The sequence below is a fragment of the Hydra vulgaris genome, chromosome 09 (assembly GCF_038396675.1).
Source record: "Hydra vulgaris chromosome 09, alternate assembly HydraT2T_AEP".
Lineage (NCBI taxonomy): Eukaryota > Metazoa > Cnidaria > Hydrozoa > Anthoathecata > Hydridae > Hydra > Hydra vulgaris.
The window spans coordinates 421,418-493,506 of record NC_088928.1 but is presented as its reverse complement, the minus strand read 5'-3'; the positions used below and the strand labels follow the sequence as shown (position 1 = coordinate 493,506).

The 72,089-nt window shown below is 28.7% G+C and overlaps 2 protein-coding genes across 2 annotated transcripts in view; one reads left to right on the top strand and one right to left on the bottom strand.

The window, feature by feature from the left end:
* The window catches only part of LOC136084469 (uncharacterized), a 2,366-nt gene extending 1,017 nt beyond the window's left edge, over positions 1-1,349 (top strand). Inside the window, exon 2 of the mRNA XM_065804427.1 lies at positions 1-1,349. This exon is cut by the window's left edge and continues 488 nt beyond it. Coding sequence (XP_065660499.1) covers positions 430-1,152 — 723 coding nt within the window. The 5' untranslated portion in view covers positions 1-429 and the 3' untranslated portion in view covers positions 1,153-1,349.
* Positions 1,350-14,203: 12,854 nt separating this feature from the next.
* Positions 14,204-58,901, bottom strand: LOC100208468 (complement factor H). Its single transcript, XM_065804426.1, has 8 exons — positions 58,817-58,901; positions 46,746-46,943; positions 38,761-38,868; positions 31,859-32,053; positions 27,423-27,608; positions 24,377-24,604; positions 15,080-15,337; positions 14,204-14,734 (listed from the first exon to the last, which is right to left on the bottom strand). The coding sequence occupies exons 1-8, from the start codon at positions 58,872-58,874 to the stop codon at positions 14,442-14,444; spliced, it is 1,524 nt and encodes a 507-aa protein (XP_065660498.1). The 5' UTR covers positions 58,875-58,901; the 3' UTR covers positions 14,204-14,441.
* Positions 58,902-72,089: the final 13,188 nt, after the last annotated feature.

Here is a 72,089-nt window from a genome sequence, read left to right as displayed (position 1 = left end):
TAAAAATTAGAGGCTTTAAAAGCAGAAATGAATGAATATTTTTCATGTAAAGAAGAAAAATTTGTTGAAGCTGGTGATATAGTAAATAAATCAATGGTTTATATTAAAAATATTATTGAGTTTATACATGATATAATCACTGAAAGGAATATTGACCCTCTTTCTACAATTGTAAGAGTTGCTGTGGATTCTGATCAAGGTTTTTTAAAGGTCACTATGAATGTTTTTAATCCGCATGATAAAACTGGCAACCAACTTGACCTTGATGATGCTGGAGTTAAGCGTTGTTTTATTGTTGCTATTGTAGAAGGAGTGTCTGAACACAATGAAATCTTAGAAAATTAGTTGATACTCTTAATCTTCAAAATAATAAGTATTCTGTTGCATTTGATTTAAAGTGTGCAAACTCAATGTTTGGCATTACGAACCATGCTGGAAAATATAGTTGTTTGTGGTGTGAAGGAGAGAGTATTTTGGACGGTGGAGAAATTAACTCTTGGTTCCCTCTATTATCATTACAGTAAATACACAGAAGCTGGAAAACCAAAATCAAAGATGGCTGATTATAAAAATGTTATTAATCCAAGATTATTATATCTTGAAGAGGATCCAGACACAATTATTAAAAATTTAGTTCCAGTACCTGAGTTGCATACATTAATCGGAATAGTTACAACTTTTAGAAAACTATTATCAAAACTATGGCCTGGCTTTAAAAACTCAAATTACATATTTTTCAGAGGTTACCATGGCATTGGATTTGATGGCAACAATGCCAACAGACTTTTAGATAAGTTATATGTTCTTTCTCGTGGTATTGCTGATCAAGGAAAGCTTGATTTACTACCAGTAATTGAATGTTTAAGAAAGTTTCAATCAATGAAGCAAGCCACCTTTGGAGAAAAAATTGGTGATATTGAATCTGTTGTTTTTGAATTTAAGATGTCTTATGCTAATTTAAGGGAATATATTAATACTTACTTTGAAAACATTTCTTTGAATTTAACGTGGAAAGTTCATACTGCAGTTAACCATATTGTGCCATTTCTAAAAAGTACCAATACTGATAATGGGCTTGGAATTTACTCTGAACAAGCAGGTGAATCTGTTCATTATGAGTTTAAAAAGACATGGAATAAATATAAGAGATGACAAAGCCACCCAGACTATGCTAAACAATTAAAGTCAAGTGTTGTGGAATTTTCAACATTTAATAAATAGTTATGTCAAAATTATTATTTACAAAGTATTTTAATAGCATCAAAAATACTTTTAATTGAGTATTGATAAAGTAGAATGCTATTTTTGTATTTCAAAGCTTAGTCAAGATATTTTTCACATTAAATGCATTTTGTTGTTGTTTTTATACCTACATTCTTTTTCTTTTTAATCTGTTATATAAATGCTGTAACACTTTTTTAATGCCTTTATATTATAAGAGTACACAAGTACAGAGTAAAAATTAGGTTTCTTTATGAAATAATGTGAAATATATGAACTTCAATAAAGTAAACGGTGTACCGCCCCTCCCCTTTTATCTAAAGTTTAGATGTGTAAAAATTTTATTCTAGCCATTCCTATGGAGGTTCCTAATACCTTTACTTAACTTATATACTATGTTACTTCTTAATAAGAAAAAAAAAATGGATGTGGGGAGACTTCAAACCTGGCGGTTATTGTGGTTCACAGTGATTTTTCTGTCTTCCTTTTTTGTCTCCAGAGCACGGCTTACTTAACAATAGCAACCAGACAATCTCTAATGGCCTTATTATAAAAGGACAAAAATAGACTTCGACAAAGCACTAATTGCAACAATTTTAATTACAGCTATCAAAAATGAATTGTCTATAAAAAATGTTTGTCTTTCTAGACAATCATTTTAAAAACGGACACTAAATGAACAATCTCGATTTTTTAATGAGGTATAGAAGATCTATTTAATATATAATTTGGACTTATAACGAGTAATTAAATTTTCACTGCAGCATCGTTTCAAAAACTGAAAACGAGCACAAAATTAAAAATACAATTTTTCTAACAGAAGTTCATTTTTTAATTTTTTGTCCAGCGTGTGTTGTTGATTAAAAAGTTAATGTCTATTTAAAAACCTCAAAATGGACTATTTTGTGCTCAATTGAAGTTCATTAATTACTCAGTTCAGTTGTTTTTCAATTCTCAGTGAATGTGCGTGAAAATTTATTTTTAAAATGCCCTCTCCAGTTTGGGATTACTTTAAAAAAGTTGAAGGTAAGTTTATCATTTAAAAAATTTTCCTTAGTCACTAAAATCTTTATCACCTTCAATAAAATTATTTTAAAAATATGTGATCAAGGAGTTGTCCTTTATAAAATGTGGATTAGTAAGTAGAAGATTCCAATAGGTGTTAAAATTTATTTAGGTTTGTGAATAAAACAATAGTGAAAAAAAAAAATGTTTTTTACTTTCATTTTATTGATGAATATGTACGCAAGTTTTAAACAATAATTAATCATGGGCAATGATCGTCATTTGGAGTTTTGATGTCATTTCAATATTTTTTTAATATTATAAATTTACTACATAACAATCTTCAAATAATACGGTAATGAAAGATTTCTGGTTTTATGAAATCAAGTAAATTTAGACAAAATCATAGACACCAAATAGACAAAAAATTATGCTTTGTAGACTTATGAAGTGAAAATTATTTTTTAACTGAGCAATCTTAGGACACCATCAAAAATTTGATAGACACAACAAGGACAAAAAATTAAACATTTGTTGTGTCCATTACAACATACAGAATTGTCTATGTCTGTGTTGTAAGTCTATCCATAGACTAGTCTGGTTACTACTTAATAACAGGCCTGAAAGACGCGCAAAAAAAAAAAAAGAACTGTAGGCGGATAATTTGTAAACAAATATGTCGATTTAAACAATTTTGTAAACAAATAAAATGAGTTAAAATTTAAAATTCGCTATACTAGCTGCTAAGTTGCTTGTTTTTAAATGTTGAGAGCTATTTATTTTAAAATCCTTTTACAATAAGATAACATTTCTTAATCGATTAATTAAGAAAAAAACACTTCATTAATAATATAAATGATTTCTTTTCAATTTTCACAAACCCTACAACTTCACAAAACATATTTTACATACATTTATATTTCTGCTTCGCTGTGATCATTTTTGTGACAATTTAAGCAATTTTAAAGCTGGTTCTATTGCCGATTGAGGTGAGTAAAGCTTGCTATAGTTGTTAAATAATATGTTAAATAGTATTTTTTCATGAAGTTTATCTATGTTTTCAAATCCATAAAATTCTGCTATCATCATTGTTATGTTTATAAAACTTCTCCTACAAACTGATAACATGATGTCATAAAAAAATACGTAGCAATAAATCACCCATTGACACATATTGTCTCCAGGTATCTTTAAGCCTCCTCTGTTGATTTCTTTAGTAAATTCCCCAAATTCTTCGTAATAGAACTGTGTATCATATTCATCTACATCATTTCTACTGATGTATCCTGCAATATAAACTAAGGCCAGTTTTACAGACTTAGACAAGGCTAACTCCCTATTTGAAAGATTATGAAACACATTAAAGGTATTGTCATCATTGAGCAAAAATCCACATTTCAAACAAGCATGTTCACAACTTGTTTGAATTCCATCAAAATCTGTGTTTAAATCAAGGAGAAGTTTTGTTTTCTTAATGTTTACTTTTTCTAAAACTTGTTGAACATTAATAAAATATGTTCCACCAAAACCCTGACGTAGCTTACTAAACATTTTTTCAATGGGATCACTCGAAAAATTTCCTAAACATACATATTTGTGTGAAGTGCTGAGGAGATGCTTAGGTAACTCGACCAGTCCTCTACTTGTGTATGCAAGAGCAAGAGCAGTATCCTTGGTAAGTTGTTTTACTCTTTGTCCTTGTTTTTAGGAACCATTTTTTAAAACATACTTGCTATATCAATTAAAAATTCTAATTGTTGATCGTTAGGGTTATCAAAGACAGCCCTTTTTAAGTCTTTAGTTTTAACATCTTCGAACTGACTTTTTACATTTAGGATTTTGAAAAAGTCGACAGCTTTTTCTATAAAATCAACAGTTTCACCTGAAACCTGCATTTCTGGATGAATTTTTAGTGCAGTTAATGTTTCAACACAAAAAATCTCAAGACATAAAGCAACATTCTGTCGTTCTATAGGTTTTGGTTGGATAGAAACTTCATTAAGCCTTGATAGTTTCACAATAGAGTTATTTTCTAACTCAACCAGCTTCTTCAAGTCAACCCACTTTGCAGTTTTTTCAAGGCCGCAGTCAGAATACTTTAGCTCTTGCATTTTTTCAGTTAACCAATTGTTTCTAAGAGATTTGATTAAATGTACATAATCATAGAGCAAAAAAATGTTTTCAGTTGTGCGCCATGGAGAAATCAAATTGAATTTTTTAAAGAATGATTGATTTACTCTATTATTATCACATAAAATTGCAACAGTAATGCCATTACATGAACGAATCAAATTTAACCTATCAACAACTTGTTCATGTTGAAAATCAGCACTTAAACAATACACTGGCAATGCTTTGTACAAAAACTTCTTTCCTCCAAATAATGAGCAAATCATAAAACTCAAAACAGTGGTTGCAAAATGTTCTGGAGTATTTACTGCTTTTCCAAATAAGTTACCACTTGATACGTTAGTTGTGGTTTTAAATAAACTTCATCGATTATAATAATTACATTTTTTTGACGAGGATCTTCTAGTTGCATTAAATATTTGTTGAGGAAATCAAAATCCTCTAGTTTACTAACCTTAGATATAAGTTTACCAAGTGTTACAATACTTGGCATTTCATAGTCATCTCTAATACGACTGTAAAGAGATCTTGAAATTAAAAAATATTCAAAAGCCCTACTTAGAATTTTTGGAGAATATTTTTTGTTACCAACAAATGTTAATGCATGCATGCTAACAACTTGTTGAAGGACAATGCTTTTTTATGATCCATTTCAACAGAATGTAAATATCTAATAGCTTCTAAAATTTGTAAGTAAGATGTAATTTTATGTACTCGATTACTGCACAGTGGTATAGTAGAGCATCTAGATCCAAAATGAAAACCTTCAAATCGCATATCCATTTTAACTTTTAAAAGAAACTTTGGAATAGCAGCGGTATCAATATAATCCTTACTTTGGATAATTAAACCATCATCCACTGTAAAAGATGTTACTGGAAATGGAATAACTTCTTTGCTTACTTTTAGGCAAAGTTCATCAAAACAACTAATTTCATACAAATCCAAGTGAGCTGAAATTTCATCAGGTTTCATGTTACGCGTAGATGGTAGTGATTTTGTCGTTGTTCTTTTTGTTGGTGGAGGTGTAGGAACTTGACTTTGAAATACACAGATGAAAATAGTTGGTGGATTTAAGGGACGAATTTTACCACAAAACTTCTATAATAGATCTAATCCATCTTTCTCTTTCTTGAGGATTACGGTTTTTGTTTGGCAATCGAAAAAGTTTAACTTTATGTTCTTTATCATAGTTACCTCTACAACCAGTTACACACCATTTAAAGGGCATGCTATAGTAATTTTTGTTTTAAAAGATTACATTTTGCTAAATATATAAAATACAAATAAAATAATATTAATTATTAAATAATTACAAGCAATTGATTTATAGTATATCATATGATATATAGATATAATGCAGTAATTTATTTACATAATATGATCATATTATGTAAATACATTACTGCATTAAATCTATATACATAACTGATTTAAAAAAAAATATATATATATATATATGTTCATCAAGGTTATAGTTAGGTTATTGTTCATCAAGGTTACATTATATTCGGAGTTATAGAGTTGAGAGAGGGTTATAACCACAGTTAAGTAGCCTCCTCATCTTTAGTGGCTTTCTGGGCCTTTGGGAGGTGAAATAACAAAAAAAAAAAAAAAAAACTATTTGTATAATATAAAAAAATATAAAATAATATAAAATATATTTGTATTTATATAATTGTATAATATAAAAAAATTATTATTGGAATTACAATATATATATCTTATATATATTGTATATATTATATATATATAATATATATATATATATATATATATATATATATATATATATATATATATATATAATATATACAATATATATAAGATATATATATAAGATATATTATATATAATATATATATATATATAATATATACAATATATATAAGATATATATATTGTAATTCCAATATCAATTTTTTTTAAATATATTAGATATATTTATAATGCCTTTCTTTATTTTGCTTTGTTTACTGATATTTCGGTTTAACCAATGAATAGACCACCAAGTTTTAAAATATGCAGTCAAGTTTTTTTTTGTGCAGGTAATCTTAGGCCAGATCCAGAGGTCAGAGCAGTAAACTTTGGCAATAACATAGTTATCAACTTTGCTTGCATAATTTAATGTTTTATTTGCCAACTATAGTTAGTGAAGTTGCAGTTGTATTCCTTGGAGAAGTTGTTGCTCCACATGCTTCCTGGTAAGTCATTTACCCACAAGTTCATTTAGAAATTACATCAAGTGTGTCAGTTAACTTAGATCCTATGGTTTATTCACTTTTTTACTCCAGGAGATAGCATTATTGGTGCGCAACCTTGAACAGGCAACACTGGTTAGAAATCATGTTAACTTATCTCAATTTTACAATTATAAATCTTCAAGACAAAACTTCGGTTCAACAATTTATAGCAAGAAATTATTTCAGCAATATGCTGCTGATGCTATGTTGAAATTGAAGAGCAGTATCTTGCTTTTCTAGAAATAACCAAAGCAAACTGATAAGTTTGGAATATGATGCCTTATATAAAGATATAAGTAACCTTGGTAACAATCATAATGTTAGACCAGGGTTTGTTATAGTTTTTTATTTACTTAGGTTTTAAAGAAACTTTGAAAATGGTAGTATTAGAATTTATTAAGCAGGCTTGGTCGGGAATCGGGAGCGATCGCTCTCTATTACTGAAATAATATTTAGTTGAGAAAAACTGGCCAAATTTATTAGACGTTTTAAGAAAATTTCAAAAATCAATATTTAGTTATATATAAACAATATTTAGTTATATAAAAAATAATATTTAGTTGCAAAAAACTGGCCAGATTTTAGAAATTAGGCAACATTTTTTATATAAAGTGCTTAATAAGGAAACAAATGTTCTTTTATTTATCAAAGAGTATAATATAGTTTTTATTTATATACTTGTGTCTTACATCCAGTGCTGGATTAAGGAGGGTTGGGGCTATAGAGGGCTAAAGCCCCGGGCCCCGCAATGTTAGGGGCCCCAAAATAGTCAAGAAGACCTTTTTTAATTGTTTTTACGCTGTGGCACATAAAAAAAGGCCTCCAAAATTAAAATAACCTCCGGCCCCGAAAAGTCCAACATGATTCTAACGCTAGTTTTAATTTTATTGAAGCTAAATTAATAATTAAACTTTTTTATTTATAATATTTTATAAATAAAAAAGTTAATTTTTTTAATAATTATTTTATGTTTCGCGTAGTTTAAAAAGTTTAACAATTATTCTAAATAAGATTTAAACAATTATTCTAAATAAGATGAACATATGAAATAATTAAATTATTGAGTTACATTAACTAGATAGAAATCAATCAAAAAGGTTAAAAATACTTTATGAAGAGGAAGTGGAACTGCTTCACAATACTGCTGATGTTTAACGAGTGGGCTTTTAAATTTTAATTAGTATTTTAAACAGAAAAAAGTAAATTTAAGTTCAAGTATAATGAGTTTGTAAGAATTGGGGGAGGGGGAAGAGGGTCCGAATTTACACTGAAAGTTTCAATATTTGTCAGTTGCTAGTATGTTTTTTAATTCTTTAGACTGAAAATTTTTTTTTAGTTACGAGAAATATTTTTTTTATTCATAATAAGTAAAAATTATTAAACGGGGCAGAGAGGGAGGGAGTGGCTTAATGAGCTAATGGTGGATGGGAAAATTTTCTCCAACCACTTTTATAAAGTACTCGAGAGTACAAATATTATGTGTATATATATATATATATATATATATATATATATATATATATATATATATATATATATATATATATATATATATATATATATATATATATATATATATATATATATATATATATATCTGTCGTGACCTCAGTCGTGCGGTCCTTATTCATCTGCGAGTTACGTTGTATGCAAGTTTGTGTTTAGTAACCAAAAACTTCTTGTGTGTTTATTTCATAATTAGTTTTATTAACTTAAATGATTAATAATAATTTCATTGAAAACGCAATTATTGTTGAAAGTCTTTTTGTTTACAAAATAAATCCTAAAGATCATATTAGAATAAAAAACAATTACGCAAAATGACAGTTACATAAAAAATCATACTTTTTAAATAAAAATAAGAATATACTAAAAAAATCTATAATATATAATAAACTTTCAAAATTTTGACAATTTAAAACATTTATTTTTGTTAACAAATAATAATGGTTTAAAAGATTTACGGCCAGATTTATTTGCAGATGTGGCTCTGAGAATGAGCCACAAAATAGTAGTTTGTTTAATTATATATTCTTATAACCATTTATGCAAGAAACCTCAACACTTTTATCTCGACTAATACAATTTTATGAACATTTGAACAGAATACTCTAGAACTTTATTTAGCTTAGTCAGCCAATGGAATTAGTTTGTTCATAGATTTAGTGGGTTTTTAAAGTTCGTGAATATTCTTTTTATTCTATCACACCGAGATTTTTTTTAGAACTGTCACGGAGAAAACTGTCCGTCGGAGTAAACTGTCCGATAGGACATTTTACTCCGGAGTAGATTGTCCTATGTTGGAGTAAGTTGTCCGCTTTGAATAGTATGAAATTTCATCAGACAAAATAGCTTAAATAAGATTGCGGACGTTTTTAAGTAAGACAAATTAAGAATGTACTTAGAAACTTTTTAGAGAAAAGGGGTTTTAATTTGTATAATTAATGTTACTTCTAGAGTAAGAGTGTTATTATTATTAATTCCTGAACTTAATTATTATTATTTAATAAAAATATTTACTGCAGAAGTAATATTTACTACAGAAATAATAATATTCTAATTTAAATAGTTTTAGATGGGACTAGAGATGAAAGCTCCTTTCAACAGTGATATACTGCATTATAATAAAAAAAACTAGTAATTAGTAATTAGTAATTAAAATATGTTGCTTTTTCCCTTCAACTTTTTTAAGTCAACCGTTTCCTTGCTCTATAACTATAATTTTTTTCCAGTAACTCCTGACTTAATAGTGGTTGCTTGCAGCCATGTTAGGAGTTAATCAGAATAAACTTATTTTGTCTATAATTTTATTGATACTGGAGCTTTATTTGTTTATTTGGATTTATTATTATTTTTTTATTTATGGTTGGAGCTTTATTTATTTATGCATGGAGTTTGAAGAAGTTTGTTCTAAGGTTTCAAAGATTTGAAGTTTTTGATTTGTTTTTATTTTATTATTAAATAATTATATTTGAAAAAATGATTTTTTTTTTATTCCTTTATTTCATTGGTTTTAATTTTGCCATTATTTTATTTTAGTTTGCCTACTGTTGAAATATGGTTTTAATTCATTAAACTTCCATGAATTTAAGTTTACTTTATTAATAATTCGCCAACAGTTAGGAAAAATTGAATTCAACTCAATAAAGGTAGGATTAGTTTTATTTTTGTACCATTATTTATTTACATTTATTTTACATTTATTTACATTTATTTACTCTACTATAATATGTCTGTTGTACTATTTCTTAAATCCCACAAAATATACCTTATCTAATCAAACAAACATATTGTTTTTTATGCAGTTGTGTGTCATTAATGGAATGGTTTATTTAATAGAATAGTGTCAAACTAAAGCAGTTTCCAACTGCTTTAGCTTATTATTATTGTTGTTTAAAATTGAATACTGATTTTTTTTTATTATAAAATTATATTATCATTCTTGTAATTGTTTCAGTTGGTTATTTTATTTTTATCATTGCTATTTGTATCAATAATATCTGGTATTTACTTAAACTTTTCGTAAATGACCTTCATTGTTAGATTTTTTTGTCAAAATATAATTTGGTTGACAAAGTCAACTAGTTTGGTAGATGCAATTTTTTAAAACTTACTTTAGTTTCTTAAATAAAATGGATTAAGTGAATGATGAAAAAGAAGAACAAGACTTTCTCGATATTTACTTAACTAAAGGGGTCAATCCCGTTAGTTGCGCTCCCAATGAAAATAAGAATATATGTTTTTCCAGAGGTAGAATGGAAGATAATTAATTAAAATATATGACAAAGAAGGGTTTATGGGTTGAGATTATTTTTAGGAAAGAGCAGAGAAAGTAAATTATTTGTTCTTGTCATTGTGAACATCTTACTTATCACCTTGGAAGAACAAGCTCTACAAGGTTTCAGTACGTTTTTACTGGCCTTAAAATTTTCATCATAATGGCAGATCTAAGCAGTCAAAGCAAAAAGAAAATATTCTTTTTTTATTTAAGATAATTGTTTAAAACTTAAAATATTATCATGAGTTTACTGTGATTCTGCTACAGTCCCTCAAATAATTGTTAAAGAGTAAACCTTGAAAATTTCAAGTTTTCCTTTTCAATTTAATGTTTTGTACAAGATCGAAAAAAAAGAATTCTGTTTAAAACACAATTAAAAAAACATATATTAGTAATATATGTGGCAAAATTAATTAGATGCTAAAGAAATTAAAATAAAGGTTGCAAAAACAATTAGGTACTAAAAAAAAATATATGTAACATACAAGATAACATACATATGTAACATACAAGATAACTCAATCCTTAAACGAAGTATAAAGTTTTAAACATGTCAGTGTTAACATATTTTTTATTTTTTTTAAAACTTTTAAACCGGTAAAAAATGACCTTGTAAATTAAAAAACTTTAGGTTTATTTGTCACGCATAATATTACTACGCTAATTACAATGCTTTGTATATAAAGTGTTAAAGTTTTCTTTATGCAGCAGAATAATGCGCGAGTTCTCAAACCATCGTTTAAACAAACGCTAAAACACATCGCTTGAGTGGTCCGAAGTAAATAATCCGCAAAAAAAATTTACTTACAACAGCTTACTCCAACGTAGGGCAGTTTGCTCCGGAGTAAATTGTCCTAGACGGACGGATAGGACAATCTAGGACGTTCTACCCCGGAATAAAGAGTCCGACCGGACAACTTACTCCGCGGACAGTTTTTTCCGTGACAGAACATTCAAGTTTTTGTATGTTTCCATTTCTGTCCGTAAAACAAAATTTTGATTCATGTCAGTAAAAAAGTAATGTATTTCCGTAAAACAAAAAATTTTTGTTTTACGGACATAAATCAACTTGAATGTTCCAAAACGGCTAAAAAATCTGTCCAGTTTTTCGCAACTAATTATTATTTTCGTGGTCAGTATTCGAGAGCGGTTTTTTTTAGTTGTCATTGCTTTATTAGTTTGCTTTACTATTGAAACATCGTTTTAATTTTGGTAAATTTATATGATATGAAATTTACTACGTTAATCATTATTTAACAGTTATGAAGCAATTGGAATTCTAAACTATTGAGGTATAAATAATTTTGTTTAGTGGTAACATTAAAAAGCCTTTTTATATGGTTAATTGTGCTATAGCTATTTTTTGCTAATATATATTTTTTGTCATTGTCATCAGGGCCGTAGGAACAAAAATTATATTGATGGGGGAGGTGGGGGGTACTTAAGGACTTTTTTTAAATCATTTTTTCAGTCAATTTCTTCAAAATTATTTATTTGAAAAATAACGCGAGGAAGGGGGGGAAGGGAGAGGGGTAAGAGGGCAAATGCTCCTGCTGCCCTTTTCCCCCTCCCCCCCATCTTAAAAAAGTTATGATTATAATAATTTATTGTAATTTTTTTTTAAAACACGTTTATTTGAAAGTCTCCTCTCTGTTTAATGTTTATTAATAAAGAGGTTAAGCTTATTAATAAAGGGGAGGATTATTAGAACACTCTGTTATTACTAAGCTCTTGGGTATTTTTTAGTACTATAATTGATAATGACCATGTTAAAGAAATGTTTTACGAACCACTAATTCATAAACACAATAATAAATATGTAAAATAATGCTCTCCTTTATTGATAAACTTACTTATTCTGAAACAAAATAATAATTATGTAAAAAAATAATAATTTTGTAAAATAATAATTTTGTAAAATAATAAGTATGTAAAATAATGCTTTTGTAGTTTAAGATGATCTTTTTTTTCTTTTTTTTTTAAGTATTGGCGAGTTGTACTAGGCTTTTCTTCTCTGGTGCTTGCTGTAATTAAAAAGAATCTAATAACTTAAGTTACGCGGTTTTTACTAAATGCCAAGACTAATGAAAGCAAGCAAAAAAAAGATTATATTATATAGATAAAGCTTGTCCCGATTTTTAAGGAGAGCGGAAAACTAATTAAAACTTTTAGTTCTTTAGCGGAAAAAAACCGTGACAATCGCAGCCCTATATATAGATGAATATGTATTTTATATTTTTCAGAAAGTATATCAACTTAATTAGTAATTAGTTATTTATTATTAACCCGTATTACGTGTTGCTTACTAGTAGCATCTATAAAGATAGTAAAGACGAAAAGAAGACAGGCTTGTTTTATCACCAAGTCTCGTGTTTTTTCTAGACATTTATATAAATACGATGTAACTAAAATAAAAAATGTGAGAAAAAAGAAAAATGTTTCAAAGAAGCTTGTATAAAATGCAAAATAATTTAATAGAGTCTTATTCTTAAGGAAGTAATTTAATCACAACAACATGAAGTCAGGGTCAGGGTAACCCTGATGAAGGTTTAGGGTCAGGGTAACCCTGATGAAGGTTTACGATCATGCAATACATATTCAAATTTCAAAGTTATTCGTTATAAGAAAACATTAAAATTCATTCAAGAAAACAAAAACCAACAACAACAACAAAACATGGAAAAAGAAAACATAAAAGTTAATTTACAATCGTAAGATACCAGGGCCGACTACACCGGAGGAGGAGGGGGGAGGGGAGGGGGTAGATGTGCTCCCCTCCCCCCCTCACTTTTTTTAATAAAGAACTTTTTTTTTTTTAAAAGGAAATTCTAGATACAAAGAACTTTTTTTTTAGAAATTTACGATTGTGCCCCCCCATAGATTCATTAATAAAATGATTTAGTAGCGAGTATTTAAATAACTAATAAATTGACTTAGTAGTCGAGCCTTTTGATCACAACTTCTAATAATATATAATTATTTTGTAGATACAAGAATGCAAAAGCTGCAGTTTATCATATGTGACGGAAAATAGTTGCATGTTAAAAAAACAAATAAGCATCTGAAATGCTTTAGTACATTCAGCAAAATTTATGTTTATGCTTATATCAAATAAGGATTCTTTGCAAAAAAATGCGATGATCGGAGACAAAAGACTCCAAAATTTTGCCAAACGTTAGAGTCATATGTTAATAAAATATTTTTTTCTCTAATTTTTAACTAAAGAAATATTCATGATGAATTTTTAATTTCATGCCATAATCTTTAGCGTTCAAATATTATGACCATGTAAGTTTTAAATCTCTCTTTATTTGAAGGGGTTACAAATTTTGCGGTCATAATTCTTGAAAATTAAGAGTTTATTCAATAAAAATTTAAAACAGTTAAAGTAGTAAAAAATATATTTTATCAACATTTTGCTCTCACGTTTGGGGCGAGGGCGTTGCAAATTTTGTTTTTTTTTGTTCCCAGGCTCCAATCATCGCAATTTTTTGCAAAGCATTATTTAATATAAGTGTAAACATATAGATATTTGGATTATGCTCTGTTTGGAAGTTAGCATTTCAAATACAAAAAAATGTTGGATCAATTACCTATCAAGTGGATAAAAAAAACGTCCTCTTAATCAGACGAATAATGGCTCAGATATAAATGAGATAAAAAATAGATATAAATGAGATAAAAGAATAAGGTAAAAGATTATATTTTTTATTAATCTGAATAAAAACAAAATAATTTTAATAATAATTTAATCCTATAGAATCAGTCAATCAAAATATCGATGCACCCTTTCCCATAGTAGTAAACTTTGATAAATTGATAATAATTTGGAACAATGTATTTATTTTAAAATAAGTCTCATATTTATAGTACAAAATTTTAATATACATAAAAAAAAAGAAAAAGATAACGCTACAAAGGATAACCCTAACAGCGTATAAAACTATACATTTATATATAAAAAGCATTTAAATGATTTAATAGAAATACAATAATAATATAAACTTCTTGAAAAGCGTAAGCAATCGGTGAGCTTTGTTTAAATTACAAAGTGTAAACCAAACTTAATCATTAATTAAAGGTTGGTTGTCGTCATCATACTCGATATTTTCATCATTTTCATGAGATTTTTGTTCATTTGTAACAGTTATAGATTCTGATTGACTACTGGGGAAATTCTTTTGTACTTCAGCGTACGCAGCTCCACAATAAGGTTTAAGAACAAAATGTTCAACAGGACTAACAGATTCTGTAATTTCTTGAATTGCACCTGCTTCTGTAACTTCTTGAATACTTTCGTATGCATTCTCACCAGAAACTTCATTTTGAGAAGAATTATTTGGAGAAGCAGTATTTTCTGTTAAAAAAAATAAATAAAAAAAAGTTCTCTTTAACAAGTTGTTTATATACAAAATAAACATTTGTTTATGAAAAAAATTATATCTTATACCGTATTAGGCGGGGTTAAATCTCGTCAAATATAATGATACGTTAAATTTTAAAATTTTTATAATAATAAACAAAAATATCAACCAAAACTATCAACCAAAAATATCAACCAAAACAAAAATATCAACCAAAAAAAAGATCACTTTAAAAAGAATTATTGCTTAAAAGAACTGAAAAATTATAAATAAATATAAATAAATAAACTATAAATCTGAAAATTTTATAATTTTTTCAAAGATATAATTATTTTTACCATTATATGGTGGTGGCTGAAGTCTTCGAGCCAGCATAGCTTCATCGTATGATGGCAGTACAACGTGAACATCATTAGAATAATAAACAAAGGAACATCTATCATCATCTCCATTAATATACCGTTGACGATTTATTCTACGAGCTATTCGTCGTCTTTGACAGGCAACAGCTACAATAAGCAACAAGAGAAGCATAAGAAGACCTCCAGCTGTGCCAGCAACAAGAATAAGCGGTTGAGTAGAAGAGTCTTGTTTCGCTACGAAAAATTTCAAATTATTAGAATTAAAACAACTCTGTTATCAATTTAGCTACAAAAATAATAACATTTCGGATATGAGTTCGCGCGCGCGCGCGTGTATATATATATATATAATACATATATATATATTACATATATATATATAATACATATATATATAATACATATATATAATACATATATATATATATATATAATACATATATATACATATATATATATATATATATATATATATATATATATATATATAAATATATATATATATATATATATATATATATATATATATATATATATATATATATATATATATATATATATATATATATATATATCAATTTAGAGAAATAACTATGTAACTGTTTAGGGACAAAGTTCTTCAAGCTTTATTCATCACAAAGTTCATTATTTGTACACGAAAATTAATAAATTAATCAAAAAAAAGTATTAAAAAAAGTTGATTTCCTTCTGGACAAAACAAGTGCAACTTGACAAAATGTTGACCAAGCTGTATTTCGCTATCAATATTCTAATGGCGAATCCTTTGTTGTCGATCAAAGCCTTGCATCTTCGAGGCATAGATTCGATCAGGTGATCAATGAAACTTTGTGGAATTGCTGCCCAGGCCTTTTGGATTTGTTCAAACAGTTGATCCTTATTACAAACACCTTCACGATTAATTCTGCGGTTGACGATCTCCCACAGGTTCTCGATAGGGTTGAGATCGGGAGATTGAGGCAGCCAATCCATCACCTATAGGTGGTTGTCTTGAAACCACTGCTTGACTACTTTTGCAGTGTGTTTCGGATCGTTGTCTTGCTGAAAAACCCATTTTATTGGCATATTTCATTCAGCATGAGGTAACATAACATCTTTCAGGATATTTTTATATATGAAACGGTCCATTATTCAATCGTTTCGATGTATTGGACCTAGTCCGTTAGCAGAAAAACACCCCCAGACCATTTCATTGCCTCCACCATGCTTCACGGTCTTATGGCAGTAACGTAAATTGAGACGTTTTACGGCCGGTCGACTTACACGGCAAATGCCATCGCTCCTAATGATGTTGAACTTTGATTCATCATTAAACAGGACAGTTCGCCATTTCTGCACATTCCAGTCAATATGAGATGTAGCAAACAGGAGTCTTTTCTTCTGGTTTTTTAGTGAAATCAGCGGTTTCTTTGCTGGGCGTCCAGAAAACAATCCGGCTTCTACAGCAAGTCGTCTGATTGTTCGGTCCGATACAGGCAGCTCTAATTGCTTTTGCATCTTTTTTTTTTTTTTTTTTTTTTTTTTAAACATCTTCGCTTCCAACAAAGGCTGCAAGCAGCCACTAATTAAAGTTGGAAGTTACTGTAAGAGAAAAGATGAAGATTGTAGAGCAAGATAACGATTGACGGACGATTTAAAAGATTGCAAATTATATGAATCAGGAAAGCAAGATGAAGGAAGCGAATTCCAAAGAGCTGACGTTCGAGGAAAAAAACTAGACGAATAAGCGTTTTTGGAGCACTTAGGAACAGTCACAGAAAAAGGATGACACTTAATTGAATGACGAGTAACACGAGAATGAATTTTAGAAGATGGCACAAGAGATGCTAGCTCTTTCGAGCAGTGCCCATTATAGTATTTGTAGAAAAGAGAAAGAGAAGCAACATTACGACGATGTGATAATGGTTGAAGGTTGGCTGCAAGAGCAGGTCCAACTATGTTTACAATGCGTTTTTGCACCTTGTCTAAAAGAGAAAGGGCATCATTAGAAGATCCGCCCCAGATATGGCAACAGTATTCCATACAAGGCCGGATTTGAGATTTATAGAGGTAGAGAATAGAATCCAGAGTAAGAAAGTGGCGAGCTCGATAAAGAGATGCAACCTTAGCAGATGCTAATTTTGCAACCGATTTGATTTATGGTTTCCAAGAAAGATTGGAAGTAAGAGTTAATCCTAGAAGATGAAGAGTAGGTGACTCATCGAGTACATCACCGTTCATAAATATAGGAAGATCTAAATTATTGCGATAACGATTGGCTGAAAAAAATTGAGTTTTATATGAATTAAAGTTCACCAGCCACTGTGAGCCCCATGCTGTAGCAGAAGTGAGATCCTTTTCAAGCTCAAATGCCCCCTCCAGGCAATCAGAGGGTGTTGGTTTCTTATCACGACAAGAATAAATGGTAGTATCATCAGCAAACAATGCCACCTTAGATGTGAGAATATCTGGAAGATCGTTAATGTAAATTAAAAAGAGTATAGGGCCAAGGATAGAACCTTGAGGAACCCCTGAACTTACAGAATAAGAAGAAGAGTGTTGTCCATCGAGGACAACTTTTATGCTACGATTGGAAAGGAAGGATTCAATGATCTTAAAGATGTTGCCGGATACACCGTAAGAAAAAAGCTTATGGAGAAGACCAGCATGCCAAACTTTATCAAACGCTTTTGAAATGTCAAGAGCGATGGCCTTAACCTCTCCACCTTCATCTAATGCACGATAAAACCTTATCGACTTATGGGACGGTAGTTAGACGAATCAGATCGCTCCCCAGAATTTTTGAAGATAGGGATAACAGATGCCAATTTCCAGCAGGCTGGAAAGCAAGACTCTGATAAGCACTTGTTGAATAGTTTTGAGAGTATAGACGACAGCTCTGGAGAACACTTCTGCAAGACAATAACAGGTATGTTGTCTGGGCCACAAGCTGTAGAAGAGTCTAGACAGGAAATCGCTTTAGATACAGATGCTGAAGTGATATGAATGTCAAGCAATGAATCAACCTGTTTGTTGGCAATATCAGGTAGAACGCAATTAGTGGAATCAAGAGATGATATTGATGAAAAGTTTTTAGCAAACAGTTCGGCTTTGTCTTTAGGTGAGGTGACAAAGTCTGAACCATACAAGAGAGGTGGAATTATAGATTTGCCGTTATTATTGATATTATTAAAGATTCTCCAGAAGTCACGAGAGCCTAATTTTTGAGATGAGATACGAGATTTCATGACCTGAGAATAGCGGGTTTTGGCGTTAGACAAAACCTTTTTACAGTTGTTTCTAGCAGTAATGAAAAGACGTCTGTTTTCTGGAGAATTGTTTTGCTGATAAATATGGAAGTAACGGTTTCGATTGGCAATCGCAGCAGCACAGTGTGAGGAAAACCATGGAGGAGAGTGAGGCTTGACCTAGAATCGTCGAGAGGGAATAAAAGATTCCATGCCAGCCTGAATCCACGAAGTTATATAAGAAGCACATTTGTCGACAGGAAGTTGAAAGATTTCTACCCAAGGGCCATCACGAAGAAAATCACGGAAAGAATCCCAGTCAGCTTTACTGTAGTTGTAAGAGGTTCGATAGTAGGGGTATTCAGGTGATGAAGAAGAATGAGATATTAGTTTTAAAGAGACCAAACTGTGATCAGAAGCACCTAAGGGTGAATGTGGAGAAACTGAGCACTGACTAGGATCAGAAACAAGACATATAGATATCTCGACTGATGATATCCAGGGATCCTTCTTGACGGATCAGACGATCATAGAATCCTTTCTAGAAGTGGTGGAACGCGGTCTTCCACCTTTGTTATCTGCTGCCAACTTCTCCGTAGAACGATATTTGGAACATAGTCTTGATACGGTCCATTTTTTCACGCAATATTTATCACAAATACTTTTTTGTAACATTCCACTTACGAAATCGCCAATAATTTTCTTTCTTAGTTCCAATCCAAGACTGTCAGGAGCCATTTTTGCACTTGAAGTCATAAAAATAATAAAAATAAATAATCACGCTTCTCAAGGCTTACCGTGTTACATTTACCTTGTGAAGATACAATAATGCTCTGTGGAACACAATATCTTGGTTGGATGTGGACTGTATTGATGTAATGAAACACTTGTTGTATTTCACTTCTTGTATTGATGTTCTTCGATAAAACACTTTGATAAAACTCACTTCGATAAACTGTCTTAATAATACTGACTGATTGACTTCCATATACTGACTGAATTACATGTTGATTTACATGTCTTTTATATAGTAAAATGAATTTGTGTGAACCTGTTCTGGAAGATTCTAGATGCTTCTTTTCGATGCTTCTGGATGCGTCTGGATGCTTCTGAATGTTTCTGGATATTTCTGGATGCTATTAGACGCTTCTTCTGGAAACTTCTGCATGCTTCTGGAAACTTCTGGATACTTCCTTTAATTATTAAAAAACTTCCGTGACGTTGACATGGACCAGACTTAAGAAAATGAAACAAACCAAAAAGGTTGCAAAATTCTGCCTGTGTGCTGTCACCTGTCAGCTGATTGCTCATGTCATGGCATGCTATGACTCCAGACTCCTGAATGTTTGCTGTGGTAGTATAGTTCGTTTCGTTTTTAAGACATGTAAAACTAGGAAAACTTATTAGCATTGTTCGATGTTGGTTGCAATTGTTTTGTCCAAAACTGTATATATATGTATATATATATATATTTATGTTTTACTCTTACTATAATTTAGTATATTTAAAACCACTGATCTCAAAATATAACTGGATAGCGTATTCCATTGTTTTTTGGAAAAAAAATTGAAGCCAAAATTGGCCTCCCAAGATAGCTGCGATCAAAGTTTTTAGCGGGGAACGATGTACAAGTCTTATTGACTTTACAGTAATATGAAAGAGATAATTAAACAGAGTTTTGAAAGAAAAACAAGACAATAAAATTTAACTTTTAAAAAGTTTAAAGAAATGTTTAAAAAATTAGACAATTAAAGAAATTATTTATTTAAATATTAAAGCTCAAAGTATTTGATATTTTTTAAGTGCAATTTACGATTAAATTAATATTTATGTATAATTTATGTACCTTTTAGTTCTTAGTTATCCAATGCAGTGTGCTAGAAGGTTGATAACATAACTGCATGGTAAGTGGCAGTGGTGTCTACCTACATTTTTGAAATTTTTTTTATTTTCAATAATACAACATGTAGTTGTGTTACTAACCTTCTATCACAAGCATTGGGTAGTTAAGAACTAAGAGATACACAAATTATATAGCAAATGCTAATTATTTTAAATCTGAGATTTCTGCACAAGCAAACAAATATTTTTTCTACATTACTATTACACAAACTAAAATTAAAACTCGTACTTAGTTTTACTGAGAATTTGTTTTTTATTTTATTATATTTATTCTAAAAAACAAAAAAAAAGAAAGTTAATATACAACAAATTATTGTAAGAATATGTTTTGTTAAATAAAAAAAAAATTTATATTCGAAATTTATGTAAATATGTAATATTCTGTTACTTTTATGAAAAATATCTTATGCTAAACAAAAAAGTATATTTTTATTTGAAACTTTTCAATATTTGAGCTTAACATATAAAACTTGATTATCATCAGTTTCTTAATTTTCATATAGCAGTTCCTTATATCTGCCGCCATCAAAAAATTTTCTTGTGGTTTATGTATTTATTTATTATGAACTTTTATCAACAACTGAAATGAATGTTTTCAGTAGGAGGTAGGACGGTTACTGATTTTAGGTATAATGTAAAACCAGAAAACACTAGCATGTTAGTTTTTGTGAGTCAAAATTACGCAAGGGTTCCTTCTAACTCAGCGATTGGGAAAAAACTTGCGAAGAAGAGCTATATGAATTACCAAATGTCACACGACCAAGAAGACTCACCAACAGGGAAAATCACATAGTCAAACTGAAACTAAAAAAAGAGGTGCACCTCAAAAGACTTCTCCAACTCTATCAGATACTCAAACTGGTCCTGAACCTAAAGAGCAACAACAGCTACAGTTAGATACTCAAAAGAGTCAAAGGACTCTAGCTCAAAAAGAAAGGTATGAAAGGTACTCAAGGTAAAGACCAAAGTCAAAATGTCTCTTTGTTTATTCCAATGACACTCCAGCAAAAAAGCAAAATTCAGTAATATAATGAAGTCGAATTGGAAGGGGAATAAGAAAAAAAAGTAGAGAGCTTGCAAATATTTTATTAGAGACAGATGATGAAATATCTGATGATTAATTTTTTATTAATAACTTGTTTGTTTAAACTGTAAATGTAAAATTTACTAATAGAAATACAAAAAGCAATTTAAAAAAATCCTTGTTTAGTTTTTCGGTAACCAGCAAAAAAAGCGGTAAATAGTGATAAATGCGGTAAATTTGCGAATTACGCATTTTTACGCAAAATTACCGCGGTAATTACGCATTTTACTCAAATTTATGCATTTTTACCAAATGTGCGAAAAACGCCGATGCTTAAATTACTGAAAAAATTTTATTATATTAATTTTGGCACTTCAATAAAATAAACAAAATCAAATAAATAATAGTTTTACATTTTATTTCAGAAACAAAACAATAATATAAAAAAAGGTTTTTAGTCATTGAAATAGCAGTGGTATCTGAAAATGGAGAAAAGTTAACAAAACATTAAAAAAGTTAAATTTTAACATTAAAAAGTTAAAAATAAGTACTACTAATAATATGATAACTTGGCGTTGTCATTTTGCTGCCGTAATGCATACCATCCTCGTTGAACAGCATTTCGTTAAATTAGCAGCAGAAATTGCGTATTTATTGTCTCCCAAAAGGTTTTCAATAGGGTTTAGGTCAGGTGACAAGGCAGGCCACTGCTTAACCTCAACCCCATTGACCTTAAACCACTATTTCGGGTTGTTGCCTTGTTGAAAGACCCAATTTAGTGGCATATCTTTATTAGCTTAGGGCAGCATACCATTAACCTCATAAATAGGGCCGACATCATTATATGAGAAGCAGCAATATACAATGACACCATGTTTCACTGACTAATTGCAACATTTTTAAAATTCTGTATTAGCTGGACGCCTTACATATTGTCTTGAAACTGTACCTCTATAAAGAATGATTTTTGATTCATTAGTCCATAATACATTGCAAAACTCTTTGATGAGCCAATTCAGATGTTGGTTCACAAATTGCAAATGTTTAGCAGTATATTTCTTGTCAACAAAAGGACCTTTGTGGAATGTGTGTATATAAACTGTTCTCTCTTAAGCACCTATGAACAATTGTGTCACTCACTTGTAATTCCAGATCATCTTTGATTTGCTTGGCCGATGAAAATGGTTTGCTTTTAACATATCTAACAATTGATTCCAACAGTTACTGTAAAATATCAGAGTACTAACAGTGCCATGTTGCGCATGCATGGTGTCTCTGTTTGTACTTATGGTGTGCATTGTCGAGGCCACGTTTGGAGCTCTTTGTTATGGCTTAAGGGTTATTAATAGTAACGAGGCAATTCCTTGGACTATTAGATAGTGTACTGAGTACTACCTGTGCTTTGAGTCAAGTTCTTCAACCAACTTAAAAAATGACTGAAATATATATTACAAATTATATTACATATTATATATATATATATATATATATATTATAATTTATATTAATAATATAATACTACAATATTAATAATATAATATCATATAAATATATAAGTTTGTAAATCTAAATGTATTTCTCTGCATATATTTTTCAAAAATGTTGTTTTTTGGGACACCTTAATATATATATATATATATATATATATATATATATATATATATATATATATATATATATATATATATATATATATATATATATATATATCTTTATAACATACTTTCACCATGTTATAGATGTACAAAAAGTTATTAAAAATCCATGCTTGGAGCCTCAATCCATTCCTTCAAAAAAATGAAGCACTCGACTTTTTAAATTCTGATGAACCTAGTAGCTCACCTACAACAATACTTCTTCAGCGCTAAACTTCTACAATGTCAAAAAACACTCTTTTCTCCAATAGCAATAACAAACACGCCTGAGACCGAAATGATATTGGCCCTTGGGTAGAAATCTTTTGCCTTCCTGCTGATAAATGTGTTACTTATGTAACTTCTTGGATTCAGACTGGCATGGAATCTTTTATTCCCTCTCTACCATTCCAAGTTGAGTCTCACTCTTCTACATGGTTTTCCTCTCATTGTGGTGCTGCAATTTCAAATAATAACAACTTCTTCCATATCTATCTTCCGCTATTCCCAGGTCATAAATCTCATATTTTATCTCAAAAACTTGGCTCCAGAGACTTCTGGAGAATCTTTAACAGTGTCTATAAAGAGGGTTAATCTGTTATTCCACCTCTCTTGCATGATTCAGATTTTGTTACCTCATCTAAAAACAAAGCTGAATTATTTGCTGAGAATTTTTCATCAATCTCATCTCTTGATTCCACTAATCACACCCTACCTGATATAGCCGAAAAACATATCAATACAGCTTGTGTGTCTGATATGATTTCCTGCTTAGAATCTTCTACAGCTTGTGGTTCGGACAATATACCTGATATAGTCTTGCAGAAGTGTTCTCTGGAGCTGTCATCTATACTTTCATAACTATTTAACAAGTGCTTATCACAGTCATGTTTTCCAGTCTGGTTGAAAGTAGCAACTATTATCCCAATTTTTATCTAACTACCATTCCATTAGTCTTTATACCATCCAATTAGTCTAAAAAATTATTCTTAATTCTTAATCGTCTAGTTTTTTTCCTCGAACATCAGCTCTTTGGAATTTGCTTCCTTTTTCTTAGTTTGCTAATTCATGTAATTTGCAAGTCTTCTGTTAATCGTGATCTTGCTCTATAAACTTCATCTTTTCTCTTTCAGTAACTTTCAACTCTAATAGTAGTTTATTGCAGCTATATTGATAGTGAAGTTTAAAAAAAAAAAAAAAATTACATTTTCTCAATTACAATAATTTTATCAAAAGTAACAACATTTTTGCATTTATTGAACTCTCATTTTCTAAATTTACAGAAGGAGAGTAATAATGAAAACAAAAATAGTTTTTTAGAATTGCTATTTTCATGCTCACAGCGGTGTATATATATATATATATATATATATATATATATATATATATATATATATATATATATATATATATATATATATTTATACACACTCATAGACAGACACACAGACATAACAATGGTAATCACCTTTTTCCAAACACTTAATTGAACTTTGTTGGTCACAAAAACTATCTAGCAATATGCATTTTGGAACAATCCCAATCCAATTTCCGTTGCTACATGTAATATGACTATCTCCTGATATCACATAGTTTTGTTTACAAGTATATCTGAAAGTAGAGCCATCAAGGAAATCACCACGCTTTATATCTGTATTGCCATTAACAATATAAGCAGGCGATGAACAGCTTTTTACTAAAAATAAAAGCAAAAAAATTCCTTAAAACTATAAGCATTTATATATTTAAATATTTTCCTTAAGTTTTTCATTCTGTCAGTTCAATTATTTTTAGATTCTTTATTTATGCATCTTGGATTTTCAGTTTTTATTTATTTTGTTGAATTTTTATTTCTTATTTATTCTGGATTTTTATTTATTCTGTATACTAAAAATTTTTTTAAATTAATTGTCTAAATTTTACTGCAATAAGTTTATTATAGTTACTATTATTAGATGTGATAAAAATATTAATTATATAATTAATTGATATGCTGGATCTTCAAGTATTAACTTTTTCTTAGCCTTTGTATTATTGTAAATCTCCTTGAAATATTACATCTTATTTTAAAATGTATATTTCATCTGATAGAACCATTCTGAGTAAAATAATTGCCTTGAAATAATTTAATTAATGACACATCAAAACATGTTCCTAAATTACAACAACCTAGAGTATTTTATACTATGTAACCTATTTAAAAAATGCTAGATCAAAAGAATTAATTACTTCTTGCAATAAGCACAAATGAGAAACTGTATGATCTAAAAGCCCTTGCAGACAGCTGAACAGTCTGACACTACAATTTAAGCTTCTGGTGGCATGCAGTTTTTGTTTTTTTCCATTATTAAAAGAATTGTAAGTTGGGTAAATTTTTGACCCAATAGTAATGGCTTTATTTCTCAGTGTTTGGTAGGCACTTTTTCAAAAATTTTCTTAACTAAAATGAAGTTAAGGCTGTTGAGCAGAATTTATCTAAAGCTCAAAAATGGTGTTCTTTAGATTCACTATTAGGGGTAATAAAAAAGTTTTAAAAAAATACATAAAAAAGAGAAAACACAAAAACCGGATGCAATAAAAACTATAGCATCTAAAGCTCTTGTATGGACATAGCTTGGGGGTTATTGAAAACAACCAAATAATCTATAATTAAATATAGAATTATTATTGACTTTTTATTTTTTACATAAAAAACTTGTTTAAAAAAAAAAAAATTCATAAATAGAAAATAGTTTTCTTGCTTTCCTGTGCATTTGTTATTTTCCTCTACCAAAGTTGATACAAGTTGAGGAAAAAAGCGGATAAGAATACAACAAAAATAAAAATTAATAATTTGCGCTAGAAACATGGAAAATTTTTTAATTTTCAAATGTTTTTGCTAAACTTTAATGTTTTAAAAACATTAAAGTTTAATTGATTAACAATTAAAAAAGATGAGGTTTTCTTAACTGATCAACAATTGATGAGGATGAGGTTTTCTTAATTGATTAATGATTGAAGAGGATAAGGTTTTCTTTACTGATTAATGATTGATGAGGATAAGGTTTTCTTAATTGATCAACTATTGTAGAGGGTAATCTTTTCTTAATTGATTGACGATTAAAGAAAATAAGGTTTTATTGGAAGCAGGAGCAGATTATCATGTACGATGGATGTTAAAAGTCATCTATCTCTTGAAAATACACTTATTCAGGAGTCAGTTTAAATTCACTCAACAAGAAACTACTTCTTGCCTCAAATTTTCAATGCGGCATTAATCTATGTGAAAACATGGATAACTTGTCTAAATTTTTTGATTGCCCAATCAATGATCTCAATCTTGTTCATTTAATAATTAGGTGCAGATAAATATATAAAAATATATTCAAATAGATTATTTGCACAATCAGTCGTCATCTGAGGTATTTAGACGCAGAACAATTACTGTTCAGCTTGTTCTCTTCACATATTTCTAAAAACACAAAGGAAAGTCTGTTATAAAAAAGTTCATATAGCCAATGGACGGAACTTCCAACTTATTATTTCACAAAATCCATCATTAGCGCAATCAAAGTAGTATACTATTCTTCAGAATGAGCTAATACATATGAGTGATATTTAAGTTAACGTTAAGTAAAATTAGAAGTAATGAAAATAATGTGAATGAAATCTAAAATTAGGAAGAATGAAAACTGGAATAGAATTGAATATCAACATAAGAAACATTGACATTGAAAAAAATCGACATTAGAAACAAAAGTAGAAGTTAAATTATTATTACTGATTGAAAATTGAATTCAAAAGTAAAATTTAACAAAAATATTTTTGATGACAATTTATTTATACTTCCGTTATTGTTATTACATGTCTGACCATCAATTTGGTCCTGTGCTCTTTGGCTTGTTTGTCATGCCTTATAACAAAAGATTAAGTGTATCATTGAAGTAAGAGTCAAACTCTTACGCCAACATCATTTAATCTTTTGTTACAAAAAAATATAAATATTTCAAGACACTAAAGAGTTGATAAAACAAATGATATGATGAATGAATGAGATGATGAATGAATGAGTTGATAAAATAAATAAGATGATGAAGACATCATTAAAGATGAGATTTTTTTTGAAATTAAACAAGAATATGTGATTGAAATTCAAGCATATATTTTCTTACAGTTTCAAAAAAAGTCTTATCAATTAGTCAATTCAATTGAATTACTAAATGACTGTTTTAAAACTATTGTTTGATTATTTATATTGTATTATATTATATTAAGAAATTGCTTTAATATTGTTGTCTTGAAACTTTGTTAATGATACTTAATAAGTTAATATTCTGTTAAAAATTTCCAAAAAAACTAGATAGGAGTGTATATAATACACTCCTATCTATCTGTATGTATATAAAACTAATATGATTTGTTATATATTAATATGATTTGTTTTCTAATGTATGCATATAAAATTAATATGATTTGTGAAAATAATCACTAAACAATTAAAACTTATTTATGAAAAGTTCGGAATAAATACCTACATTTAGGGATGCATGTAGGCCAAGGTGCAGACCAGCCTCCATCAATCAGACATGTTGATACAGCTGAACCCAGTAATAAAGTATGATCACAATAAAATTGTACTACAGAGCCTATATGGTAACTTGTTTTCATAGGTTGATAGTGCACCAAAGAGTCGCTTTTGTATATATTTTCACATTCTATTTCTATGAAATATTAATTTCTATGAAATATTACAAAAGTATATTTATTAGTAAAGCTGTTATGATATACATCAGTAACAAATATTTAATTTGTAACATATATATATATTATTATTATTTCGATGTACTATTTAGTTAAGTATTGTTTGTCTCACTTTTTTGTGTTATACTTGCTCTATTTAATACTTTGTTATGTTATACTTGCTATTTTTATACTTGCTATGTTTAATACTTTTTTTATAACTCAATTTTATTACAAATTTTAATGAAATAAAAGACAAATACAGATCTACTTTCTTTAATATGTTTACATAATAAAGAAAGAATTGAAAGGATTGGTGCTAAAAGTAATTTAAGTCAAAAAATATATATTTTAAGGAAATCGAGTTTGATCAAATACAAAGCTCTTTAAAATAACCATTTGAAATTACTGATTAAATTAAGTTTTTTCAAATGATTATTTTTTGTATAACTAATGTACTTTTAGCGGAAAGGCCTTCAATTAACATATCGTTAATAACTTTAATTTTACTATAAAAACTAATTATATGAAGGATGTGGAGAAGTAACAGCATTTTTATATAACTTAACAAATTTTTTTATGCGAGGTACTTGAAGCTTATTTATGTCAAATCAAATGTATTTTGAAATAGATTTTTACATTTCATGGAATATTTACATACAGTACAATTTTTGTTTTGTTATTCACCTCCTCAAGGCCATGAAGGCCATTACAGATGAGGAGGCTACTCAATAGTGGTTATAACCCTCTCTCAACTCTATAACTCCGAAACACGAAACTCGACGAACAAGGCCGCTGCGCGGTGAAACAAGTTGAGCGCGGTACTACCAGGGACGTGGTGGGGATCGAACTCGGAACCTCTCGCTTCTGAAGCGAGCGCTTTACCACTACACCACTACCGCATACAATTACTAAAAACACAAGCATTACAATACTAAACAGAACATTTTATTTAACTATAACAAAATAAGAAGCCTAAACAAAATATACCTATTTAATTTATTCTTTATACTTGTTTAACATAGGGTAGATTAGGGTAATATGAGCACCTTAAGCAAAAATTGGATTATTTTTAAAAATAATTATGCTGGATTCAACATATTTTGAATAAACAACTTTTAGGGATCACTACTCATGATCCACTTAGATATTTGGGCACCTGAAATTTTATCTTAAAAACACTGAGGTTTTAAAAAAGTAGCAAAAGTGCTCCTATTACCCAGACTACTTGGTAATATAAGCACTTTAAATTAGCTCAAAAAAATAACATTAAGTAGAAAATATCAACCTAACAATTAGAACTAATTTTTGGAATATAATGATTCGTTATTAACAAAACTAATCATTAAACGATCAAATTTTAAGCCACTTTTTATTGAAACAATACTACTTTGTTTTATGCAAATTAAAAAAAAATGTCCTTTATTTTTCAATTTTATTAACTCAAACCTCTGAGTGATAAAAATTCAAATTTTTTGAATTTAAATTACAGAATATTTAGAATTACTATATTTTTAATAATTTATAAATCAAATTTTTCCAAAGCAATGCTAATTTTTTTGGTTATATCAATCAGTGATTGAACTTTTGAACGGTTGTTTCTAGAGCCTTGCTGATTTTTCTCAAGACACTTGACTTTTTCCAGAGAGTTGTAGAGTCTATTGTGCATAGCTTTCTCAAACAGTTTGCTTATATTTGAGAGAAGAGAAATCGGGCAATAATTTGAGTAATCAAGTAGAGAATCTTTTCATCTATTGGTCTCACTTTACCTACTTAAGCATATCTAAGAAAACTCCACTTCTAAATGATTCATCATTATGGAGAGTGGCTTTGAGATTTTTGGAATAAGCTTAAGAATAAAAGTGGGAAGGCTGTTTGAGCCAGACTTTTCTTTATTTTCAAGATTTATTAAGAGATCTGATATTTATTAAGAGATCCAACTCAATTTCAGTCACTGGCTCATAGAAGAACTTATGTTAGGATTTTTTAATGTTATAGGATTTTTTTAATTTTTCAGATGCAATACTCTCCAACTTTTTCTACTTTTATCCCTACTCTTTTCTCCTAAAGCTAACAAGTCTCTATAGGCAGATACAAAATCATTTGCATTTTTGCATTTTACATGCTTAAATAACCTTATACTTTACACAACCTGAAAGATGCTGTTGTTATTTTTAATCTTTGCCCAAAATTTTGTTCTTTAAATCATACCCTTATCTAAAATTTTGAGAATAGTTGTGTTGATGTTTTAAATTTATATTTGTTTATAAAACGTTTTCAGCATTTAATAAAGGATGATTTTGACTTTGTTACTTTGATAACTTCTAAACTTCTAAACTACGCAATACAACTCAACTTATAAGCAATACAACTCAACTTATATGCAATACAACTTAACTTACAAGCAATACAACTCGACTTGATAGTGTTTAAAAAGTTTTACTTGTACATTTAACTTATACAAACAAACATATGGTCTAAAAGACTGACAGACATATATGGAATGTTAAACTCGTTTTTATTTTAAACAAATTCTCTCCTAGAAAGAAATTATCAACTTAAGAGTTAACAGAAAACAATGAAACTTCATAGAAAAACTTCAAAACAAACTTTATGGAAAAAACTTCAAAACGAACTTCGTGGAAAAAATCTAGATAAATAAAAACTTTATAAATCCGGAAAACATGAAGACTTAAGAGATGTTCAAAACACCCAACTTCTTGGAAAAATATCTAAATTAATAAAAAAATTATGAGCATGAAGGGACAAGCACATTAAAAGGATGTAAACTTGTTGAATAATGAGTCATACTAGATCTAGTTTTAGTAGATAGAGAAAGTGATGATAACTCTTTTGAGCATCGACCATGGTAATATTAATATTGTAGAAAAGAGGAAGAAATGCAGAACCTCAAGCTTGCCAGCTAAAGCAGGTTCAAAAACGTTTGCAATGAATTTTTGGACCTTGTCTATAAGAGACAAATTCTCATCATTAGAAGAATTAGCCCAAATGTGACAACAAGGTTTTAAACAAGGACAAATAAGAGCTTTATAGAACTAGAGAATGGAATCAGGAGTAAGATAATGGCAAACACAATAAAGAGAAGCAACCTTAGCAGATGCAAACTTTGCTATTGATTGTATATATACTTTCCATGAGAGGTCAGTAGTGAGCGATAATCCAAGAAGACACCAATTCCAAGCTTTCTTGACAGATACAAGAGATCAGATTAAAAATCGGCTGCCAGTTTTAAACACTCAAAAAGCAATGACTTTTTGCAAAGCATGGAGTATATAGTTGAGCGGTCAACCACTTTCAAAGTAAGATTACTAAAAAAGATCATTACTAGAACAATACAGGACTAAGGATGGAACCTTGTGGTACCCCAATGATTACTGGAAATAAAAGAGAAAACCATGAGGATAGTGAGGCTTGACTTGAAATCAACAAAAAAGAATAAAAGCTTTCATGCTTGAATTTAAGATATGAATAAATGAGACACAATTTAAGATATTATAAATGAGACACAATTTAAAATATTATAAATGAGACACAATTTAAGATATTATAAATGAGACACAATTTAAGATATTATAAATGAGACACAATTTAAGATATTATAAATGAGACACAATTTAAAAGGCAACGAGATGGAAGACAGACTGAAGTAATCAACAGAAATTTTCTGCTTACTCCTTGAGACTTTGCCTTGGAAGCCTTTTAAAAGACAGTAGCAGGGTGATCATTAGGATTTTAATCCTGACCTGACACTTAACAACCTAATGAATTTTTTATAGGTGTTATATAATTTAGAGAATTTTATACATAAGACTAACCTACTACCTTTTGCGTTGGAGAATGCGGTACAAAAGCAAATTTGAAGTTTGAAGGTGTTCTTTAACACAAAAATGAGTTGGTCATCTTGTTTTAATCTTTATTCAGGTAATTTTATTTTAAAAAACGCTATCATGAATATGATGATAAAATCATTTTATTTTATTTTTTTTCCTTTTCAAAAAATAAGGTGAGCCAAGAAAACTATAGAATCCTGTCACAGACCATTGTAAAAGAATATTAACTTTTTCCAACAAGCCGTTTGATAAGATCCTTAAATTTTCCATCGCTTTAAGATCATATAAATTTATACTACAAATAAATTAAGAATTCAAAATTTATTTTACAACATAAATTTATAAAAATTTGTTATAAAAACAAAAAAAAAAAGAGAAACCTTCACATTTAGGAACATATTCTGGAATCCAACCATTACGACCGCAATGTGATTGAGTGTTACCTTTGGTGATTTTGTAGCCAGCAACACATGAATACTGAATTGATGAAGATAATGAATACTTGTTGGACTGAACTTTACCTGTTATAAGCTGAAATGTTCCATGTGGATAAAGAATGGGAGCTTCGCAGACTCCTGGTTAAAGAAAGGAAAAATTTTGCAAACATTTAAAATGTTCAAGAAATATCTTAAATAAAAAATTTGTAAAGTTATTTTAAAGTGAGGCTTAAAGTTAATTAAAAAAAAATTAAAATTTACATATATCAGAAAAATACCAGTCCTAAAAATCTTATTTAAATAAATTTTAATGTTAAACGCCATTTAGAATGTTTAACGTTGTTTAGAATGTTAAACGCTCTTTTAATAGACAAGTACTTTATTTGGTGTACAACTTTTTGTTCATAAAAAAAAAAATTCTATTACGAAAACCTTATGCCACTCTGTGTGCGTAACATCTATAAAATCAAATTAAGTGCATTAAATTTCTCCAGATAAAAATGCAGGCCTTCTTAATAATTAGATAATTAGTGCTTTTAAAAAATGTGCTGAAAAAACCTAAGTATATTTAAGAGAAACAAAAACTAATTTAAAAAAAGAAAACTCAATAAAAAAAAAATCTTAACGAATGATAAAATAAATAGAAGATAAACCAGAATAAATAATAGCTTAAAATTTATGTCTTGATTTAATTTAAAAATTTTTCACTATAGAATTTAGAAAAGATCAACATTTTTAAGTTATTTAATCCAAGCTTAATTAGATTAAAACTTAATTATTTAAAAGTTTAAAACTTGAATATTTTCTAATATCAACTAAGCAAATAATATAGAAAAAAAATAAAATTGGACTGTTAATATTGTTGGACGAGTCACGTTTTGAGATGAAGGCCAAATTAAGCAGTATGCAGCACGCAAAGTTATGGTTTGCTAACACTAATCTCAGGCATCAATCCCTAATATGATGCACCTTCACTTAAGCAATCCCAGTAAATATAATTTGGGGTAAAATCGTGTGCCAACAGTCATGTTGGTTTACACTATTCACAACAAGGTGAAACTCTCAATTCCGCAAAATATTTAAAAGAATTTATGAGAAATTCTCCTGATTTAAACCATCTCAAAAATGTTGATCTGAGAAATTTCATGATGAGTGGTGTCATAAAAAAAAATACCACATAAAGGTATTCTAACCAACAAACAAAACTTAACTTTTTAAAAAATATATATATATATTCTGGATATGACAGTAAAAAACAAAATAGAAAAGTATAAGTTTTTTTTTTGTTTTGTTATTTATATTCTCAAAGCCGAGAAGGCCACTACAGATGAGGAGGCTACTTAATAGTGGTTATAACCCTCTCTCAACTCTATAACTACGAAACACGAAACTTGACGAACAAGGCCCCTGCGCGGATAAACAAGTTGAGCGCGGTACTACCAGGGACGTGGAGATCGAACTAGGAACCTCTTGCTTATGTAGCGAGCGCTTTACCACTACACCACTACTGCACAAGTATAAAGTATATCCAAATGAGGCAATCACAAATATTTAGATTAAACCACACAATAATTATATCAAATCAGACTCAAAAAATAGCACAAAATTTCATTTAAGTGTAATGGTAATTTAAGTAACAAAACTTAAAAAATATTGACACAGGTAAGTAAAAAGTAAGTGACACAGGTATGTAAGTGGTGAAGTGGACACAGGTAAGTAAGAAGTAAGTGACGAAGGTAAGTAGGGGTGAACTTTAGGTGTGGTTTTACACAGGTAAGTAAGAAGCATTAACATCAAACAAGCATTGAAAAAAAAAAAATCAGTAACCTTTATCGGCACATAAAACATTTTGCATAAGCAACATTTGAAAAAACTATAACATTAAAAGTAAAAAACAAAATGTTTTTTTAAAAAAAAGAGTAGGGAGGCCCTAGGTATGTAAATAAAATCTAGAAACAGCCAGTTTTTATGACAGCCAAAATTAGTATTGATATGTCAAAACGAAGTTTAGAATAGAATTTATTAAAATATTGTAACATTTAATGCGTTCATAATTCAGATAGACACCTTAAAATTCGAAAAAAAAATTGAGTTTTATCTAAATTGAAGTTTACCAGCCACTGTTAACCCATGCTGTAGCAGAAGTAAGATCCTTTTCAAGCTCAAATGCCCCTCCAAGTGATCAGAGTGTGTTAGCTTCTTATCAAGACAAGAATAAATGGTAGTATCATCAGCGAACAATGCCACCTTAGATGTGAGAATATCTGGAGGATTGTTAATGTAAATTAAAAAAAGTATACTGCCAAGGATAGAACCTTGAGGAACCCATGAATTACAGGATATGAGGAAGAGTGCTGTCCATTGAGGACAGCTTTTATACTACGATTGGAAAGGAAGGATTCAATAATTTTAAGATGTTACCTGATACACTGTTGGAAGAAACCTTATGGAAAAGACCAGCATGCCAAAATTTATCAAAAGCTTTAGAAATGTAAAGAGCAATAGCCTTAACCTTTCCACCTCTATCTAATGTATGATAAAACCTATCAGTTATTACTGTTACCAAATTGGCTGTAGAACGAGAGGATTGAAATCCATACTGGTGATCAGAAAATTATTAGATTCAAGATGAGAGATTAAGTGTTTGTTAATTAAAGATTCAAAAACCATGCTTATAATAGGAAGAAGACTAATGGGACAGTAGTTAAAAGAGTTAGATTGCTCTCCAGAATTTTTGAAAATGAAGATAACAGATGCAGCTTTGCAGCAAGCTTGAAAACAAGACTCAATAAGCACTTGCTAAATAGTTTTGAAAGTACAGATGACAGCTCCAGAGAACACTTCTGCAAGACTATAACAGGTGTGTTGTCCGTACCACAAGCTGTAGTCTAAGCAAAAAATCACTTTAGATACAGAAGCTCAAGTGATATAGATGTTAAGCAATTAATCAACTTGTTTGTTGACTACATCAGGTAGAACGCAACTAGTGGAATCAAGAGATGATATCAATGAAATGTTCTTAGCAATCAATTCAGCTCTGTCTTTAGGTGAGGTGACAAAATCTGAACCGTACTAGAGAGGTGGAATAACAGATTTGCCCTTAATATAGATAATGTTCATGATTCTTCATAAGTGACCAGAGCCTAATTTTTGAGATTAAATGAAATGTCGTGACCTGAGATTAGCAGGCTTTGGCGTTTGACAAAACTTTTTTACAATGGTTTCTAGCAATAGTAAACAGACGTTTTTTTTCTAGAAAAATATTTTGGCGATAGATATGGAGGTAATGATTTTGATTAGAAATTGCAGCAGCACAATTCGAGGAAAATCATGAAGAAGAGAGAGGCTTGACTTAGCATTGTCGAGAGGGAATAAAAGATTTTATGACAGTCTGAATCTAAGAAGTTACATAAGAAGCACATTTTTCAACAAGAACACAAAAGATTTCTAACCAAGAGCGATCATGAAGAAAATCACGGAAAAAGTCCCAGTAAGCTTTAAGGTAGTTTTAGAGGTACAATGATAGGGGGATTCTGATAAAAAAAGAGAATGAGATAATAGTGAATGTGAAGATAATGAGCACTGACAAAGACAAACAATTTCTACTCGAGGGCCATCGCAAGAAAACTATGGAAAGATTTAGAGAAATTGAGAACTGACTGATCAGAAACAAGTCATAAATCAAGTAGAGAAGGTCAATGATACAGATTGTCTGGATAATAAGTTAGAAAGTTGACTATTTGAGTAAGAGATTGAGAAAGGCAAAAGTTTTAAAGCCTTAAAGCCTTTAAGGACTTTGATCAGAATGATCAAAGTTCTTAACCCTAACCCTAACCCTTGATCAGAATGATCAAAGTCTTTTCTGATCAATGATCAGAATTGATGAGAAAGGACATTTGATCAGAAACAACATTGAAAAGAGTACAATCTTGAGAAAAAGAAGATGAATATAAAGCAAAGACAAAGGCAATTGAGTGAAGTGGTGCTAAACAAAAGCACATAAAATTAATGGTCTGTGTAATCAAACCTAGTTTCCTGACAAATAGGTGAATTCTTATGAATGTAAATGCACAGGCCATGTGATTATTGGAGTCTTTACAAATTAAAAGAAGTTAACCATCAACATTAAGATCACGAGATGAGACAGCTAAACTCAAATTTCTCAAGTCTAACAAAGAGCAAGTAGGTCTGATGAACTTTGCAAGAGATAAGACTCAACAGAAGAAAAGTTAATCCGAAAACCACAACTATTAGTGAATAATAGACTTAGAGAACTTGGTGATAACGATGATTTTTTGAGTTTTATAGTTTTTGGTACATTAGTCATTCTTAAATTTCAAAGAACTTGACTCAAAGAACAGATAGTACTTAATACATTTTTAATAGCCCAAGCAATTGCCTAAATACTATTAATAAACTCTAAGTCGTAACAAAGGCCAAAATGTGGCCTCGACAATGCACACCAAAAGAACAAACAGGGGCACCATTCATGCGCAACAGGGAACTGTTAGTACTCTGATATTTTACAGCTGTTGATAAATCAGCCTCTCTGAGAGCTATCACAGAGTTCGGGAAACCTGACTACAAGCCGCCTTACAACCATAAAACTGAGTTTTAGAGCTGTACCCTCATTAGGAGATTTGCCTAGTCATAAAAACAGAGACACATGCAAAACTCATGCATTGTGTCAAGAAGATCCATCATTCATCATCCTAAACTGGAAATTATAAATACATTTGTGCCAGCCTAATAGGTGAAAAAGGGGTGGGAGGTTGCTCAACAGATAGAATCTGTTAACCCCTTAAGTCTTTTCCTAGGAGGCCTTCCACAAGACAGTAGCTGGATGCATTTAATGTCTGCCCAAGATGAGTATTTTTATTGTGACACTATCTCAAGCCTTTACTAAGTTTTTCAACAAAAGCCCCAAGGCAGGGGATGTTTTCGTTTGCTTCTCATAGACTTACCCTAAATAAGCTTATCGTACAAGGGAGCAGGAAACAATTTTATCAATATTACACAATTTAATATGTGTAAATATTTAATGTAATTTAATATATGTAAATATTTAATGTAATGTAAATATTGATTAAAAATTGTTTAAGGTATTAAAATATTTAATTACTAATTAAAATAATAATAAAATTAAATTTACTAAAATTAAATTTACTAAAACATAGTAAATAAAAATTTAAAATACTTTAAACAATTTTCAATAATAATTCAAAAATTGCGTTTATTATGTATATTTTATTATAAATTCTTAAATTAGTTTTCTCACCATAACTCAAGTAAAACAGTTACATCTACCGGTAAATTCATGTATTCAAAGAAATGCCTTAATATCAACTTCTTATTTTTGGATAAAACTAAACAAGGTAAACATAAATGATTGTAATGATGCTTCAAAAAATGATAATTAAAAATTGTCGAGCCACCGCTTTTAACTAGAGAGAGAGAGGGGGGGGGGGTTAAATCTCAAGAACTTCACACCCTTCTTCCCCTCCCTACAATCTCCTCACTGCCTCCTGCCGAAAAAAAAAGCGGTATCCTTAAATAAACTCTGGGTTCGTCACTGTATATATATATACACATCAGTGGTGTACACTGGATTTTTAGATAATTGAGTTTTGACACTTACAGGCATTGTGCAAACTTGAAACTTTTGTATGTTTATGCTTATATTGAAAAAGAATGTTTTGCAAAAAATTGGGGTGATAAGAGCTTGGGATAAAAAAAAAACCTTAATTTTTGGGCCCTTAATGTAGGAGCAATGAGTTTATAAAATATTTTCTTTAATATTTCTATCTAAATTTATATTCATCAACAAATTTTAAATTTCATACAATAATCTCTTATTTTTCAAAAACTAAGGTCATATAAAGTTTCAACCCTCCTCAATTTGAGGGGGCTGTAAACATTGCAGGGTCATAAAAACTGAACACTAAGAGATTATTGCATGAAACTTGAAATTTATTGATAAATATGAATTTAGATAAAAATAATAAAGAAAATATTTTATAAACTCATCGCTCCCACATCAAGGGCTGGGTGGGCCCAAAAATTAGGGTTTATTTATTCCCAAGCTTTAATCACCCTAATTCTTTGCAAAACATTCTTTTTTGATATAAGCATAAACATACAAAGGTTTGGAGTTCGCACAATGCCTGTAAGTGTCAAAACTCAAACATCTAAAAATTTAGTGTACACCACTGTACATATATATATATATATATATATATATATATATATATATATATATATATATATATATATATATATAAACACACACACACACACACATATGTATATATATATAGAAATATGTAGAAATTATGTTCATACTTCCAGTAAGAGTGCTCAACAGTGTGTTATACAATTTAAATTCATAAGCAAGAAGTTGCAACTTCTATCCCGACAACATCAAGTATAATGCTCAACAAGTTTCCCTGCACAACGACCTTGTTCATTAAGGATCATGTTTCGGAGTTATAGAGTTGAGTGGTTTAAAACTACAATTAAAGTAGCCTCCTTGACTATAGTGGCTTTCTTGGTCTTGTTCAGTTGGTTTAAAGGATGATATTTTGTTTAAAAAAACATTTATATACTATTTAGAAAACATCAAAAAATATAATTTCTTTAAATAATTTTTCTTTCAAAAACCGTTGATTATTTATAAGTATATAGTAACTACAAATCCACAAGGTATAATCTATGTCTAAAAAAAAAGGAAAACATTGTTACTATTTTTTTTAGCTGTAAAAAGAAAATCATGATATCTTATAAGGTACAATCTTGCACAAATGGACATTCTAAATACCTTTAAAAAAAGGAACAAATATACCTACTTTCAGTGCAATTCACTCCATCATAATTAATATCACATAGACATCTGTATTCATCATTTTCATATTTTTTACATCGACCATGATTACCACATTTATTATTACAATGATCTAAATATATATTTACGAAATAATAGAGTTTGTAAAGAGTCAACAAAAAGCATTAATGTAATTGCAAATACATATAAAATTAAACATTTTTAAAATTACAACAGAAACACAAACTAAATGAGTTAAAATTTTTTATCTTTTTGTGCTTTATACTGTTGTTATTAATAAATTTAATTTTTTTTATTTTACTATTTGATATTTTTGTTTCATTGACTGATTGGTTCTGAGATTATCGCAGCAGAGTGTATATACTTCATACTGTATACATATGCAGCAGAGTGTATATACTTTATACTGCATACATACGCGGCACAGTGTATATACTTCATACTGCATACATACGCAGCACAGTGTATATACTTCAACTGACTTAAATAGAGAGAACATGTGAGGAGCGTTCAAAAAATAAAAAAATCATCATTTTATAATTACTATGAAGCAACTACTTCTTAAGAAATTACTGTTAAGCAACTAAATTGTTGTGATATTGAACAGAAATGGACATATTTATGTTTTGGTAATCAAAAAGTTCTAATTGGATGTATATATCGACCGCTTTAAGCAACTCAGGATTACAACAACACCATTTTGGAATCGATAATTTCTTCTAAATTGAGTATTGATTCTTAAATGTTTATTGATTTATTACAGGTAATTTTAACTATAACATGATTGATAGGTCCAAAATAAATTCTCCATTCTCTCCTACTGAGATTGATTCTCAAGCTAATAAATTTATAGATTGTTTTGAAAATTGCTTCTTATATCAATGCGTTAGTAATCCAACTTACCAAAAAGCAAACTTTGAATCAAAAAATATTTTGGATTTTCTAATTACTACTAATAAAGAAAAAATCTGTTCCATTTGTTCCACTCATCTCCATTTAGGTTATGTAAAACAAGGTCATCATTTATTAAAATGCAAGTATATACTAAAAGTATCTAATCTAAGTAATGAACTTAAGAAGCTTATAAAATTGTATCATAAAGGTAATTACAAGTTATTCATAATGACAATGTTGATTGGGTTAAGGAATTTAACAACAAATTATTCAATGAACAGTATGAATTGTTTCTGTTTCATTACAATTATGAGTCACAAGAATATATTCCAGTAATTAAAAACTCAAAAATCAAATAAAACTCAATATAATTGTTTAGGAACTGAAATCAGAAATGAAATAAAGGAAAACATCAAGTCATTAGATAGGGAGATTGTTAATAATTGTATAATAAATGCGAAGTATTTTATTTATATACGTATATTAATGAAAAAAAATCGGCAAAAAACCAAATTACATCGATCAAAAACAGTGACAAAAAAATTGTCACTGATCAAATGGTTATTGCTGAAGAATTTAATAAATATTTTCATTCTGTATATGAAAAAGATAAAGATGTAAACAAAAATATTAAAAATTGTCAACTAAACACGATATTAGAAGCTGTCGAGATAACACAAAATGATATAGAAAGAAGATTAAAGGCTCTTAATATATCAAAATCATTTGGAGTTGATTTAATACATCCTTTTGTTCTAAAACAATGCAGTCCATCAATTTCATATCCTCTTTATTTAATATTTAAAAAATCTACAGAAGATAGTACTGTACCTAATATTTTGAAAATCGCTAATATAACACCTATATTGAAACAAGGGAGTAAGTTGAAACCAACAAATTACAGACCCATATCTCTGACGTCAATACCATGCAAAATATTAGCCAAGGAACAGCATGGCTTTCTGAAAGGTAAGAGCTGCACAATGAATTTACTAAAATTTTTTGATACCTTAACAAGCACATTATTAAACGGTATTCCAATTGACGTTTTGTATACCGACTTTTGAAAAGCATTTGACAGAGTATCACACATAAAACTATGTGTTAAGGTTTAGGCTTCCGGTATTGTTAGTATGCCTCTTAAATGGATTGAATCATTCTTATCGAATAGGAAACAACGGGTAGTGATGGGAAAATGCAAGGCAAATTGGGTTGATGTGTTAAGTGGAGTACCACAAGGTTCTGTACTTGGCCCACTCCTTTTCTTGATACTCATAAGCGATTTACCAAGTAAACTTCCTAATAAATGTTGTTTGCATGCCGATGACAATAAAATAATTGCTCCTATTTATACCAAGGTTGATTCAAAATCATTTCAAAGCGACATAAAAAAGCTTGATGAATGGTCAGTTGAATGGAAACTGGGTTTGAATTTTGAGAAATGTAAAATAATGCATTTTGGTGTGGGTGATGAGAGATGTTCTTGTTTCATGAAAAATGATGGTGAATTAAGAGAAATCTACTCTCGAAAAAGATTTAGGTATTTATATATCCAAGGATTTGAAATGGGAAAGACAAGTAAAAAGTGCTGCCAGTAAAGCAAACAACGTGCTTGCAATATTAAATAATACTTTTAGGTATAAAGATAAGTACCTCATGAAAATGCTTTATTGCACGTACGTTAGACCTCACTTGGAGTTTGCGATTCAAGCTTAGAATCCCTATTATAAAAATGATATCAAAGAACTTGAAAAAGTTTAAAGAAGAGCAATTAAATTGATACCAGAATTAAGACATCTGGGATATAATCAAAGACTAAAAATATTAGATTTAACAAGTTTGAAGACTAAGAGGTGACCTTATAAAACAATATATATTACATAAAGGTTTTGAATCTATTGATATGAAGAAAGTCTAGATAAAAATTTATTCAATCAATATACCAGGTCCAACATCCAATACTAGAGGTTATAAACATCGTGTTAAATCAGAGTTTGTTAAAAATTGATTAAGTAGACAACACTTCTTTACAAACAGAGTTGTCTTTACAAACAGGGTTGTCTTTGACTGATGTAGACTCCACTACAAGAATTGGTAGTGGAGTCTACATTAGTCAAAGAGTTTAAATCCAGACTTAAGCTGATTGACTTGCAGATAATATTGAAGAAAAACAGGTTGCAACTAATTTATTATACAACTACTGTGTTGGCTGTCATAGATATTGCCTGGCCCTCTATCTCAACAGCATTTGAATTATTATTATCATTATAAACAAAAAAAAAAGGATACAAATTATAATTAAAAAGTTTTGTAAAATTAAAATTTATAAATTATGCAAAAATCCAAAAAAGTAATTTTCTTATAAAATGTTTATAAAACTTATATAATTTTGTTTCTTTTGAGACCAAACATGATATACCTTGGAACAAATTTTTTTTTTATAATATTAGGGACCCTTCTGATTTTTTGAAAAGATTTTTAAAAACCTTGCATTTTGTATTTTATAAATTACACTTTTTTGTTGTTGGTGATATTTACTTCCTCAAGGCCAAAAAGGCCACTACAGATGAGGAGGCTACTTAATAGAGGGTAAATGGTTTACAGATTACAGATAAGGAGGCTACTTAATAGTGGTTTGATAAAATGAATTAATTTCATTAACTTCTAATGCTTCTGGTATCCATATGAATCCTTTGTACAAGAGAGTAAAAATTCCACCTTCAGATTTATACTTTGTAAACATACTTTTTAGAGTTTTTATGAGTTTCAATAATTCGAAAAATTTTTTTGCTCCTCTTGACTAAAATCCTGTCAGTTATTTGAAGTTTTTCATAGATTGAAGATGAGATAAGATTGCATTTTAAAATATTAAAAAAATAAAACATATTGAAACATTTTTTTAAACGCACATGCAATAACAGTGGAATTAAACAAATTTTTTTTTAAATAAATTTTCCATATAAATACAATTTTGATTGTAGAAACAAAGGTTAAGATTATTTTCTTATGCCCAAATGTTTAAGCTCGATATATATAAACGCTACTGGTAACATGTAACCCAGTACAGTCTGTTTCATGTCTTGCTGCCTTGCAGGATACGCCTTTTTAGGCAAAGGCTAGGAGCTGCCAACTCCGACTTAAAACACCCCCTGCCTTCGGGCTCTTGGTTGAGTTAGAGATGAGTTGCTAGAGATAGTGTCTCGATAAAAATACTCATCTTGGGCAGATGTTAAATGCACTCGGCTACTGTCTTGTAGAAGGCCTCCTAGACTTAAGGGGTAAACAAATTCTATCTGTTGACCAGCCTCGCACCCCTTCTTCATCTATTAGGCTGGCAAGATGTATTTTTAATACATTGTGTCCAGTTTAGGATGTTGAATGCTGGATCTTCTTGACTCAATGCATGGTTTTTGCTCGTGTCTCTGTTTTTATGACAAGGCAATTCATTTTATTATCTCCTAATGAGGGTACAGCTCTAAAACTCAGTTTAATGGTTCTGAGGCCAGCTGGGAGTCAGGTTTCCCTTACTCTGTGGTAGCTCTCAGAGAGGCTGATTCCATCAACAGCTGAAAAATATCAGAGTATTAACAGTGCCATGTTGCGCATGGATGGTTTCCCTGTTTGTACTTTTGGTGTGCATTGCAGAGACCACATTTGAAGCCCTTTGTTATGGCTTAGGGTTTATTATTAGTAATGAGGCAATTGCTTGGGCTATTAAACAGTGTTCTGAGTACTTTCTATGCTTTGAGTCAAGTTCTTCAATCTAATTTAAAAATGAATAAAGTACCAAAAACTATAAAACACAAAAAACCATCATCATCACCAAGTTCTCTAAACCTATCATTCACTAATATTTGTGATCTTTGAAGTAACTTTTCTTTTGTTGAGTCTTATCTCTTGCAAAGTTCACCAGACCTACTTGCTCTTTGTGAGACTAATTTGAGTTTAGCTGTCTCATCTTGTGATCTTAGTGTTGATGGTTATCTTTCTTTAATTCGTAAAGACTCCAATAGTCACATGCTTGGCCTGGGCATTTACATTCGTAAGAATTCACCCATTTATCGTGAAACTAGGTTTGAATCCACAAACTATTCTTTCATGTGCTTTCATTTAGCCCCACTTCACTCTATTGCCTATCTCTTTGTTCTATATCACTCTCCTTCATCTTAAGACTGCACTCTTTTTGACGTTATTTCTGATCATATTGACCAAGCCCTCTCTCTTTATTCATCCGCTAATATAGTTGTTGTCGGTGACTTTAATGCTCACCACTCTGAATGGCTTGGCTCTTGTGTCAGTGAATCTGCAGGCATTAAAGCCCACAACTTTTGCCTTTCTCAATCCCTAACTTAAATAGGTAACTTTCCAACTCGCTTTCCTGACAACCCTAGTCATTTACCTTCTCTACTCGACTTATGTCTTGTTTCTGATCCTAGTCAGTGCTCAGTTTCTCCACATTCACCCTTAGGTGCTTCTGATCACAGTTTGATCTTTCTAAAACTAATATCTCATTCTTCTTCATCACCTGAATCCCCCTATTATCGAACCTCTTACAACTACAGTAAAGCTGACTGGGATTCTTTCCGTGATTTTCTTCGTGATGGCCCTTGGGTAGAAATCTTTTGTCTTCCTGTCGACAAATGTGCTTCTTACATAACTTCGTGGATTCAGGCTGGCATAGAATCTTTTGTTCCCTCTTGACCATTCCAGATCAAACCTCACTCTTCTCCATGGTTTTCCACACACTGTGCTTCTTATGGTGTATCTGGCAACATCTTTAAGATTATTGAATCCTTCCTTTCCAATCGTAGCATAAAAGTTGTCCTCGATGGACAACACTCTTCTTCTTATTCTGTAACTTCAGGGGTTCTTCAAGGTTCTATCCTTGGCCCAATACTCTTTTTAATTTACATTAACGATCTTCCAGATATTCTCACATATAAGGTGACATTGTTTGCTGATGATACTACCATTTATTCTTGTCTTGATAAGAAGCTATCACTCTCTGATCCCTTGGAGGGGCATTTGAGCTTGAAAAGGATCTCACTTCTGCTACAGCATGGGGCTCACAGTGGCTGGTGAACTTCAATACAGATAAAACTTTTTTTCAAGTAATCGTTATTGCAATAATTTAGATCTTTCTATATTTATAAACGGTGATGCACTCAATGAGTCATCTACTCTTCATCTTCTAGGATTAACTCTTACTTCCAATCTTTCTTGGAAACCATATATCAAATCAGTTGCAAAATCAGCATCTGCTAAGGTTGCATCTCTTTATTGAGCTTGTCACTTCCTTACTTCGGATTCTATTCTCTATCTCTATAAATCTCAAATCCGGCCTTGTATGGAATACTTTTGCCATATCTGGGGCGGATCTTCTAATGATGCTCTTTCTCTTTTAGACAAGGTGTAAAAACACATTGTAAACATAGTTGGACCTGCTCTTGCAGCCAACCTGCAAATATTATCACATCGTTGTAGTGTTGCTTCTCTTTCTCTTTTCTACAAATACTATAATGGGCACTGCTCTAAAGAGCTAGCATCTCTTGTGCCATCTACTAAAATTCATTCTCGTGTTACTCGTTATTCAATTAAGTCTCATCCTTTTTCTGTGATTGTTCCTATTTGACTTTAGAACTCATTCCATTGTTTTTTTTAATTTTGTAACGGTTTTTTAATTGTATTTTTAAACGGTTTTTTCTTGATTTAAATACATGGCTGATGAGTGCCGCGACGACATGAAACTTTAAGTACCGTAAAAAAGTTTTTTTTTTTCATCAATTATTTTTCTATTAGATGCTTCAAGGAGCACAACTAAGTCAGTATGATGTCAAACTATTGATTCTGAGTAGGCAATCCTAAAGTTATTAGCAGTCAAACCATGTTAAAACTATTTCAAAGGATCCATTCAGTTTGAGGACCAGATTGGCCTTTTTTTTGCATCGTCTTCACAGTTGACTTTTTTTCAATGTAAGAAAGTTTAAACAATGAATAATTTTTAAAACATTTTTAAACTCATTACATTATTCCTATGGCATGACAAAATTATTTGAAAAATTGAACTTTAAAATTAAATACACATTTCAACATATTTATCATGAAATTTTAAACAACATAAAAAAATTTTTTCTTCCTAACGAGATAATACCTATTAGTTTATTTAACGAGATAATACCTATTAAAAACAATTTTTATTGGTGCTATTTTTAAAGTGATGCCAATATCTTTTTATGGTGGACAACTCCTCAATCTTTTAACACAAGTCGAAGGGGTAACTTTGCAAATTCGTAATATTGAGCTTGAGGTTAGACAACTTCGAAATTCAGAAAACCCTTGTAGGGCAGAAAGAAGAAGCTTTCCATCCTTAAGCCCCTAGCACAAAATCCAAGTCAAGAACTACCAATTGATAGTCTTTGCAAAGTTTGTTCTGTCTAAAGACTTGAAGTTTAAATTTTCCATGCAGACTTTTTTAATTTTACCATGCAGATTCTTTCTATAGGCACAGATAAAAGGAGTCCAACTTGCAGAACTGAAATGATTGACTTTATTAATGTTTTTTATTAAGAATATTTCCCCAATAAAAAAATGCTCATTACAAAATCCTTAGCTCTTTTAAACATTTTAACATACTACTGCAAATTAAGTGTGGTACTACCAGGGATGCGGTGGGGATTGAATAAAGAAGTTTTTGCTTATGAGGCAAGTGCTCAACCACTAAACCAAAGCAGAATGACGGAGATGCTATTTTTATAAATATTTAAATAAATATATGCTGTTATAACTCTGTAGCAACAACAAAAAACCCTTGGTAACAAGGCTACTGTACAGATGATTAATTTGAGCTCAGTAATACCAAGTAAGAGGTAACAAGTATGTGGTGAGGTTTGAACCTCATATTTCTTGTTACAAACCACAATGTACCTGTAACACTGTGTTTACTGTTAAAAATACAGAATTAACAAACTTTTTTTGTTAGCATAAACTTTAAGCAAAAGCAACACAATTTATGGTACATATAACTTTATAAACTAATGTGAGATAGTGCAAGAAATTATCTAAAGGAATTCTTTAATAAAAAAAAGTTTAACTAACCTGTACATTTTGGTAATTTCCTTGGATCCCATTTTCCACCTACACATTGAATTTTCTGCTGAAAAATAGAATCAGCTCCAAAACTATAACCATCTTCACATTGATAATATAAAAAAGATTTATCTTTGTAAATTGCACTTTCTTTAGTAACTTGGAAAGAGTTCGCAGGTAAATTTGGTTGCTGACAGTCATCACATTCTGGAAATTAATGATTGTTTAAAAATTTTAGTCTAGACATTTCAACAGATTTGCTTATAAAACATTTTAACAGCTTTGTTTAAAAAACAGTGTTTAATATTAGTTTGGAATGCATATTTTATGATACACATTTTCCACAAAAGTAATTTGATCTATATACTTTTATTTAGACTTACTAAAGTTTGGAAGGCTACTTTTTTAAGCAAAACACATTTTCAGCCCTATGACATAGAAAAAAGGATCTTGATATACAGGGGCAGATCTAGGGTGTCGCCGCTGATGTGCGTGCATCAGTCTTTTTGCTCTTATAAATTTTAGTGTCTCTTTTTTCCTTAATAAAAGTTGAAGTAGAAATTACAATCTGATATTCACAAAAAATGAAAAATTTATTTTTAACTTGAAAAAAATTATTAAATGTAAAAATTTTATTTGATCTTTATAGTTACTTATTCGCTACTTAGAAAAATTTTCTTGTGTTTTGGAGCAAATGATGCAGTTGTTTTTCACTGCATACAAATGTGATCGGTTAAAGAAAAAATATTTAATGCTTGACCCAATCTTATTTTTACATTTAAAAAAATTTTTCCAATCACTTTGTCGCAAGTGATGCAAAACTTTTCACAATCATGCTCAAAAGCATAAATGTTTGGTTAACAAACAGTTTAAACCAATCACTATTAATCAAAATAACAATTGTGACATTTGCTAAACACCTTTCGGAATAATAACGAAAACATTTCAAAAAAGATAGAGATGTTTTTTATAACCAATCAATTTTGTAAAAAGTTTAGAACAATTGTGTCAGTTGTTCAAAATTGTTTAAAATTTACAAAACTATGAATGCCACCTGATATACCTTCTTTGCTAATAATTTTCATCATAGGACTTTGCTAGTAAATTAAAGTTTTAAAACAAAAGTGAATTTTTAGTTTTCGCAAATATAAAATATTTGCAAATATAAAAATCAGTTAACTGAAGAGTTAAAACTTTTAAATAACAAGTGTCCAATGCAGCCATATAGTCAATCTTTTGAAAATTCTAAAATTAATTTTTTATTCCGAAGCAAAAAAAAACTTTATTCCGAAGCAAGAAGATAGTAAAGATAATGTTGTTTTTAGGTAAAACACAATTAATAAAGTTAATGTTTCATATTTCCAGCTAGTAAATAATATAAAATGATCTTATAGTTTATATATATATTTTAGTATACTTTTTTTTATATAAGGACATCCGAAGATGGAAAATTGCCTGAACAGTTCAGCTTTTAGCATTTCGCCTCTGAAAATAGTTAATATATTGAGGCTTCTAATTTCGATTGAATTGTAATTTGATTGAAAAGCTTCCTACTAAAATTGATTGAAAAGCTTCCTACTATGGGAGGTACTCCCTTTTTGTTAAACAGGTTGAAAATAATAATTTTTCTAATCTTTCTAGTCTGCTAATAGCCTGTGTTTCTTTTGAATGTTCATATCAATTTAAGTTAATTAACAGTAAATCAGCGACTGAAATTCGAAATTATCAAGCAAACAAGTTTTCCTGGTTTTTATATCTAATTGTTTTGTCATCTGTTTTAAATATTCATAATACATCAATTTATTCTGATTTTGGCTTAGAAAAATTTAAAAAACTTTTTAATACAATTATTTTTTCATTTCATTCTATTAAAAATAAAGATAAAACTTTTTCTAAATATTTTATGGTGTAATACTGATATTATGTCAGTAATGCAAAATAATAATAATCATTGGTCAACCAACCTTTTTGTACCAATTATTAAAAGTTTCAGACAAATTTCATGTGATAATAAGAACTTGGCTATAAAAAACAATGTTAATTATCCTTTACACTTTATTAGTCCTAAAACTGAAATAAATAAAAAACATTTCTCTGTTTCTTTCACAGAAGAAGTTAATTCTGCAAAACATGTCAAAATCCAATCTAAAATCAACTTTAAAAAAGACAATGCTTTTATAGAATTGCCTTTTGAACTTTCTGTAGATTCTAAAATACTTGAGTCATTAGACTTCAATTCAGTTAATATTCCTTTATATAAAGACTCAAATTCTTTATATGATGTTTCAACGCATTTTGCGTGTCATAAACTTTTATCCGCTGGCTAAGACTATGCAATATTATTAGATAAGGCAAACAAAGTATTTAGTTCTAATTCTATATTTGTTTTTCCAATATCGTCTAATACAAAAAGATTATTTAAAATTGAATGGCTCAGCCAGTTTTCTAGGTTAGCTTATTCTAGCAAAGGAGATGGAGCTTTCTGACTTCCTTGTACTTTGTTAGGTGCAAGTTTACCAAAAAAGTCTAGAATATTAAATTTAGTTTACAAGCCTCATCAAGAGTGAGGTAATGCTGTTCATGATTTTAAAAAAGCAGGAAAATTTTGTGTTTTACATGAAAGGTCACGCTGCAACTCCAAATTTAATATTGTTGACGTTGATTTAAATTATTCTTTTTTGAAACTTCTCTCTGGTAACCAAAAAAATTAGTTCTAATAAATAAAACAGTAATATTTCTGGGTAGAAATGATCTTGCATTTTGTGGACATAGTGATGATAGCAAATATCATGCTTTAGGGAATCTTCAAAAGGTTGGATTAGGTATCTTTACAGAGCATTTAAGTTTTCGTGTCCATGATGGGGATCAAATGTTAGATACTCATCTTTCTTTAATTCAAAAAAGATGCTACCTAATATATCAAAAACTATCCAAAACCAACTTATTGATTGTTGAGGGAAATCCATTGAGGAAGTTTTAATAAAAAAATACTAAGCATTTAATTATTTTTACAATTCTTTGTGATGAAACAGTTATGCACTTATAAATTTTATAATTCATTCTTTGTTTTAATTTTAATTGAAGTAGAAAAGCATCTTGAAAAAATTGAGTGGACAAAAAATCAACAATTAAAAATATTTTATAAACTCGTTGCTCCCATGTTAAGGGCCGGATGGGCCCAAAATTTAGGGTTTTTTGTTCCCAAGTTCTAATCACCCCAATTCTTTTCAAAACAATCTTTTTTGATATAAGCATCAACATACAAAAGTTTGGAGTTAGCACAATGCCTGTAAGTGTCAAAACTCAAACATCTAAAAATCCAGTGTACACCACTGTATGTATGTATGCATATATACATATATATATATATATATATATATATATATATATATATATATATATATATATATATATATATATATATATATATATGAAGACCTCAGTGGAAAAACCGGCGTTGTCACATTTAAAAAGTATTGAGAAAGTATTTGTTGATCATTAATAAATGTCTTTATTTAAAGCAAAGAAAAAAAAATTTTTGTATAAAAAATTACAAAATGTTTTGTTTTTGAATAAATTTTAAATAAAATAGTTATAATATAAATTTTTTTAAATTGCTAAGTTTCATTTGCTTTAAATAAAGACTTTTATTAATGATCAATAAATACTTTCTTAATACTTTTTAAATGTGACAACGCCGGTTTTTCCACTGAGGTCTTCATATATATATATATATACATATATATATATATACATATACATATATATATATATATATACATATATATATATATATACATATATATATATATACATATATATATATATACATATATATATATATATACATATATATATATATATACATATATATATATATATATATATATATATATATATATATATATATATATATATATATATATATATATATATATATACATATATATATATATATATATATATATATATATATATATATATATATATATATATATATATATATATATATATATATATATACAGACTACTAGCCTATATCTATTTAACAAAAATTAATAAAAAAGGATAAAGGAGGGGGAGGGGGGGGGGGGGTGTGCAAAAACAAATTTTTTGCAACCCCCCCTTTAACCTTTGTGCCGCTTTGTAATAATGAGGGGGGAGAGGGTTGCATTTGTACAAAATTGTATCTTTTGTACATTAGTTCGTAATTGTAATTTTTTTAACGTACTATTTCTCATATTTAAATATTATACTATCATCTTCTGGTTTGGCAGAGTTTAAAATAGCGTAAATTACTGTTATAATCAACAGCTTAAGTTATAATTTAAAGTTTAAGTTGTAGTGTAATGAGCAAGTAACGTATTTAATACTATTAAGATATTACTTTTAGTAATTTTACTTAACATGATACTTAAAAAAGTAAAAGTAAAAAAGTAAGAGTAAAAGCGCATTACAATTTTAAACCACTTTTATTAGTTATAAAAAACTATTTAATACGTTCATGCTGACAATAAAGCACGTATTATTTTTAAAGACTATTTAATTGTTATTGTAAAAAGCTATAAAACAATAAAACAAACTTTTAAGTTGTTTTAACAACATAAAGAGCTTGTGTTGATGTAAAACAACTTTGTGACACTGTTTTATTGCTGTTTTAAAAAATTTGTAACCTTAATAACATAAAACGCGTTTAAAATAAAACCAAGTAAATAAATAGAATTGTTCTAATTAATAAATTAAAATATTATAATCAGTTTGTGGATCCAGGGGGGGTGGGGTGGGTGGCTATATAATAGATGTTACTATTTAATGGTTTTCAGCTTTTTTTCTATGCAATTTTAAGCATTAAATTGTAGAATAATTTTAAATTAGTTTTCATTTTATAGCATGTTTTTAAGCTGACATTTTTTTAGATAATAAAATGTAAAAACGATTATCTGTGTATACTTGATTTTGCTTTTTATTTAATATTTACATTTTTATAATGTAATAACATAGTTTAACAATATGCCATGGATGTGAGATTTGATCTATTAGAAATATGATAGATTCCTGCCAACAACTGTTTTCATTTTTTGATAACTCACCAAAGCGACAACGCTTTCTGCAACGAGTTATTTCTACTCAAGTGCCTGAATTAAAAAAGACAAAGTTGAAGAACCTTTGCAAAACACGATGACTTGAGCGTCACAGCGCATTTAATACTATTGATGAATTTACATTTACATTATTCACACTCTTGATAAAATTGTAACATCATCAGATGACATTGATCTCTATGATGATTTAGAACCAAAAAGTTGGAATTGGGATTTTGAGACTTGGTCAAAAGCCAATGGATTACAACACACATTTACTAATTACGACAACATTATTAATTTTGTTGTAGCAAAGGAAGGTTTACAGCCAATGCAACCAATTGTATCATGTCTTCATGGTGAGTTAATGGAGGTTTATCTGGCCATCCAAAAAGTTTCTCAAATTTCTTCTTTCTATTCTTCACTCCGCACAAATGCTAATGACTGGTTTTCTACCATTTATCTCAAAGCCAAGAAAATTGAGCAGTCTGTAAATTGTACTAAAGAAACTCCAAGACTTTGTAGTCGTCAAATCCACCGCTCAAATATACCTGCTACCTCACCTTTTGAGTACTACAAGCGTAATTAAAAATTAAAAGAATTGAAAATAAAACTGGCTTATTTTATATATACTTCTTAAATTAGATGTTTGTCAATAAATAAAGAAACGAACGCCAATGCTTATTAAAAAAAAAAAAAATTTGTTGCACCCTGAATTAATGAGATTTTATCAGTTATCAATAGGGCTGTACAGAATTTGATTTTTCCAATCCGGGCGGAGCTAGATTTCTAACAACAAATCCGACCAGATTTCAAAACAAAGTTACACAAGCTGAAATCCTGTACATCCCTACGTGATAATGGTAGTGGTCAACATTGTTGACCGTTTTCAATACCAAGTGACAACTGATTTCTGTTAAATTTAATTGTTGTTATTAAAATAGAAGGACAAATTTTCACATAACATATCTTAACATAACAAAATAATTGATAAACAATTGAAACTTTTAATTTGCTAGTGAAGTAAAGTAACTTCAATTTAAGCTATTTTTTAAATGTCTTTGGTCAGTTTCGAACTTGTACTTTAGAAATATTGGCATAAATATATGTTATCATTATGTGGCAGGAGTGAATTACGATGATAAATGAGGAACTCCCCAGCAATACTGAACAAATGTTCTGATGGTGAACTTGTTGGTGGGGCACCCAAATAAATATGAGCTACTGTCGCCACAGCTTGCAATTGTTGCATGTTGTTACTCTATCATTGTAGTGGATCAACGTGTCTATTTATTTCTGGTTCTGCCAGATTGAGTGTTAGTGCCTGTTGGTAATTGTTGTTCATGTGCTGTGCCACTGGCAGATATAGACTGAACAATTTTATCAACACCTAGTCAGAGTAATGATGATGATGAAGAAGAATTATCCAGCTGGGCTTGTTTTACTGAAACTTCTTCAATTTTGTCAATCTGCTGCTCAGCATGCTCAGATTTACTTCAATCTTGCATCAATAACCTCTGCACTGTAACTTTATTGAATGTATATTTAACCACATTTGTGTCATCACTTTAGACTCTATTGCGTGTTTTCACTTTAGAATATTGTGTGTCTTCTCTTCAGAATTTTTTGTTGAGTTGTTGTTTGCAATTAGGCTTACTTAAATAAATTGTAGAGAAATATAAATACAGATACCATTACAAACTTGGAGTTCATAGAATATTACAAAGAACATTGATTTGTATAAATAATATATTAAGTATACATGTAAACATGGAAAAAAAAAATGTAATAAATATCTGACTTAAACTCAGAAATCCGACTAAAATTTTGCTGGATTTGAGCCGGATTTGTTGAATTGGCTAAATTTTGGGCTAAGCTGGAGCCGAAAGCTAGTACAGCCCAAGGCCCTAGTTACCAATAAGATATTTGTAAGTGTAATTTATGTTCATAAACTGATAATGCCAAAAGAACTTTACACGATATTGAATTAATAAGAAACAAAAAATACTTTTGTGAGAAGAATTTTCTTAAACAAAAGCACTTCTCCCTTTTTATAAGAAAAAAAAAGTTTTTAATTTCCTTTTGCTTAAAATAATCTATGATAATTTATGATGGAGATAATCTATGATGGACAGACTTATATTTTATGTAATGAATTAGTTCACAGACGATTGGAAAAAACTTCTTTAATTTTAAAAATCATATTTAATTTAAAATCTTTTTCTTTAAGACAATTTGCTTCATTAAAAAAAAAACTGTTACAACCTAATATTTTCTGAATAAAAATCACATAAATGACATTAAAAGATAATTTAATTATTCCGAAAAAATTGTTTTTCGCCTTACTGAATACAGTTGACATTTCACATTGTAAACATAGTTGGACCTGATCTTGCAGCCAACCTCCAACCATTATCATATTGTCATAATGTTGCTTCCCATTCACTTTTTTACTAATAATATAATGGGCACTGCTCTAAAGAGTTGGCACCTCTTGTGCCGTCTACTAAAATTTATTTTTGTGTTACTCATTATTCAACTAAGTCTCATTTTTTTTCTGTGACTGTTCTTAAGTGTTCAAAAAACTGTTTGTTTTTTCCTCGAACATCAGTGTTTTGGAATTCGCTTCCTACATCTTGCTTTCCTGATTCATGAAATTTTCAATTTTTTAAGTTGTCTGTCAATCATTATCTTGCTCCATAAATTTCCTCTATTCTCTTCCAGTAACTTCCAACTCAAATAGTGGTTATTTGCAGTATTGTTGGAAGCAAAGATGTTTAAAAATTTTTTTTACATTTTACAAAAATTTTTTTAGCTTAACTGAACATTCATGAAAAAAGCAAGCAGAGTAACGCTTCTTAACGAGACCTGTCAAAGTTTTTTTTTTGGGAGACCTGCCAAAATATTTTTTTTGGGGGGCAAATTTAGTTCTATTACTTTATCTCAAAATTCTTGCATAAAATTTGTAAAAAAATAAAATAGTATTTTTGTTTAAAGGATAAATCTTTTTAGTTTTTATTTAGGAAGTTTTTTATTAAATACAATTAAACGCTCAAACAATTTTCATATATTCTAATTAATAACGGGTGATGCGGAAGTTATCGGACAAAATAAAAACGTCAATAACTTATTTATAAATAAAAAACAAACTACTATTATATTTTTTTTAAATAAAGCATTTATCTTTTAATTAAATTATATTATTTTTTATATGAAAAAACACCACCATCTGCAATTGATCTCAATTTTGCTCTGACACCTTTCATATGCGACTGTAAAAAGTTTAAATTAATTTCTTGTAGTTTTAGTTTAATGCGATCAATCAAAACTTGCTCTGTTAAAGCTTGCTAATCTCCCTCGTAAACCTTCTGTGTGAAATGTCCCCAAAAATTTTCAATTGGTCGTGCTGGAGGCACATTAGGGGATTGGATTCTTTATCAACGTAATAGACATATTGGTCCATCCAATTTAGAGAATCTTTAGAATAATGAGAACTTGCTAAATCTCGCCAAAATAAATAGTTAAAGTCTCCATGATATTTGTGAATAAATGGAAGAAGTCGTTTTTCTAAACATTCATTAATATAGATTGATGAATTGATCGCTATAGCCTTGGAAGTGCGAAACAATGGCTCGGACATACCACGGTCAGATATGGCTACCCACATTAACAATTTTTTTGGAAATTTCTCTTTTTCCTATAAAACGAACACTTTCTGGGCATGTCTTTTTGTTGTTTGTGTAGTATCCTGAATTTCCAGGCATGTTGTCCCCTGCAAAACAAAAGTATTTTTTGTCATCAATGACTAGAAGCGATTTTGTGTTATAGAGTTGGTTAACTAGTTTCCTGCTTCTTTTCTTTGCCTTTATTTGTTGTTCTATAGTGTATTTTGGAGTCTTTTCACGTTTTCTATATTTAATATTAATTTTTTCAACTGACGACCAATTGTTGATTGATTTACACCGAATTTAATACCTATTTTTCTCTGACTGACCCCTTTTCGATTGTTGACAAGTCTCGTTAATTCGGCTTTCTTTTCTCTAGCCCAGGATGTCAGAAGACCAGGGTGCTTTCTATCAGAAAACGATTGAACAGTTTCAAGTCTTTTTAGGTTATCATATATTGTACTTTCCTTCCTTTTCAAAATGATTTATGATTTTTTTTTTTTATATTAGGTTTATTTACAAAAAACATTTTTAGTCGCTTTCGAAAAGATTCTCGTTCAGCTGCATTTAACCTCATTTTAAATAATTGTGTTTCAAATAATAAAGTTTATATTTATAAAACCACAAAAACTAATTATTATGTTCAAATAATGAAATTAGGATTTGTCCGATAACTTCCGGATCACCCGTTAATAGATGGAATCCTAAATGCAGAAAACAAGATTTGTGATTAATTTAAGTGTAATTTAAGTTTAATTGTCAAATAATTAATACATGCCTAGACCCTTTTCTATTTAATTAAATTCTATTTAATAAAATAAATAAAATGCCTTTAGGCTATTTTTATATTTAACGGATCCTTAAAACTATCATTAAAAAAAGTTCTTCGAAAATAGTTCAATCAGATACTAAAATGATCAAAATTTTATAATAATCTGAAAAATTATAATTGTTTTTCTTTAAGTAAATTTTTTTTTCCTATAACTTTTTTATTTATTTATAATGTTTAAATTAAGGCAAAGCATGCACCTTTGATCATAAATTCCAGGGCGCATTATGTTAATAAGATTCTCCTAAATTAATGATAATTGTAAAACTAATATTGACTATAAAAAAATATATATATAATTTCTTAAAGTTTATTAAAGCCATAAATATAGAAAACACTAAAATAGTTTTATAATTTTGTCTTTCGTAAATTTTTGTTTAGTTTTTCCCCTACCTGATATTTAAACAATTAATAATTTAAAATATATAAGTTTTGAATGATATTATTTTTGCAGTGGTAAATTTATTAATTTGTTTTTTATTAATTTTTGCAATATAATTAATTTAATGTAAAATATAATCAGTGTTCACAGTTTTTAATAAACTGAGAATTTGAGGACCAGAAATATTACCAGATATCATAATTTCCGATCACTTACAGGTATGAAGCCAGACCTGTTTTGGTACCACTGGAGTAGTATGGGCACCAAAAAAAATTTTTTTTTCCAGTTTTAAATGTTAATGATAATACTTTTTTTTTAAATATCATTGATAGTTGTATATAACTTTTTTAAATTTATATTAAATAAATCATTTAAGTATGCATTTTTTATAATAAACATAAAAAAATAAAAAATTGTTTCGTTTTTACAAACAATGATTTTCTTGAACAACAAAAGTCTCTTTAATGAATTTTATAGAATTATTCTTATAAATCATTAAAGTTAATACATAAAAAAAGAAAAAAAGTGTTTTTGAGAGCTGTTACAATGAAATAAGTTTGATCTTTAATCAAATTAGAAAAAAAAAAGTACAAATGTTAAAACAAAGAATGAAATGGTATTTTACCCCTTAACTGTTAATGACGTACATATACGCAAGACAATACTTTCGAAAAACGGCATTGACATATATATACGCAAATATTTGTTTAAAGGAGTGTGACACTTACAATACCAAACCATACCATACCAAACCAAAACCAGTCCTATATTCTAAAACATTCTTCTACAGAAATTTTAAGCTCATATGGGCAATTTTTCTAAAGTGTAACTGATTTAATTTGAATTATAGTAAACACTGTTTTAAATTGGCAAGTTATAAAAAAAAAAGAGGTAGTGATGCAATATTAAACTCAACAGAAGTTTTTGTTAATATTATGCTCGAAAGTGACGATGAAATTTCAGATTTAGTGATAGTGACCTTGATGTTGTGAGAGGATGGCACAGACATATTCACTGAAGAGGACAGCAATGATGTTATGAACAAGTCAATTGCTGAAATCAATGAAATAATACTTACCCAGCCTGTTTCTTTTGCTGTTCTAACTAGTAAAAGACAGCAAATGGCTGCAAAAAAAAACAAAAGTTATGTTGGACATAAAGTAAACCTCTATCAGGTATGTGAAGGCAAATCTTACATTGCGATTAGTGTGTCCATGAGTCTGTAACACTAGATGACCAGCTGGAGATTTTTAAACTCTTATTCACAAGTGAACTTGTAGATATGACAGTAAAAATGACAAATAAATATTTAGATCAAAGCAGTATAGGTTAAGTGCATTCTAAGTCTTTCCATATTTAAAGACAATCAAAAACATTCAAATATACTTAGCTGTGCTAATATACTGTGGTTTATTACAAAAAAAAGTGATGCCGGATTGTGTATATTACCTTTCTTTGAGAATAATTATTGTTTATTAAAATATTACTTTTAAATTGTGGTAAGGTCTTTTTAGTTTATTATAGATTTAATTATACTTTTTATATAATTTACGAATATATATAACACTTGCACTTTTCAAAAATCAACCTGGCGCTGGAGCTATTGCGCACCAAAATTAGGTGACAGTTAAGGGGTTAATGCATAATAATTTAATAAAAGGTATTAACATGGAAACTTATATTTTTAAATTAGTAAAACAAAAAGACTACAATTCAAATTAAGTGAGAGTATTTTTTGAAACAATTATTAGAAGTTAAGTGTACTTTTTATTTTAAGTTTCCCATAACATTATTAAACATTAATAAAGATAAAAGAATAAAGTAAAGTTATTTTTATTGTTCTTGTTTTAGCTAGTAAAGTTTTTTTTGATTTCTCATTCATGAAGATTTCCTTTCTTTTTTAAAATAAAGTTTTTTTTTTAGATAAGTCTAGATAAGTTTTTTTAGCGCTTTTTCAAATTTATAAAACATGTTAAAAGCTGTGATGAAATTGTTAAAACAAAGTATTATTTGCATGGTCATATTATGTGAAACATTATATGACCACATTTAAAGTATAAACACTATATGCGAACTCCTGTGAAACAATGTGGTTATATAATCAAAATAAAAAAATATCTTACTTCCTATTTTGTACCACACCAATAGATACATAAACAAGTCTTTTTTAAAAGAAACCATTGAAGTAATTTTAATAATCTAAAAAAGGGTCAAGTTAGAATGTAAGAACATAGGTGATTGATAGATAAAAACTAATCTAAAAAAAATCTTAGCAACTACTTTAAAAAGACTGAACTTTTTTTATATTTTTAATAAAATATATATATGACATACACAGGATTAAAAAATTAAACTTATTTTATATAGGATATTTTAAAAAAATCAGATTTTTTATGTTTATGACCAAAATTTTGGTACTAAACAAGATGTTAACTGCATCCAGCTAAAATTCCCCTGTCTTGGGGCTCTTGGTTGAGTAAAGGCTAGAGATGGTGTCTCGATAAAAATAACCATCTAGAGAAGATGTCAACTGCATCCAGATACTGTCTAGTAGGAGGACTCCTAGTAAAATATTTTAGGGGTAAGCAAAATAGCTCTGTTGACCAACCTGTTATCTCCTAATAAGGGTACAGCTCTAAAACTTAGATTAATTGTTCTGGGGCCAACTGGTAGTAAGGTTTCCCGAACTCTGTGGTAGCTCTCAGAGAGGCTGATTCATTAAAAGCTGCAAAATAGCAGAGTATTAACAGTGCCATGTTGGTTGTGGATGGTGTCCTTGTTAATTCTTTTGGTGTGCATTGTCAAGGTCACACAAGGAGCCCTGTGTTATGACTTAGGGTTAATTAACAGGACTGAGAAAATTGCATAGCTCTTTGCTTAGGAGGCCGTGCTCTATCTATGAATGAGTCAAGTTCTATTTCAACCAAAAACATGCCAAAAGTATTCCAAACCATCAAACATAAAAAACCATCCTCACCACCTGACTTGTAATATACCCTATTCCCTTTAGGCGTATTTCCTATCCTTTTTCTCTTTTAGGTGGTTCTGACCATGCAATAATCTCTTTAAATCTCTCACCTTGTACTTCCTTTTCGGACTCACCCTATCATCGCACTACTTGCTACTTTTATTTTATTCCATCTCATTGGTTCCAAGTCAAACCACATTCTACTCCATGGTTTTCACCCTCTTGTGCAGCTGCTATATCTAATCGTAATCATTTTTTTCATGTTTATATGTTAGTGAATTACAGCTGTTACAGTTACAAACTCTACGTAGTTTGGAATCCTCACTCTTTAAGTGAACAGCACTATTATTATATTATATTATAACAAATGGATCTCCCTTTATTTATAAATAAAGGGAGATCCATTGATATGAAGTAGTTCAGTTTTAATGACAAAGCTCCTTCCTAGAAATACGTTGAGTTTTATACTTTTAAATCACTAAATAAAGAGTGAACAACCTTTCAAATGCTTTTCCTCGGTTTCTATAATAAGAAAATAAGGACTTCTCTGGGGCACCTAAATTAAAAATTGTGTTCATCTCTGGGTATAGATGATTGTGCACAAAATGAATGAAAAGAAACTAGTACAAATATTTGTCTGCTAACATGAGGATGTTTATTAGCTGTGGTGGATTAGAGAGTGAGAGGAAACATATATTTATATACCATTAATATAAATATCCCTAATATATATCTATAAATATCTATATATATCTATATATATATATATATATATATATATATATATATATATATATATATATATATATATATATATATATATATATACATATATATATATATATATATACATATATATATATATATATATATATATATATATATATATATATATATATATATATATATATATATATATATATATATATATATATACATGTCAACCCTCGGAATTAGGGTTGGCATTCGGCAAAAATTGCCGACCTTGTTTCGATGTATTATAGTAAGACCTTTGTATCAAATTTTTTTTTGACCTCTAAATAATTGAGGTTGGTAAGTTATGGCCGACCTCAATTTTCCTAATTCCAAGGGTCGATATGTGTGTGTGTGTATATATATATATATATATATATATATATATATATATATATATATATATATATATATATATATATGCATATATATATATGTATATATATATATATATATATATATATATATATATATATATATATATATATATATATATATATATATATATATATGTATATATATATATATATATATATATATATATATATATATATATATATATATATATTTATGTAAACTATGTTAGTGTATTTTACAAATAGAGTGCTCAATCTTCTTAAAGAACAGAGCAATAATAAATTAGTAAAAAACACTTATCTAACTTTTTTCTTCAACTTAAAGAAAAAAGTTAGATAAGTGTTTCACCGTTGCTGGATCATCAGGAAGAGTTCTTGCTGATGATCCAGCAATTTCTTCTATATATATATATATATATATATATATATATATATATATATATATATATATATATATATATATATATATAAATATACTTTTAAACATCTTTGCCTCCAACAAGGCTGCAAGCAACCACTAATTAAAGTTGGAAGTTACTGAAAGAGAAAGGATGAAGATTGTAGAGTAAGATAACGATTGAGGGACAACTTAAAGGATTGGAAATTATACAAATCAGAAAAACAAGATGAAGGAAGCGAATTCCAAAGAGCGGATGTTTGAGGAAAAATACTAGACGAATAAGCGTTTTTGGAGCACTTAGGAACGGTCACAGAAAAAGGATGAGACTTAATTGAATAACGAGTAACACGAGAATGAATTTTAGTAGATGGCACAAGAGATGCTAGCTCTTTAGAGCAGTGTCCATTATAGTATTTGTAGAAAAGAGAAAGAGAAGCAACATTACGACGATGTGATAATGGTTAGAGGTTGGCTGCAAGAGCAGGTCCAACTATGTTTACAATGCATTTTTGCACCTTGTCTAAAAGAGAAAGGGCATCGTTAGAAGATCTGCCCCAGATATGGCAACAGTATTCCATACAAGGCCGGATTTGAGATTTATAGAGATAGAGAATAGAATCTGAAGTAAGAAAGTGACGAGCTCGATAAGGACATGCAACCTTAGCAGATGCTAATTTTGCAACTGATTTGATATATGGTTTCCAAGAAAGATTGGAAGTAATACTTAATCCTAGAAGATGAAGAGTAGATGACTCATTGAGTACATCACCATTCATAAATATAGGAAGATCTAAATTATTGCGATAACGATTGGCTGAAAAAATTGAGTTTTATCTGTATTGAAGTTCACCAGCCACTGTGAGCCCCATGCTATAGCAGAAATGAGATCCTTTTCAAGCTCAAATGCCCCCTCCAAGCAATCAGAGAGTGTTGGTTTCTTATCACGACAAGATGGTTTCTTATCATGACAAGATGGTTTCTTATCACGACAAAATGGTAGTATCATCAGCAAACAATGCCACCTTAGATGTGAGAATATCTGGAAGATTGTTAATGTAAATTAAAAAGAGTATAGGGCCAAGGGTAGAACCTTGAGGAACCCCTGAAGTTACAGAATAAGAAGAAGAGTGCTGTCCATCGAGGACAACTTTTATGCTACGATTGGAAAGGAAGGATTCAATAATCTTAAAGATGTTGCCAGATACACCATAAGAAAAAAGCTTATGGAGAAGACCAGCATGCCTAACTTTATCAAAAGCTTTTGAAATGTCAAGAGCGATGGCCTCAACCTCTCCCCCTTTATGTAATGCACGATAAAACTTATCAGCTATTACTGTTAGCAAATCAGCTGTTGAACAAGAAGATCGAAATCCATATTGATGGTCAGAAAGTAAGTTATTAGATACAAGATGAGAGATTAAGTGTTTGTTAATTAAAGATTCAAAAACCTTGCTTATGATAGGAAGAAGACTAATGGGACGGTAGTTAGATGATATATATATATATATAAACATATATGTATATATAGACGATATATGTATATATTGACGATATATGTATATATATGTATATAAAAACAACTTTAAAATGTATTCTACAAAATAGAGTGCTCAATGTTCTTAAAAGAACAGAGCAATTATAAATTAGTAGAAAATCACTTAACAAAAATATTTCTCATTTAACACAGAAATGAATAATCAAATTAATAAAAGTTCAACTTTTTTTTTAACTTGATTGTTCATTTCTAATGAGTCTTTATTGATGAAACAGAGTGATGAATGAGAAAAATTTTTGTTAAGTGATTTTTTACTATTTTATATATATATATATATATATACATATATATATATATATATATATATATATATATATATATATATATATATATATATATATATATATATATATATATATATATATATATATATATATATATATATATATATACATATATATATATATACATATATATACAGTAATGTGAATAAGTTTTAGACGACTTATATAATTAGACGTATTTACAATTTTTTTCCTATGTAACTTTTTTGAAGCGTACTTAAGTTTAATAATATATAAGAAAAGTTGAAAGAATATATTACTTTGAATAAATAAACAAAATTGATAAGGAAACATGAGGGATTTGTTTGTTTGTTTATTTATTAAAATGATGTGTCATTTTAATAAATAAACAAATTCTGTAACAGCATTCTTTGAATATCCTGTTTGGATGTAGTAGCAACTACATCCAAACAGGATATTCAAAGAATGCTGTTACAGAAATTAAAGAAACTAACTCCCTTGAAGATAGAAAGAAAAGTGGTAGACCTCCTAAGCTAAAAAAAGATGACAATAAATTTTTAAAAACCCCATCTTTAAGAATTACAAAAAAAGCATCAACCAAGCTGGCAAAAGACATTAACAAAGCAACTGGGAAAAATGTCAGCGCTTCTTTTATTCGATGGCACCTACTTAAATCGGGATTAAGAGGGTGTGTTGAAATTTGAAAACCATTAATAAAATGTGGCAATAAAGAATATATTTCTCATTTAACACAGAAATGAATAATCAAATTAATAAAAGTTCAACTTTTTTTATTTATTTGATCGTTCATTTCTAATGAGTCTTTATTGATGAAACAGAGTGTTGAATGAGAAAATTTTTGAATAATAAAATAAAGAAAAACAACTTAAATATGCAAAACAACACAAAGATTGGGTTCAGGAAATATTGAATCAGGTTCTGTACACCAATGAGTCCAAATTTGAAATTTTTGGAACAAAAGGAGGCCAATATGTTTGAAGAAGAATTGAAAAAGCCTATCAGACCGAGTTTAATCTCTACTATTAAACACAGAGGAGGCTCTTTACAAGTTTGGGGCTGTTTATCTTCATCTGGAGTAGGTGATTTGGTCAAAATGGGGGAGGGGGGTAACTCACCTGGGAATGTTATGTGGATATCCTAAGACACCATGCTGTATTATCCAGAATGAGACTAATAGGTCATAATTTTATTCTGCAGCAGGACAATGATCCAAAACATTGTTTTCAAGTGGCAAAAAATTATTTTAATGAAATGGCAGAGGAAGGAGTACTGGAATTGATGACCTGGCCTCCCCAGTGTCCAAATTTGAATATAATTGAGCATATTTGGGATTACCTGGACAGAAAGAAGGTTGAACATGCTCCCCGAAATGCTTAAGAATGTTTGAAGTACTTCAAATAGAATTGCACAACATACCCCAGAATTTTATAACTAACTTGTATGAATCTATTGCCCGGCAAATATTGGCTGGGATTGGAGGCAAAAGGAGGACAAATATTAGGAGTTTTTTATGAAGTTTGACATTAAAAAGTTTGATTTTGTTTCATAATTTGTGTAAAATACATGCGTTTTAATAAGTTTATAATTTAGAACTAAACTTAAATATTAGAGAAGAATTCTCCAGGATTTTTTGAAAAAATGCAAGTGGTCTAAAACTTATTTACAGTACTGTATATATTATGTTAGTGTGTTCTACAAATAGAGTGCTCAATGTTCTTAAAGCACAGAGCAATAATAAATTTATATATATATATATATATATATATATATATATATATATATATATATATATATATATATATATATGCATACTTATATATATCTATACATACTTATATATATATATATCTATACATACATATATAAATATATATATATATATATATATATATATATATATATATATATATATATATATATATATATATATATATATATGCATACTTATATATATCTATACATACTTATATATATATATATCTATACATACATATATAAATATATATACTTGTGTGTGTGTGTATATATGTGTATATATATATATATATATATATATATATATATATATATATATATATATATATATATATATATATATATATATATTGATTTAAACTATAAATATATAAACCTTTAAAAGAAAAAAATAAGTATAATTCTCATTTCAGTATAATCATCATTAATTTAGAATAAAGTAAAAAACTTAATTTCCAAAAATCTTTGATTCAACTTGATTATTGTAAATCTTTATTTTCTATACACCCTGTTGACATACCAACAAAACTTATCCTTTAATTATCTTAAATAACTAATTATAATGATATCAGCATTGAAATGATATTAGATAAACTTAAAAATCTTAATCAAAATAAAGCATGTGGTCCTGATAATATGCATCCATTTCTTCTAAAAAACTGTGCGGAAGCATTTGCTATTCCTCTAACATTATTTATTAGGGCATCTTTAACTTATAGTCAGTTTCAAGTTCAACTTAAATCACCAAATGTAACGCTTCTATTCAAAAAAGGTGATAAGACTCTTCCCAGCAAATATCGTCCAGTTTCATTGACTTCTATTTCATGTAAAATTATGGAAAGTATAATTAGAGCTAAAATGGAAGAGTACCTGTATAAAAATAATCTACTAGCAAAAGCGCAACATGGTTTCATTAGAAACAAATCATGTACCACTAACCTTTTAGAAAGCATTGACTACATTTCATCAAGCTTAGATGTTAGTATTCCAGTTGATGTAATTTTGTTAGATTTTGCTAAAGCCTTCGACACCGTTCCACACAAAAGACTGTTAGCCAAACTAAAAGCATACAGCTTTGATGGTCTGATACTTAAATGGATCAAAGCCTTTTTAGAAAACAGAAGACAAAGAGTTGTTCAAGGTGAAATCATTTCTGACTGGGTTAATATTTTTAGTGGTGTACCGCAAGGGTCTGTAATTGTTACTATATACAAACAAATGGTAAAATTGCAGTACTTTTATCTGCTTTATACATTAACAACCTTCCAAAAAAATTGCATAATGTAACTAAACTATATGCCAATGATACAAAAGTGCTTTCTCAATTATCTTCAAAACAATGCGCTACTAATCTTCAAAATGATCTAGATATTATCTACAAATGGTCTCAAACTGGCTTCTTTTGTTTAACATATCAAAATGTGTAGTTATGCATTATCGTCATAATAACAAAAAATATTTATATAATTTAAACAGTATTCAACTGAAAAAGTCAAATACAGAAAGAGTTCTTGAATTGCTTTGTAATGCAAATTTAAAATGGAAAAATCAAGTAATTGATACTTCTAACAAAGCAAATCAAATGCTTGGTCGTATCAAAAAGTCATTTGCCTGTTTCGATTATAATTACTTCGTTTGCTTTATATTACATTTATTGGCCTATTACTAGAGTTTGCAGTTCCCTTATGGTCTCTATATTATAAATCTCATTGTAGCTATATCGAAAAATCCAGCACAAAGCTACTAAACTAGTATCATCAATCAGAAATCTTTCCTATACAAAAAGACTTGAAAAATTAAACCTAACTACTCTAGTGGCAAGGAGACAAAGAGGAGATCTAATACAAATATAAAATTATGAATAATATTGACAAATTAGAAAGAGGCAATCGTTTCCCAATAGTTAATAATCATACGAGAGGTCACTGCTTTGAATATTTCAAGGAAATGACAAAACATTAGCAAAGAGAAAACTTCTTTTTTAATCGAGTAGCGAATGTATGGAACTCTCTGCCAGAAGAAGTTGTTAAATCGCCTTCAGTCAACAGCTATAAAGCAGCAATTGATTGCTGGATGAGCAACAATCAATCAATTTGGCTGTCAAAGTGTGCCTGATAACACACTCACTGGCTCTGCCAGTTACATCATTTACTACAAACTAACTAATTCTCTGTTATAGTGTGTTAAAGCACTATTAATTATTTATTTTTATATAAATTTATAAAAATTTATTTATTTAAGTTGTTTTTCTATTTTAATTTTTTGTTTATTTTTTTGTTTATAAAACAATTTACTTACTCATATATGTCTAATTTTATTAAACTAATCCTTTTGATATTTGGTTACTGATTGTATTTTAAAAATCATCATTTATTCAATCTATTTTGTATTTATAAATTTTGGTATTTATAAATTCTTTATATATATATATATATATATATATATATATATATATATATATACATATATATATATATATATATATATATATATATATATATATGTATATATATATATATATATATATATATATATATATATATATATATATATATATATATATATATATATATATAATAACATATATACTATATATAAATTAGCTTTTTCTTTTAAGTTATGGTTTCTACAATCCATTTACTTGGACTATTATTTTTGTATTATGAATATATATATATATATATATATATATATATATATATATATATATATATATATATATATATATATATATATATATTTATATAGTTAGATAAGCGTTTTTACTTATTTATTATTGCTCTGTTCTTTAGGAACATTGAGCAATTTATTTGTAGAATACACTGAGATAATTTATATATATATATATATATATATATATATATATATATATATATATATATATATATATATATATATATATATATATAATAATAATAACATATATACTATATATAAATTAGCTTTTTCTTTTAAGTTATGGTTTCTACAATCCTTTTACTTGGACTATTATTTTTGTATAACTATGATATATATATATATATATATATATATATATATATATATATATATATATATATATATATATATATATATATATATTTATATATATATATATATATAGTTAGATAAGCGTTTTTACTTATTTATTATTGCTCTGTTCTTTAAGAACATTGAGCACTTTATTTGTAGAATACACTGAGATAATTTATATATATATATATATATATATATATATATATATATATATATATATATATATATACATATATATATATATATATATATATATATATATATATATATATATATATATATATATATATATAACGAAATTACATGAGGATTAATTTGATAATATTAGAAATTTAAGAGTAATAGAATATATATATATATATATATATATATATATATATATATATATATATATATATATATATATATATATATATATATATATATATATATATATAAATATATAACCAAATTAAATGAGGATTAATTTGATAATATTAGAAATTTAAGAGTAATAGAATATATATATATATATATATATATATATATATATATATATATATATATATATATATATATATTTATATATATGCAATTTATTCTTTAAAAAAGTTATACAAGGAACATGTTTTTCTATATTGAATATTCAGTTTAACATTTTATTCTAATTTATCTCAACTTGATTAAACTTTTAATATTATAATTACATAATAATATTACAAATAACATCGTAATTTATGGCATAAGTAATATTACAATTAATACCAAATATTATAATTAACACTTAATATTTTACTGAATAAAATAACAAAATACTGAATTATATTGAACATAATACTGTTAAATACCATAACTAATCGATGACGTCAGAGACCATAGTGACCATGATCGTTTATTTACGGTACCGTAATTTTGGGTAACTTTGCACAGCCGTGGGTAAAACTGCTCAACTCAAGTCAAATATATTTTAATTTCTAGCAGTTAAAAATTTTAACTACAACTGCTTGGCACTTTTGAAGTCAGCTTTACATTCTAGTTTCAATACGAAAATGCTATAAAAAAGTCATTTTAACGAGATTTCTGTCTACACAAGTAATTTTACTTAAACATAGGAAAAAGTCACGCGTATAATTTCTTGCAACTTTAACCTGGTAAGCAGATCAGAATTAGACCCTAAGCCTTAGGGTGATGCATATATGAGCATGTTATGCCGTTTACTCACCTTAGGCTAAGGTAAGTAAACGGCATAATATGCTCATTAATTTGAGTTGTTTTATATTTTAATGCGATTGTCAGTATAGATGAAGAAAAATTACCAATTTTGTAAATAAATTACTATTTTAGACTAAATTGGGATAACTTTGCACAATGTGCAAAATAATCACAACTGTCTTTAATCAGTTAAAAACAAAACTTTTTAAAACTTGAAGTAATTGTATATATAAGCATAGTTATTTTTATTGTTTTTATTAACTTTTTTTGCTTATTTAAAAATGACATTCATGTTTTTTCCAGATGCCAAGTTGTTACAAAGCCAGAAATCATAAAGACTATATAAAATAATGACCTATCCAAATGTCTTGAAGAGGTTAAGTGTAAAAAGCTGACACAAAAAAAGCTGCTGCTAAATATTTTCAAGGAGGCTGCTTTTGTGAAGTTTTTCCATTTAATTGAGTGATTTTGGATTTCCAATCGGTAAAGAAGATTTACGTCATATAATGAATAATTATCTAATTAGTTCAGAAAAAAAGTAAAAGAGTCTAAAATCTTTTCTGGGCCTGATTTAGTTAACTCATTTTTACAAAAACATCCACAACTTACAAGTAAATTTGTGCCAAACTTAAAAAAATCTCGAGCAATGGTTAATAAAGAAATTTTAAAGGATCATATTCAACAATTATCAAAAACTGTACAAAATAAACCTCCAAGCAACATATATAATTACAATGAAAAAAGTTTGACTGATGATCCAGGCTCAAAAAAATGCTTGGTAAAGTTAGGTAAAAAATACCCAGCAAATATAAGAAACACTTCTAAGACAAGTATTTCTATTATGATATCAGGTAATGCTTTTTTCTATAGTTTTACCTTCATTAAAAAAAATCAGGAGTCAAAGTTTTGTTAGGCGATAACTTATCCTCTCATGTCTCTGCAAAAGTATTTAATGTCTGTAAAAAAAATGAAATACTATTTGTTTGCCTGTCACCTAATAGCATGCATATAACTAGTAAATGCCAATCAAAATCTAGTAAATGTCAATCAACTTCAAACACAATTTAGAGAAAGAGAACCATATGATAAAGAATTTTTAGACGACAGCTTTAAGATTTTATTACAAGAAAAATATAAGTTCTTGCAGTCTTCAGAAAATATAAAACGAAAAAAAAGCTTTCTGTTCCTGCAGGGAAAAGTGTTGGTACAGAAGATTTAGAAAAATTTGATAACATTATTGATATTGGCTCAAAGCTTGCAACGAAAAAAAAACTAAACAAAAACACGAAGAGCATTAAGTCAAAAGTTCAATCTGACGAAGATTTGAAAGAAAAACAGTGTCAAGGAAAATAGTGCTTATGTGAAGCCAATAGTAAATATATTAAGTGCTTGTTTGACACACAAGAAGATTTTTATGAATGGGACAATATTTGTTTCACATCAAGGAGCCTCATAGAAATAACCTTAACTAGAGAACTCTACAAAGTATCTCAATTAGACTTTCATTTCTCTTGAAGTTTGTTTATTTAGGTTTTATTTTTTATTTTAAAGATTCATAATTGCCTACATTAAAAGAATGTAGGCAACTATGAATAACTGCCTACATTCTTTTTATGTATAATGTGGCTGTTTCTTTTATCATGTTAAATTTTTTTATTAACCAAAACAATAGTAAATCTGATTTTATTTTTTTTATTTTTATTTGTCGATAAACTCTCGTTAAAATTTCCTTTAAACAGTATAATAAAAAGAGTTTAAATAGCAAAATTCATATAAACGGTAAAGTTTTTTTCGAATTTATAAGGTTGTGCAAAGTTAGTCAAAACCCCGGTTAAGGGGGCTCACCCCTGTCAAAATAGCAAAAAATTATTTTTTTTGAAATTTTAGGATTTTCATATTTTAAGTGTAAAAGTTAACGAGGAATCTGATTCTAAATTAAAATTTTTAAAAAAAAACACATAAATATGTCTATTTCTTGATTATTTGATCATAGTCAAAAATAACCTTCTTAGCAACGTCCATAGCAACATTTTTATTTTCTATTTTCCACTTATCTACAACACCTTTTTCTTAAAAGTTAATCTTAAATGATTAATCTGAGTCTTTGAAGTATTATTTTTATTATTTTTCAAACTGCTTCCATGTAGGTCTGGAAAAGCTACAAAATGAACTTTGTAAGCATTCTAACCACACTGAAAAACAACCATATAGATACACAACACATTGTGTGTCTAACTTTTTATTATAAATTAAATTTTGTTCTGTAGATTATTTAGTGATTATTTTGTTTATTTATAAATAATTTCTTGGCATTTTTAGTTATGGATAAGTATTAAAATAATTATTAGTTTAAAAAAAGAGGTCGATTATCAAGTTGATAATGGAAAAAAGTTATGTGGCAAATAAAAAAACAAATGATAAAATTAAAAGAGTAAATTTTGCAAGTTTAAAAAAAAAACAAAAGAAAATTTAAAGGAAATCAATACACAAGCAAAAAACAATTCGTGTCCATGCAATCTGAACTATTAAATCTTATTCCAAGTACTTCAGCATCATTACTAAAGACAAGATCGTTTACTAAGCTGTCAAGATATGCTATTTCTCAGCCTTTAAATGATGGTATTACTGGAAATAGAATTTTGGATACGTTTAATTTATCAAATTTAATTTCAGTACTTGGTTGTCCTCAATGTAAACAAAGTTCATGTTAAAAGCTAACTGAAAGTTTAAAACATGGATTAGCAAATAAAATGACTGTAAAATGTTTTTGCCAATGGGAGCATTCATTTTGAACATCAAAAAAACTGCCATTTATGTCACGAGGGTTTGATATAAACTACAGAATAGGCTTTACAGAATACAGGCTTTGCTGGTATTAATCGCTTTAATGCACTTATGAATTTTCCACCACGAGTTACATAAATTAACTATAACAAGATTGTTTTTAAGTTAAAAAAAAAGTGTTAAGTTTATTGCCACTCAAACGATGGATGATGCAGCTCAGGAACTAAAAGAGTTATCCAAAAATCAACCACAGAATAATTTTTATGATATACCTGTGTCATGTGATGGTACCTGGCAAAAACGAGGATTTTCATCGCTAAATGGAAAAGTAAGTTGCATTTCAATTTACTGTT

Bases quoted from the DNA above. Each gene is read 5' to 3' on its own strand.
- LOC100208468 (XM_065804426.1), bottom strand. From the start codon at position 58,874: ATGGTTTCTTTTAAAAAAGACTTGTTTATGTATCTATTGGTGTGGTAC. The intron at 15,338-24,376 runs GTGATTACCATT...AATTTTTCGTAG, and splicing joins AATTAAGTGTTTGGAAAAAG to CGAAACAAGACTCTTCTACT. The intron at 14,735-15,079 runs GTAAAAATAATT...TTTTTTTAACAG, and splicing joins TCAGCCACCACCATATAATG to AAAATACTGCTTCTCCAAAT.